Below are 62324 nucleotides of genomic sequence, written 5' to 3' on the forward strand. Positions count from 1 at the left end.
TGTGTCATGAATAAAAATCCCAATATAAATACCTAAGTAAAACCGTAGGAATGTATCGTAAAATGGACGTCCTCTAATAAATTGCCACTCCTGAGACTTAACCAAAACAAGTGCCCCCGCAATGGAACTTTGTACACAGATGCTCTGTAAGCTGAACTTTAATATACCAACGTCAAAAAGGTGGTGTCGGCCGTCAGAGGTCCTATCGTCTAAATTAAATGCACCGTTAGACGGGCGTTTCTCGTATAAAAGTCGCTCCTGAGACTAAACCAAACAAGTGCCCGCAATGAAAACTTTGTACACAGATGCTCTGTAAGCTGAACTTTAATATACCAACGTCAAATAGGTGGTGTCGGCCGTCAGAGGTCCTATCGTCAAAATTAAATGCACGGTTAGACGGGCGTTCTCGTATAAAAGTCACTCCTGAGACTTAACCAAACAAGTGCCCGCAATGAAACTTTGTACACAGATGCTCTGTAAGCTGAACTTTAATATACCAACGTCAAAAAGGTGGTGTCGGGCCGTCAGAGGTCCTATCGTCGAAATTAAATGCACCGTTAGACGGGGCGTTCTCGTATAAAAGTCGCTCCTGAGACTAAACCAAACAAGTGCCGCATTGACTTAAGAGAAAAAATCCTTCTAGAAGTTCTATATTTTTAGAATTGATAATATAATTAAATGGCGGTACCATTACATCAACTCATAGAAATAGTAATACCATTGAAGCATTCATTTCATATTGACTATGTTTAATAAGTCATAAATTGCAAACCTAAAACAGTGGTTTTAAACGCACAAACCTCGGAAATTGTTTGCTGCTTAAAATACAAAGTATGACCTCAATATTGGCTTTATATTATAATTGCGTCAGATACGTTTGATAACATACTGTATCGTTGAACTTAATATTTTAGTGCGGAAATATCAAAATACACGTTATTGGCATAAGAATATATATTTAGAATCTCCTTAAAAATCGAATGGAAAACTACAAATCGGTTTCTGTATACAAAACGTAACACGCGTACGTTCTTACTGTAATTTACTGGAGATTATATAACAACTCCAGATATCTTAACTACACTGAGGGCAGTTTCCCACTGGGGCATCAAGAGTAGAGGAAAGGTTTATTTTTTACTCATAAATTTAATGTTAATGCCAATTTAAACGTGTTTTAGTTTCTATACGATTCTAAACGTTTAGTAGTGTAAAAAGACCCAACACTGATATTGCAATATAAAAATAGGGTCGTTGAGATAACGATTCGTAGAGTAAAAGAGCTGCCCCCCAAATAAAAGATCCTTCTGAGACTAACCTAAACCAAACAAATGCCGCGCAATGAAACTTTTGTACATAGATCCTGAATTTTAATGTACAAAATGTATTTGTTAATTATTTGAATAGCGCTCTTTTTATAAAATCACAGTATACAGGGTGATTCAAAACTAAACGGCAATCTCTCGGAGCTTATTCTATAGCTACAAACAAGTAAAAAAGTTCATATAACCATATGCCCGGAAAACGCTTCGTTAGCGAGTTACGCCTAGCTAAAGATTTTCGCCCGGATTTCAGAACCCTTGGTGAAGTCAGGCCGTATAAAAAATGGTAAAGGTAGTTACAAAGATACAAATACGATTGTTTTTTATGTTTTTATATCTGACAAATTTATTAAAATTCGTCCCAGAGCTGTAAATGCAATACTTTCAGAGATATCTTACGTAAAACACAAGAATTGGTGCAAAGAAATAACACATTTTTGTGTTTAACGTAAGATTACTTCCATAAATGTTAAATAAAGGTCATTTTTTTTCTTAAACCAGATTTGTAGAACATTTAATTCTGAAAAGATTCATGTGAATTACTTAGGAAAAAAATTAATAATAGGTATTGAAATTTAGCTTTATTTAAAAATAAAACAGACGCACAAAAATGCATATTCTTATCTGCATAGAATATTAACTAAATGTTTAGGTTGTGAGTAACAGCTGATCATTTATTCAACACTTTTTATCGTCATATTTTCTTTGCAAAGGTTGGCAATATCAGCTGATCAACAATTAAGTTCATGAAGTAATATTTGAATAACCTTTATGGAGGTTTTTGTATTGTGGCGTGTGAAGATTGTATTTTGTGAGATCCTGTGATTATTTGGAAATATTTTATACAAGTGTATAAAATATTTTATTAAATATTTATTTTTAAAATATTTTATTAAATATTTTTATAAAAGTGTACAACCTAAACATTAGTTAATATTCTATGCAGATAAGAATATGCATTTTTGTGCGTCTGTTTTATTTTTAAATAAAGCTAAATTTCAATACCTATTTATTAATTTTTTTCCTAAGTTAATTCACATGAATCTTTTCAGAATTAAATGTTCTACAAATCTGTTTAAGAAAAAAAATGACCTTTATTTAACATTTATGGAAGTAATCTTACGTTAAAACACAAAAATGTGTTATTTTCTTTGCACCAATTCTTGTGTTTTACGTAAGATATCTCTGAAAGTATTGCATTTACAGCTCTGGGACGAATTTTAATAAATTTGTCAGATATAAAAAACATAAAAAACAATCGTATTTGTATCTTTGTAACTACCTTTACCATTTTTATACGGCCTGACTTCACCAAGGGTTCTGAAATCCGGGCGAAATCTTTAGCTAGGCGTAACTCGCTAACGAAGCGTTTTCCGGGCATATGGTTATATGAACTTTTTTTTACTTGTTTTTTTAGCTATAGAATAAGCTCCCGAGAGATTGCCGTTTAGTTTTGAATCACCCTGTAGATCTTTTTTAAACTTGTAGTTTAAGTAACGTCCTGGAAGACATTGAGAGGAAAATGCCTAGTTCTGATTTTGCATTCCTTGCTTTTGTATGGTAGGTAGCGATGTCCTTGCTTCTACTAGGCAAAGTGAATATTGGGATTTACCAATAGAATCATAAATTCTATTCAAAATTTGCTGGCACAAGGGCGGCACACGGGCGGCGCCCTTTGAACCCCGGAGAAAGTTGGACCTCACACTTTGCTGAAAACCCTACAGTAGTCTAGGACCATCTTCCTTCTGGTCCCCGTTGTAAATCTCCAATATGTCAAATAAATATAAAAACGATGCCTGAGGGATGTTTGGCACCATTCTTGGATTGGCTGTGATCTGTGAACGTTGTTTTGCATTAGTGCAAAGTTCAACACACGGAGTGCTACTTGATCTTCTGTATCCTGTTATCTGAGGTAATTAATTTTAAAATTTTAAAACATATTATAAAACTTTACCTGGTATGGATAAATTGGTATTAATTTTTATACTTATCACTCGCGATTAAATTTTTAATGATACATAATTATGACGTAATAGATAAAGTCTATCATTTCGTACTAATAGTGAAATCGAAATTATGTATATTCATCCATCTGAAAACAACAGATGTAGGCTTCAATTGATTATTTTATTTATCAAAATAGCAAACAAGTTTGAATTTTAACATAAAAAATTCCGTACTTTACAAATAACGGAAAATATAATAAGAGATTTATAACTTAACAGTTAATTTCAAAAACTCAGTGGTTACACGTAATCTAACACAACTTTTTTTAGTTTAAACCTTTCTACAGAAAAATAATTAATTTTGTTCATACCAGTTACAAAACATGGTTTAATTTTTGTAATACGATTTTCTAGACAAAACATTACCTGTAATGAACATAAATTAAATTATTACACGACGATATTGGTTCTTACCATGCCTATCTGTACACAGCAAGGAAGATATTAAATTAATATATTCTGGACCCGATCCAATTCCTTTCACTGTACAGACATTCATATCGCCTATTATTAAAGTAGGATTTATTGATGCATTTAAAATATTTTCAAAGTCATATTTAAACTGAGCATTACGGTATTATATTATTTTTTTGTGCACGTGTTTTTATAAATATGACAATTAAAACATAAATACATGCGCGGATTTAAGAACAGTGAATACAGAGGCCAGTCTTTTACAAACAAATTTATTTATTTGCTGTGCATTAATATCTGACCTTATAGTGCTAACCACCATCTATCATATCCAAAATAAAAAGTAGTTTATTATAAGTTACGGTGACTTAACTGTGATATTCAATTTGAAATTTATTTAAGTATTATTATGGAATTAAAATAATTTAGTAAAATGGAACTATTGAATTTAAAACATTTATTAAGTAATCGTTTAAAAATAATCAATGCACATGTATTTATGCTTACAACTTAAACACATTATCCTCCTTACTTGCCGAAGATACATGTTTCGATATTTTTTCAGGATTTGTCAGTTATACTAAATCCTGTTGGTTGATAAATCTGCTACTTTGTCATGGCTTTGTTGCGTGGTGTCGCTACTACCATTATGGAATATAATAGCAGAGACAAGGTAGGCCTGCATTAACTTTAACAAAGGTTTCATAGTTGTGTAAATTTTGTATAATGTGTAGTATTTAAAAATGACTTTTAAATGATGCTATTGAGATAAAAAGAGGTTTGAAGACTGGCCTGAATAGTCCTGACAATAGATAAATCACTAAGACCAAATGAAGGAGGCGATATAAGTAAAATATATACTTTTTCATATTTCTGTTATAAACACTTATCCTAATCTTCTAAATGAGCAGTTTTTGCTTATTTTCAAAACAAGTTATATGATTGCGACCATTGTAATATGTAATCAATAATGCGTATTATGTTATAATAATAATAAAATAAGTAATATTTATTTTAGGAGGTGTTTGAAAAGAGTTAAGGTTATAGGGGACGGTCATTGTTTATTTCGGGCAATGAGTATGGCGTTGAGGGGTACACAACATCGGCACGCGGAAGTTAGGACGAGCATAGTGAACCACGTAGTAACAAACTGGCAGCATACTATGATAGAATACAATATACGTCGGAGAAGAATTTAACTCTCCTCTAAAATATGCAAACCTAATGGGAAATGTACAGAAGCGAATATATGGATCGGAATTTGAAATTACAGTTTTTTGCGAGGTTACAAGAGAAAATGCAACTGTATACAGAGAAAGAGATGTTAAACAAAGATTTGTGGGAAAGATACTATCTTTAAGGTTGCTAATTTTAATATCAATCAAGTGTATACAACATATGATTTTTGTATTTCAAGGAATAGAAAAAGGTCACGAGTCAGAAGGCCATTATGATCTACTAATAAAAAGAGATTTATTTGAGTTGGAAGTCTCCGATGAACCCCACAAATCTAACACCAGACATGATACTACCATTCATAAAAGTGGCATCGCAGAAAACAGTTACATTTCGTCTGATCAACCTAAAAATGTAGAAAAAACCCCATTACAGAGTCTGCAATTGAAAGAGAAATCGATGACTAGTTCAACATATCCTGATGTGTTAGAGAAATTGATTGCGTTTTTTAAACAAGAAAGGATGCTGTAACCAAAAATTAAAAAAAACGTAGTAAGGAAAGACACGCATTATTCAAAGAGGGCTGATTTGTTGATATTTGGGGACTGCAGTAAACAAACACATGTTATTGCTTAATAAATTGTATGAAAAAAACTTTTTCAAAATTCATAACAAAAGTTACAGCAGAAAAAAGACATCCAACAATCTCCTCGGAACAAAGTAAACGAGAAGTATGCGGAATTACTAAACAGTGTTTTGAACACGCTCGGTGATGAAATAACAAAAGAAGAACTAATGGAAAAGGAAAAGATCGTTTATCATAAAGTGTACAATCACTATTGTCAGAAGGTAGGATGGAAAGGGAGTAATAAAATAATGCAAGAAAATTCAAGCATGTTTGGAATAAGTTTCTAACACAATTACCTGAGTCAGATATTGGAAATAAAGCAAATAACAGGCAAAGGAGAAACATTCGCTGATAGATTAAAAGACAGCAGAGGCTAGGCTGGTGAAATCATTGACTTATTGCAAATCACCAAGCCACCAGGACTTACAAACATCAACGAAAACAGAAATCTTTATTAACAATACAATTCATAGCACTGTTATTTTGTGGGAAAATGAGAGTGAAAAAGATCAGAGATTTGAACATTTAGTCAAAGAGTTTATTAGCTGTCATCGTAGGGTCGGTGGAGTGTGTACGTGGACAGATTTTGATGACATGTATAAATATAAAGGAAAATCTGAAACAAATCAGATCTATCAAAAAAACCCGTAATTCTAGTTTTTAAAAAGTGCTTGTATAAGTTTTTTGCGACAATGAAATGATCATACACTTAAGTACAGTTGGGGGACGAATTAAAAATTGAAATAAGAGAATCAGAAAGAGGTAGTGACAACTACGACATCTGTGGACATTACCAGTATTATGACGATAAAAAATACCCTTTTGATAGAATGGACGAAATTTTATATCGAGATAGAATATGGATGTCATATTCGATAGTTCAAAAGATGTTTACAGTGAATATGTCACCAATGAGACTGACAATATGAATAAGGAAATATTACATCAAAAAGGAAAAAATTAATGTATCGGCTAATGTTCAAACAATGAGGAATACCTAAAAAAAAATATTTGAAAATATTGCAGAAAAATCAGGAAAATCGTACATAGCAGTACCTAAAAGGAAACATTCCTTGTCGTGCTCTAATAAATTTGCAGTTGAAGAAAAAAGAGTTACTGGTCACATAGACGACGTAATGGTTAACGGTGTATTTGATACAGCCACATTTAGAATTTGGCTCCGAAATGCTGTAATAAAACAAGCAAATATCAGTTGCAGGTTAATATTTACAAATAGTAGACTAAGACATAATGAAAATTTAAAATATGTAACATATGCAAGGTGTGGCTCAAGCGCAGCTTGGAAAATGTAAAGAGTTTAAATTTGAAGTTGAAATAACTGATATTGTTGATGTAAGAATAAACGAGCAGCGGTACGTCCTGTCCCGATTCATACTGGAAAGAAAAGGTCTTACCAACTGAGGGGAGGAGAACGTAAAATATACAAAAAGAAGTTGTTACTAGATCAAGCAAAAACGGTACAGAATGAAGATATGAAACATATAAATAATATAGATGCTGCTATTGATCTTAATATGCAGTCTGTCAGAACATTAATGACGCTGAGAAAAATGTCGATCAGAAGCGTTCAAAGAAGATGACTTGCACTCAAAACGACTTGTTAGACCTAATTTTACTGGCAAAAAAACCGAATCAGTTTCATCCACTGAGGAGGAGAAATATATAAGAAAGGTAGTAGCCTCACCCTTCCAGGTATATATGTTTACAGGTCTGCAAAGAAAGGTAATCGCAAGTAAAAACGTGCCAGCTGGTTATTTTGATGCAACAGGCTCGGTTGCAAGACAAGTGGTCTTTATCTAATAACAAACACCTATTTTGTATTATGCATTGGTTGTTAATGTTAATGGTGAAATTTTACCTGTCATAGAAATGTTGTCTGAGGTACATGACATAAGCGCCCTAGCTGATTTATTTACACACTATATAAGTATTTCTGCTTGAAATCAAGTAAACAACATTGGCCACTTATTAAACGTATTGTTTTGTGATTGGAGTTGGGCTATGATGATAGGAATTGTTATATCTTGGAACTCGATGGATTTGTTGCAATATCTCCGTATGTGCTACAACATCGTAACGGACAGGAGTGACCCGCAGCAGTATAGAGCTAAAATAACAATACACGCATGCTGTGCACATTTCATGAAAATGGTTAGTGACAGGCTCTCAAAAGAAAATATTTTAAATAAGAGAGTGAAGGAAATGATACTGAAAGTGATGGGTCTCCTGGTAATATGCAATTCAGTGAGTGAGACTGATGAGATCTACACAATGCTTGCAACTATATCACTCAGTGAAAAGAATTACTCTATTACAAAACATGAGATTGATAAAGTGAACCAGATACTTGAAAATAAAGACCTAGTTATATCAAAATCAGACATTCCTCAAAATTCAAACCTTAACGACATAGATAATGAATATGTGAGTGGAAAAACAAAGCTAGATAGTCCCTTTTTTACCAGATATTGTTCAATTCTACAAATTGTTACGGACAAGCTACACACCATCAGGAAAAATGAACCAGCAACCGAAGAATTAAACATTTATTACTGTCCAGGATTCTTCGATTATGTTCATAACCACTTAATGCCACTGTACCTTTTTGGAGTGGCTTAATGTTGTGTTTATGCATGGAAGTGAAGAATTTAATAGATTATCAAACGCGAACGTTGAGAACTACTTCCAACAGGTTAAACACAGACTTTTAAAGAGTAAAACGAATTTAAAAATAGGGCGTTTGATAATACTTCTAAAAAGCAATGTACAGTCTTCATTGAAAAAATATAAGTATAGATATTTCAGATTATAACAAAGAAAGAAAACAACGAGTTAGACAGAAAAATAACTTTTTGTGATATTGGAAACTAGGTCATATTGAATCCAATGGAGCCAAAGACTGTCCAAAACCACTTTTGAACAGCCATGCCAGATAAGTAATGAAATTTCATTCTGAGGATATTGAAGATGTTGATGATCCAAGTATCACAGAAACATGGCAAAAGAAGCGCATGGTCGACTTCTACATATCACTTGACTACAAACAAACCCTTAAGAAATTCGAAATTATTTACAAAACAAACTTGTAGTGCAGGATTTGAGAACGCCGATAAACCTACAGTAGGACGAGCCGCCAGAAAAATGAAGAGAAGTACATAACTATTGATAGAGGACTACCTTCAGAAAACGAAACACAGTACAAGAAAAGAAATAGGAAGTGTTAGGTGAAGATAATAACAGGAAATTTAGGGTGAGTATGAGCAAACAGTATCCTCACGTCTGTGCGATTCCAAATGGCCTATTTATGAATCCAGATTTTTATTTGTACGAGGAAAAATGAATTAGAAACAGATACGTATGTAGTAGCCTTTTTTAAAAATTTAGTGCCTACAAAAAAACTGTATCTGTTCGGAGACGCATATTTCACATTGAATGGATCGAGAGAATTACACCAGAATGTGATCGACTGCGCTATCGTTGCTCTAATTAAAAAACTGTGCAAAACAGACAACGTTTAAATTCGTCAATACAGAAACTTGCGGAACACTTTTTAAACATAATTCCGTTTACTGCAGCATCGCCTGTTTGGTATTATTTCCGAAACTTAAATGAGTATGACAAAATTCTAATGCCGTATATTGGTATCAAACAAAAATCACTATTGCGTGCTGGTTGGAGACATACAGAACCACACATGCTTTTTTCTACAACCCACTGCCAAGATATCCGGACAACTGTGAAGTTGGATTTAAAAAATTTAGGACATTTCTCAGTGGTCTTCAAAAAACTCAGTACAAGAATGATGGCATGAAAGTGACAGTAAGATGGACATATGTAAAAGGCGAGGGGCAGTCCAAAGTGATAGCTTTAATTGTGGAATATATGTTATAAATTATATAGAATGTTTTCTGAAAGACCAAAAAATGCCGACGAAAATAAATCCTACTGATTATAGAGAATACTTAAAAAGAGAAATTCTGCAATGGTCAGATAATATGGCAGACATATGCTTACAATGTGGAAAGGGAGAGACTCGATGCAAAATATGGATAATGTGCGACAGCTGCAAACGATGGGCTCACTTCAAACCATGTCTTAAGTATTTAAGTAAAACCCAACATGAGGTTGAGGGTAAATGATTTCATATTTATTTGCAAACTTTGCCAACAATTTAAAATCGAAATACAACAGGAAACCCATGGGAATGAAACAATTAACAACAACACCTGTTTTTAAGGAAAAATATTAGGTCCCGCCCAACGCAAAGAAAAGTGCTTAACGGTTTGGTGGTGATTGAGTAGCTGCCAATATCGTTATGCACAGTATATTGATAGACAGAAGCCAAGGAAAGAAAGCAATTTTTATTAATTTGTATATAGAATTAGCATCAACCACGGTATAGCAAAAAATATTAGGTCCCGCCCAACGCAAAGAAAAGTGCTTAACGTTTGGGTGGTGGATTGAGTAGCTGCCAATATCGTTATGCACAGTATATTAGATAGACAGAAGCCAAGGAAAGAAAGCAATTTTATTAATTTTGTATATAGAATTAGCATCAACCACGGTATAGCAAAAATATTAGGTCCCGCCCAACGCAAAGAAAAGTGCTTAACGGTTTGGTGGTGGATTGAGTAGCTGCCAATATCGTTATGCACAGTATATTGATAGACAGAAGCCAAGGAAAGAAAGCAATTTTATTAATTTGTATATAGAATTAGCATCAACCACGGTATAGCAAAAATATTAGGTCCCGCCCAACGCAAAGAAAAGTGCTTAACGGTTTGGTGGAGGATTGAGTAGCTGCCAAATATCGTTATGCACAGTATATTGATAGACAGAAGCCAATGAATTGAAGAGATCCAAATAGAACTTGCAACAACCACTGTTTGAAAAAGTTATTAGGTCCCACAAAAATAATGAGATGTTTCCTGAAGTTTGTTGGTAGTGAAAACTAGTAGCTACCATTAGTTTTATATTTTGTAATTATTATCAAGAACCCTAACCCTACAACTAACTACCTCATACTCCATACTTAACCCCGAAATATACTATACTCTACTTCCACCACCTCATCTCTTTCGAAAAGAATCCTTCTACAACCAGAACCTGCTTAGACGATTGGTAATGACCACACGAAGGACGTGTCGCTGTCGTGAGCAACATGTTCTCCTCTTCCTGACAAGATGATTTACTGAAGTGGTAAAGGGATACAATTGTCCCTCAGATTGATATTTAGATTAAACGTATATTTAGATTGTTTATAAGAATACTCTTTACAGGTGAAGTAAAACATTAATAACAAAAAGTAATTTTTTAGAAATTGTAAATGTTTTACAGCCGTATTTTTTCTTCATTATTATTGTATGGGGAATTGTGTCATAACTGACAGAGCGCAGTGAATACATACATACGGTCCTTCTTATCCCATACATGTGTTAGCGTAAATATTTCCATCCACGAATAATTTAATTGTTTTGCTTAAATCATGGCCTGTAAATTCATTCCCATAATATATCATACATGTATATAGACATTTCAGTAACAGTTTTTCTGCTATTGATGTCCGTAAAAATAGGTCCATAGTTGCATGGCAGAGTAAATTTTGTTGGTGTTGGGTATTTGTAATATAAATTTAAAAAACTCGTACATAGCATATGCTTTAAGAAATTGTAATAACATATTTGTTTGGTATTATCTTTTAAGTTTGTACCCGTTGAGTTCCAGAGTCTAGAGAAGGAAGAAGAAAAAAGAAGAAAGTGGTGTTTTTTTAGTGGTATGCCATCAGAATACTATCTGGTGAGAAGCCCCACACTTGTTCGCTTGGTTACGGTAAGACCAAGCGTTTCGTGCAGCAATGAATTTTTTCACCACTTAAAAAAAAAAAAAAAAAAACATGGTTTGTGTCATATTAATTTTACTTTTTGTTATAGCTCTCATTTTTTTAAAATTTCCTGACTACATGGAAAAGAAGTACGAGTATTGTCTAATAAAAAGGTAATGTATTACTTATATAAACTAATAAGTACAAAACACAAACAACTTCAATTTCGTTGGTATATTAAAGTTCAGCTTACAGAGCATCTGTGTACAAAGTTTTCATTGCGGGCACTTGTTTGGTTAAGTCTCAGGAGTGACTTTTATACGAGAACGCCCCGTCTAACCGTACATTTAATTTTGACGATAGGACCTCTGACGGCCGACACCACCTATTTGACGTTGGTATATTAAAGTTCAGCTTACAGAGCATCTGGTGTACAAAGTTTCATTGCGGGCACTTGTTTGGTTTAGTCCTCAGGAGCGACTTTTATACGAGAACGCCCCGTTTAAACGGTGCATTTAATTTCGACGATAGGACCTCTGACGGCCGACACCACCTTTTTGACGTTGGTATATTAAAGTTCAGCTTATAGAGCATCTGTGTACAAAGTTTCATTGCGGGCACTTGTTTGGTTAAGTCTCAGGAGTGACTTTTATACGAGAACGCCGTCTAACCGTGCATTTTAATTTTGACGATAGGACTCTGACGGGTGACACCACCTATTTGACGTTGGTATATTAAAGTTCAGCTTACAGAGCATCTGTGTACAAAGTTTCATTGCGGGCACTTGTTTGGTTAAGTCTCAGGAGTGACTTTTATACGAGAACGCCCGTCTAACCGTGCATTTAATTTTGACGATAGGACCTCTGACGGCCGACACCACCTATTTGACGTTGGTATATTAAAGTTCAGCTTACAAGAGCATCTGTGTACAAAGTTTCATTGCGGGCACTTGTTTGGTTTAATCTCAGGAGCGACTTTTATACGAGAACGCCCCGTCTAACGGTGCATTTAATTTCGACGATAGGACCTCTGACGGCCGACAACCACATTTTTGACGTTGGTATATTAAAGTTCAGCTTACAGAGCATCTGTGTACAAAGTTTCATTGCGGGCACTTGTTTGGTTAAGTCTCAGGAGTGACTTTTATACGAGAACGCCCGTCTAACCGTGCATTTAATTTTGACGATAGGACCTCTGACGGCCGACACCACCTATTTGACGTTGGTATATTAAAGTTCAGCTTACAGAGCATCTGTGTACAAAGTTTCATTACGGCACTTGTTTGGTTTAGTCTCAGGAGCGACTTTATACGAGAACGCCCCGTCTAACGGTGCATTTAATTTCGACGATAGGACCTCTGACGGCCGACACCACCTTTTTGACGTTGGTATATTAAAGTTCAGCTTACAGAGCATCTGTGTACAAAGTTTCATTGCGGGCACTTGTTTGGTTAAGTCTCAGGAGTGACTTTTATACGAGAAAACGCCCGTCTAACCGTGCATTTAATTTTTGACGATAGGACCTCTGACGGCCGACACCACCTATTAGACGTTGGTATATTAAAAGTTCAGCTTACAGAGCATCTGTGTACAAAGTTTCATTGCGGGCACTTGTTTGGTTTAGTCTCAGGAGCGACTTTTTATACGAGAACGCCCCCGTCTAACGGTTGCATTTAATTTCGACGATAGGACCTCTGACGGCGACACCACCTTTTTGACGTTGGTATATTAAAGTTCAGCTTACAGAGCATCTGTGTACAAAGTTTCATTGCGGGCACTTGTTTGGTTAAGTCTCAGGAGTGACTTTTATACGAGAACGCCCGTCTAACCGTGCATTTAATTTTGACGATAGGACCTCTGACGGCCGACACCACCTATTTGACGTTGGTATATTAAAGTTCAGCTTACAGAGCATCTGTGTACAAAGTTTCATTGCGGGCACTTGTTTGGTTTAAGTCTCAGGAGCGACTTTTATAACGAGAAACGCCCCGTCTAACGGTGCATTTAATTTCGACGATAGGACCTCTGACGGCCGACACCACCTTTTTGACGTTGGTATATTAAAGTTCAGCTTACAGAGCATCTGTGTACAAAGTTTCATTGCGGGCACTTGTTTGGTTAAGTCTCAGGAGTGACTTTTTATACGAGAACGCCCCGTCTAACCGTGCATTTAATTTTGACGATAGGACCTCTGACGGCCGACACCACCTATTTGACGTTGGTATATTAAAGTTCAGCTTACAGAGCATCTGTGTACAAAGTTTCATTGCGGGCACTTGTTTGGTTTAGTCTCAGGAGCGACTTTTATACGAGAACGCCCCGTCTAACGGTGCATTTAATTTCGACGATAGGACCTCTGACGGCCGACAGCCACCTTTTTGACGTTGGTATATTAAAGTTCAGCTTACAGAGCATCTTTTTACAAAAGTTTCATTGCGGGCACTTGTTTGGTTAAGTCTCAGGAGTGACTTTTATACGAGAACGCCCGTCTAACCGTGCATTTAATTTTGACGATAGGACCTCTGACGGCCGACACACACCTATTTTGACGTTGGTATATTAAAGTTCAGCTTACAGAGCATCTGTGTACAAAGTTTCATTACGGGCACTTGTTTGGTTTAGTCTCAGGAGCGACTTTTATACGAGAACGCCCCGTCTAACGGTGCATTTAATTTCGACGATAGGACCTCTGACGGCCGACACCACCTTTTGACGTTGGTATATTAAAGTTCAGCTTACAGAGCATCTGTGTACAAAGTTTCATTGCGGGCACTTGTTTGGTTAAGTCTCAGGAGTGACTTTTATACGAGAACGCCCGTCTAACGTGCATTTAATTTCGACGATAGGACCTCTGACGGCCGACACCAACCTATTTGACGTTGGTATATTAAAGTTCAGCTTACAGAGCATCTGTGTACAAAGTTTCATTGCGGGCACTTGTTTTGGTTTAGTCTCAGGAGCGACTTTTATACGAGAACGCCCCGTCTAACGGAGCATTTACTTTCGACGATAGGACCTCTGACGGCCGACACCACCTATTTGACGTTGGTATATTAAAGTTCAGCTTACAGAGCATCTGTGTACAAAGTTTCATTGCGGGGCACTTGTTTGGTTTAGTCCTCAGGAGCGACTTTTATACGAGAACGCCCCGTTTAAACGGTGCATTTAAATTTCGACGATTGGACCTCTGACGGCCGACACACCACCTTTTTGACGTTGGTATATTAAAAGTTCAGCTTATAGAGCATCTGTGTACAAAGTTTCATTGCGGGCACTTGTTTGGTTAAGTCTCAGGAGTGACTTTTATACGAGAACGCCCGTCTAACCGTGCATTTAATTTTGACGATAGGACCTCTGACGGGCGACACCACCTATTTGACGTTGGTATATTAAAGTTCAGCTACAGAGCATATGTGTACAAAGTTTCATTGCGGGCACTTGTTTGGTTTAGTTTCAGGAGCGACTTTTATACGAGAACGCCCCGTCTAACGGTGCATTTAATGTTTCGAACGATTGGACCTCTGACGGCCTGACACCACCTTTTTGTCGTTGGTATATTAAAGTTCAGCTTATAGAGCATCTGTGTACAAAGGTTTTCATTGCGGGCACTTGTTTGGTTAAGTCTCAGGAGTGACTTTTTATACGAGAACGCCCGTCTAACCGTGCATTTAATTTTTGACGATAGGACCTCTGAACGGCCGACACCACCTATTTGACGTTGGTATATTAAAGTTCAGCTTACAGAGCATATGTGTACAAAGTTTCATTGCGGGCACTTGTTTGGTTTAGTTTCAGGAGCGACTTTTATACGAGAACGCCCCGTCTATAACGGTGCATTTAATTTAGACGTTAGACCTCTGACGGCCGACACCACCTTTTTGACGTTGGTATATTAAAGTTCAGCTTACAGAGCATCTGTGTACAAAGTTTCATTGCGGGCACTTGTTTGGTTAAGTCTCAGGAGTGACTTTTATACGAGAACGCCCCGTCTAACCGTGCATTTAATTTTGACGATAGGACCTCTGACGGCCGACACCACCTATTTGACGTTGGTATATTAAAGTTCATCTTACAGAGCATCTGTGTACAAAGTTTCATTGCGGGCACTTGTTTGGTTTAGTCTCAGGAGCGACTTTTATACGAGAAACGCCCCGTCTAACGGTGCATTTAATTTCGACGTTGGTATATTAAAGTATAATTAAAGTATATTAACGGGAATTCTTTGTGGTAAGTAATAAATACGATTAACTGTGTAGATTTTGTGAAAGATCGTTTTTTTAATAATTAGTTTTATACTATTATTTCAGATTTTTGAATGTTTGTTAGCGCCTTCAGATTGTTGACTGCAAAATTGTTGCACGGAATACAGACGGACGATAAAGTGACGCTAACTTCACGTGGTGGTGATAACCAACCCACCGAAAGTTATATTGAGTCGGTACGAGTGGTAAAAAAAGTATACGCATATAATATAATAAGGCGGCCCTCTTAGCTAATACAATACATGTATTGGCAACCTATTACACGGAGTCTTACAGGTGCGCTAAATGGATTTTTTTAAGTTTGATCCCCAATGTATAAAGAAAATATTCCCCAAAAATGGCACTATCTTGTGTCACTCTCAACTAATAGAGAAATCTTATCGAGCAGCTGGATTGAGTACAGCTTCGGCGTCTTATTTGAGACGGTCCCGTTTATTTTCATAATTTTTAGATCTGAGCTATTGCTCAGGACCTTTGATTTCCAAAAAATGGATATTGCATTTATACATATGGGGATTGTATGGCGGAAATTTTGTTCTGTTAATCCAATTCTGTTCTATAAAGCTTAGCTAGCGTTACTACGGTATATAGTTTGTTTAGAGTTGTAATTAATTTTAATCTTGAAAAAATTAACTCACTTTTATTAATAGAATTTTAAATACTTTATGTTATATTAGAGTTTACTCTATTATAACATGTTTAACACTTTTCAATAATGTTCTATAATTACTATTTATTTTCATTGCCGCTACATAACATGAAACCATAACAAATCCAAATAGAACAAGTAAAAGTACAGCACGGTCATTTTTTTAACACGCATTTATAAATACGCAATCGTTATTTTTATCCGTTCATAAAAAATAAGGTACCGCATTTCACTTTTTAAAATTATCATCTGTGTGCCCTGACAATTTGCTTTGTTCTTTTCGGACTTCATGAAATATTGCATTAAAGTGTTATAAAGACTAAATTTTGAAACTGATAATAACAAATTTTGTTCTTGTAAGTCTTGTAACAGATAGTTATATCTTTTTATGACGCATAAAAAACTGAACACTAGAATGTCAACTAGCAGTTATGGAGTTATTATTTCTTTTATTACAAATACAACTAAATGTTAAATAAATGGAAATAGACCATAGCACCGACAGCGACGCAGCTGTTGCGAGAATAAGTATTGTGGGGTGGTCTCCACTAACCAATATGCGGTTGTGCGATACCGATATCACGGCAATTCAAGGGGGAAGCTAATAATAGCATACAGGAATACGATGAGATTCTTGGATGTAATAAAGATTTATCCTTTCTCTACCAGTCTCAATATTAACTTTATTTTAATTTTGTTCAAAGTTTAATTGAGAATAGAATTTACTTCCATTCATCTAGTAAATAATTAAAACACATTATTCAGTTACTGCAAATGACGACTATTTATACAATTGTATTCCAATAGTTTATTTTTATATTTATTGTATTATATTATTATTACTAATTTAAATATAAAAGTATTAAAAGAAATGCTGATGATTAAACTAGGCTATGCGTTTTACTATTTAGGTAAAAACACTTGTTCTTCGTCAGTATATAAATCAAACAGTTCACTTTATTCTGTATCTACATTTTGTTTATTTCTTTACTTAGCTTATAGTTATTTAATATCGTCCCTCAACACTTATAGCTTGTCTGGACCGTGTGCTCTGTTTTGATAAGTGCTGTCACAATATGGTATGTAGGTAATCAAACTTTATAAGGCATATTCATTCTGAAGAATGGGAAAAACTGGTCTTCATGCTTTTTGATTTCGTTATACAATTGTTATAATTATTGCGTTCAGCAATGAATGGGAGCACACACAATATTTAAAGAAATTACTTCAAATTTAAAGAGGTCGAAACTTGGATTGAATGCAGAATTCTGCATTTTTACAGCGTAGAGGAGCGTCAAACTAATTTAGAGGCCACGCCACGCGAAGGTTCACCCAACTGCCTAATGGGCCATGGGCCTTACAAGACGAGAGTTCATAATGTTTTGTATTATTTCCTACTGCAGTGGCATACTAAATCTTCATAGTAAATAGATGCCTTAGAGGTTAATGACATAGATACAGACGTCCCAGTGTTAACCAAGGTTGAACGAACTTATTGGTATGGAAAAAGTTAACTTGATGAATATTGGATTAATTCGTAAAAGTCCTGTGCATCCTATACATATCCTACTGATGCAAAAATGTAGCGTGAAAGGAAAAGACTTTTGCGATCTGTAACTATTAAATCGCCTCTTAAACAAAATTATTTGATACTTGAGAGTGATATACAAAAGTGCAATGTATTTGCTGACCATTTTCAACAAGTGTTCACTCCTAATCCGGTAGCTGAACTAGAAACTATCGATATTCTAAATGCAACTCCTAGTGGTGTTTAGCAGCCTATAAAATATATTGAAATAAGAAGTTTGATCAGGACACTCCCAAACAAAAATATTCCTGGGTACGATTTTATATAGAATCAGTCTTAAAGAATTTAATACGCAAAACGCTCTTAATATTGGCATCTATTTTCATTGCGTGTATTTCACTGGGGCTTATCCAGCTTGTTTCAAAACATGCTGAAATTGCTATCCTCCACAAGCCCAACAAATTAAACGATTCCCCCAATAACGACCGTCCGCTCAACATCCTTTCTTCAATTTCTAATTTGTTCGAGAAAGTTATTCAGAAAAAAAATGTTGAAGTATTTAGACGCATCCAATGTAATTACTCTTCACCAATTTGGATTTCGGGTGTAACGAATGTCAAATATTAAGAATCAGCTATACCATTAATCAAGGCTTTGAAAGAAGGTTCTACTGCCGCAGTCCTAGTTGCCTCGCAAGTATTTATGACAAAGTTTGGCCTGATGGTTTACTTTATAAATTATATCAATTTGGGTTTCCTTTGTTTATAGGAGTTCTATTTCAATCTTTTTCGACTGAGAGTACATTTTTTCACACTTGAGAATGCACTTTAAACAGTTTGTCCCGTACGAGCAAAGGATCCTCAAGCTTTGTTACTGTGGCCTAAGATTTGTTGTTATTTTCCTGTTTGATATACAAGATCTTTCCCAAGTTGTTCCCCCTCTCTATTGTGATAAAATAGCTATCATAACTACACTATTGATGTTAAGTGGTAGAGAGGACTTTAGAGGCCTGACTTCTCCTCTAATAACACATTATTTATTTTATTTCACTATGACTTAAATGAAGCAGCAATTATTACAAACAGTATTAAAACTTGGACAAAATGGTTTAAGATTTGGGGACTCACTCTAAATCCAACAAATGTAAGACTAAGGTAGTTTCTTTGAGGAAGTACGTTACGCTTCCGGAAATCGGTGATATATGACGCCTTAATTTCATGGAATGTTTATAATCGAGGAATGAAGTATTTAGTTGTGTATCTTGACGATATATTAACATGGAAATTACATACGAATACAAAATTAACATAAGATTATGCCCGTTTATATCTTATATTTTCTTTACTTAACAGGAGTTCTTCTTTAAAGCATGCTTGCACACTAATGGTTTAAATAGATACACTGAAGCCCCTAATAATGTATGCCTGTTCAGTTTGGGGAGTACGAATTTCTTCTGGTAAGATGAACATTAAAAATTTTCAAAATACTATGTAGGTATTGCAGTTATTTGTCCATGGTATATTCGAAATACTCCATGAAAAGTTAGAATTCAATTCGGGAGTTTATTGATAGAACATCTTCAATTTTGTTTTGGTTAATTTACACCGTGTTCTTGCAGCAATTATACTCCATAACGGAGAACCAACTTGAGGACTACGTCTAGATCTTAGACTTCCTCAAAACGTACTAGACTTATTGGGGGGCATTTCCTAAGAAAGATCATGTTTACTTCAATTTAAAATGAAAGTATTTTCGAACGAAGCAACCTGAATAATGTTCTTTCTTACATGTTAATTTATTTCTTGCCTTTTAGTATGTTCTGTGTATAATCTATTAACTATGATTCACAATAAAGAATGTTACAAAAAATAGATGCTTTAGCTAACATTGTCATCGCTTTCTTAATCGCTGATTCCCTGTCTCATCGTTTCGTTTCTGTTTGTCATGTTGTAGGCTACTCTAGTTTATACTCCTCCAGAGTGGCAGAGACTGTGGCTTACAATTTGATTGTTAATTTGTCTAGGGATTATTAGGTTAGGATCAGTGACTTGTATTTTACACTTTTGATTACAAGCGAAATACCGGAGGTAGCCTAATTCTTTAAATTAAGCAACTATGGTGAGTTAATTTAAATTTCATTGTCTGTGTACAATAATATTAGTTCCAACCATAAAGTGGAAATGTGAATGGTACTGCATAATTGGAATAATGCATATTTTATTTGTTTGGTATTTATGAAACAATTGGCAGTTGTGGAAAATTAACATTTTTTGTATTCTCATACTAAAGTTAAATTATTTGCTAAAACTACGTAATAGAATGTGTTATCAGAACTGCCCAAAATATAGAAGAAATGGTACTTTGGTATTATATTTAGAGCACTCTGTCCCTAAGTAATATTTGTTAGCCTACTATGCAATTTAAGTTGGTAAATACATACATACTATAAATAGATAAAGTTAACCTGTAGGAACAACTTGCACGAGCGGTGAAATCATCTGAGCTTGAATTTAGGTACTATCTCGAGCGGGGTGTGATCTGAGCTTGAATTTAGATACTATCTCGAGGGGTGATTTTGTTTTGCCTGAAATGTGGGGCCACTGATGATTGTTTAACTTTTCGAACGTCAGAGCATGGATGATCTGGCCTGTGATCTAAGGTCAGGAAAGTACCGATTTGGAAATGCCACGGTAGGCCTACTTTAGGCCACTATTTTGCAAGAGATTTTCGTACTTTGGTGATCTGAGAAAGTACATTATTAGAAAGAACGATATTTATTTACATTAGTGTGACCATGGAAAATGGACTTTTTTCATGGGTTGGGCATTTATAGGTAGCCAAGTATTGTTATCACAGGTGCATATGAACTGGGGGGAAAGTATATTATTGTATTATATTGATGCCTTTCGGACATTATTGCGTTAAGGAGCAGGGGAATCACGTGATCTGGGATTCGACTTTTGCAAGCTCGAGTTAATTTTTTTTCTAAAAGAGCAAGCAGTGCGCTGTACTGCGCAACGGGCAGGCATCGTTGACAGGATTAACGTATACTCGTCTTTACGAATTGCTTCCACGTGAGATATCGAACATCCAACACAAAGGTGAGCCATTACCACTACTGAACTAGGAGGTTAAGAATAGACGCGGAGGAACAACAGTAGTTCAAAATGGCGTCCCTTCTTTATTTGAGAAGGCGCGGAGTAATATCAAACTGTCAAATGTATGGATAGTGTTGCCAGAGGTACGATAATTATTGTAAAGGTAGGATAATTTCATTGATTTTATGCGCCGGTAAGATACACAATGGGTAGTTATTATCGTACCATGAAAGATTTTTGACAAATTTATACAAGTAACAAACCAAAAGTTAATTATAACATAATTTATTATACAAACATAACATACTTTTTCATTAAGTGTGTTTGATACGATTATTTTATATGAAAGTACGATAATTTCTCGTTGTTGGAATGATAATCGGTTTTTAAAATCTGGCTATACTGAGTTTGAGCAGACGTGGAGTTATAGGAAACTGTCAAAAACGGAGTTTTCAGAGGATTTAAAAAAATCGTAGCTCCTTTGATTTTCGTTGCCGACGAATTTTTTCTTCAATATTGTTTTCAGGAAAAAATGAACATACCTTTCCATGGTCACGTTAATGTAAATTGATATCGAAAGAACAGATTTTATTTGGCCTGCTGTAAAAATTACAAGTCATTAGGCTATATTGATTGGTTCTTGTTTTTTAGCTCACAAAAGGAAGCGATGTAGAAAGCCGCTCTGTCCCTTAACTAAACAATTCTTATGGAGTTAGTTTTATGAATCAATATTTTGTATTAACCCTTTTTAGCCGGAAGAAAAAATTATTGTCTGTTAAAACTGCTCCCTTAAAAATGTCTCATAAAACTGCTGTAAGCACACTGCTTTATTTTTTTATGTTTTTGTATAACAGATTATTGTTTCATCTCAGATTAAAGATTAAAATAATGTAAGATAATCATTACTCAGGGCGTTGTAATGTTTCTGGTACCAAAATTTACAGAATTAAATTCTCTTAACTAAATAGAACTGTAAAAGTTATTAAAGCAATGTAATAATTTGTACTCATGTTTTTTGTGGTTATAGGTATTTTAATTGTTAAAAACTAACTTAAAACCCTTAAAAATTCAAGAAATAATAAGCTTTACAAAAAATTTACCTAAATATTTCAATTCTGTAATTATTAAGCTATAACATAATAACATTTCATACCCTTAAGAGAAGAAATTATAATTTTATAATAAAACAAAATAAAATTGTTATGTGACAATTTTTGAGAAAATGTAAACAAATACTGGTAATTCTAAGCAATATATATGGGTCAACCTCGATTTTTCTCATATTACAATATAATGTTCCAATAGTCAATTAGAAAAGGAAATGACTAGAATTTCTTGCCGGAAAGCAGTTATAGGGAGCAGGCAACGCATATTACAATATAATGTTTCCAATAGTCAATTAGAAAAGGAAATGACTAGAATTTCTTGCTGGAAAGCAGTTATAGGGATCAGGCAACCGCGAGAATTACCTATTAGTGATCGGGGGCACTGACGTGATCTGGGCTTCAAATTTGGAACTACTCGAGTTAATTTTTTTTTTTCTAAAAGAGCAAGCAGCGCGAAGCGCTGCGCAGCGGGCAAGCATCGTGCGTGATCTTCGTATATACTGAATTGATTCAGGCCAAAGGAATGACACAGATTCCTTTACCAGATTTTTACGGAGATTTTGTATTGGGCGGATTATATTGGTTTACTTTGCTTTCCAGCATGTAATTATGTGTTTAAAATTGTTTTACATACATTACCTACATTATATTGTAATATGTAATAACAATTTATCAGAAATTTTTAATAAAAAAAAAGGATCACGCACGATGCCTGCCCGCTGCGCAGCGCTTCGCGCTGCTTGCTCTTTTAGAAAAAAAATTAACTCGAGTAGTTCCAAATTTGAAGCCCAGATCACGTCAGTGCCCCTGATCACTAATAGGTAACTCTAAGCAATATATGACCGTCTGGCGGTTGCCTGTTCCCTATAACTGCTTTCCAGCAAGAAATTCTAGTCATTTCCTTTTCTAATTGACTATTGGAACATTATATTGTAATATGAGTTGCCTGCTCCCTATAACTGCTTTCCGGCAAGAAATTCTAGTCATTTCCTTTTCTAATTGACTATTGGAACATTATATTTTAATATGAGAAAAATCGAGGTTGACCCATATATTGCTTAGAATTACCCAAATACTAATCTCTCACGGATCAATCCATATGAAGTGATCCAATAAAAATTAAATTGGTTGCTTGACTGTTTTTAAATATTTTCATTTTTTTATGTTTGATTTTAATCAAACCAAGTACCGGTAATGTGTAAGTTATGTTGTTTTAAAAGTATTTTTATTTGCAGAATAAATTTAATACATTGATATAATCATATTTTAATACATTGATGGGGTACACTATAGCAGCTATAATGACAATTAACACTCAGATAAAAAAATAATGCTATGTTTACTATGGCTTGTTCTGGAAATATAGAAATATTACTTATTTGGCTAAGAGATTTCAGTACTTTCCAGCCACAACTGGATAAGAATTAAATGTTATAGCTTCGCATAGAGTGGGCCACACATAGTGGCCTGACTAACTGAATAGCAAAACGGTGAGGGTCACTAAGTCTGGCCCATGGAGCTGAGCGACAGGATGTGGCCATAAATCAATGACCTGAGGCAGAGAACACCCATGGCCACCATTGTGGTCAGACGATATGAGAGCCCAATCATATGAATGTAATGCTGATCCAAAAAGGTTAAACTAGCTCTTAACCTCTTGTGCCAGTCTGTAATGACTATAATTTCCTGGTTGCCCTCAGCTGCTTTAATTGAGGCAACCAGAGCCATATGACACCATAGGTTTTATAACTACCTGATATAGCCTGACAATAAGTTCATGCTTGAGGCCCCAAGTCTTTGAGAAAAGCCTCTTACAGGCCCCAAGTGCTCCAGTAATTTTTTTAATGTTACCATTTCTAGATGTTGATGGTACTTTGGGATTATACTGACCACACACCCAGACATGAATAGTTATTTGACATTTTGCTTCTACTGATGACTAGATTAGCATAGAACAATATTTCGTCAATATAAAACAGGAATTGTCTTATCGCAAACCCCTCCCAATCCTCAGACAGAGGTCAAAGTCGAGCGGTCTAGTAGACAATGTAATTGCAGAGTCTCGCCGCCCGTTCAGTTGGTGCGTCGCTTTGTTGTACTTCCATGTTTTACCCATACATTTCTCCAAACAAAAACTAAACTCTTTATTGAAAAAAACACACAAAACTTGTTTTTATTCTTGATCACACTCCGCCATCCAAAATGCGAGTGCCTCCTGCCGAAGCCCGCGCTGATGTCAACGAAAGAAAAACATCCCTCGAGATAGTACCTATCAGTAAAATATCAAATTCTAGAGGGGCTGATCAGAAATATAAATTAAATTGTAATGGAAAGGCAATTATGTACCGTGCAAAAAACTTAAATAATCATGTGATGCCGCGCGGCCTGCCGTAATCGGGATTCTTGAGAAAGATAAGATAACAGCGACAACAATACCGATCACAATACCTGGAAATGCTTGTTGATTGATGGAATGGTTAGTTCTGTTACTCAACTACATCATTTTATAACGTTCTAAGTTCATTGAAAAAAGTTAAAGCGCTGGGGGCATATAACGGAATCTGACCCCATTAACAATTGATAATCGTTGTAATTTTGTAATTAAAGAGTTGTTTTTTCATTCTATCATGTTTGTTTATATAAATTTATATTTTTGTGTTCTTCATACTGGTGTGGTCGGTATAATCCCAAAGTACCTTGATTCCAAGAAAGTTTCTGGTTCTCCATTACTCCCAAATATTCAACTTCCTTTGAATATTTTAATATAAATCCATTCACTACTTATTCTTCCAAACAAAGCTTTCTTCTATTGGTAAATAGAATCACTACATTTTTATCAGGGTTTATGCTGAGCCTTCTTTCTTACACAAGTTGTTTATAAAAGTTTTCTTTATCCAACTTCCTTTACAACGATAATTCATTCTGTGATCTTGTGCTAAACACCATGTCAATCGCAAAAGCTTGCAAGATTACACCCTCCCGCTCAGCTTCAATTAGAAGATCATCCATTACCATGGCACACAACAGTGGCAAGAAATTCCCCCCCTTGATTCTACATTTAAAGTTATGATTAAATATCTGTTGTGTAATAGAATTGTAGGCAATAGACCAACTTTGTTAGAAAAATAGTTTGAACTTTTCTATTCAATAAATTATTTGTTTCAGTCCATTTTTTCATATAATGGAGGGGCCGTAGTGGCCATGAAGGGGAAAAACTGTGTTGCTATCGCAGCAGATCGCCGCTTTGGTATTCAGTCCCAGACTATTGCTACTGATTTTGAGGTAAGTGAGTGAATTTATGCCTACCATTTACCACTTTGTATAAATTAACTTTCTTATACCTGTTTACTTAAATTACTAATGATTCTCAAATTAATACTTGCCAAATTTACATTGAGGAGTGTTATTCGTTTTCTGCAAACAGAAAGGATTAGTGTAGCAGACATTCATCAGAATATGCTGTGTTTATAGAAAAAACATTGAGTGATTGTGACTTGCGTCCTTTGGTATCCTTCAACCACCTACGTATTTCATCATTTACCTCTATGTAACTTTCTAGATATTCACGAAATGTTATAGCTGTAAATTGCTGATTATGATTAATTGCAACTGGTGCTCACATGTAATTAATTATGTTTGTTGTTTTTCTTGCAGCCGCAATTACAACTTAATTATTATTGTTTACTATTATATAGGAGATATTTTTATAACACATTTTATGATGATGACCAGGATTAGCTATTGTGTAGTCTAAACTTTACATAGTATGACTCCATTCTAAGGTGATTAAGTTGTGCCAAACTGCTACATCTTTTCTACTGCATTATATTTTGTATTAAATATTGAGTAATCAAAATATATTACATAAAATCCTCAACAGTTGTTGTAAAACAATTTAAAACAATATATTGCTTTAATGTAGTGCAAATGTTATTAAATTTGTTAAACTGAAATTAACCCAGTATTACACATAATATTTTGATGTCAAAAGTTTTAGAAGTTATTGAGTTACAATATGGGACAATGTAGATTATGGGATTTTTCAAAACACATTTTTTAATGTTAAATTTGAATATTGTTTTACAGAAAGTCTTCGAGATGGGTCCTCACCTGTATGTTGGCCTGCCAGGATTAGCAACCGATACTCAGACAGTAGAACAAAGACTCAAATTTAGGCTCAAGTTATATGAGCTTCGAGAAGGTCGCCGTATGAGTCCTACTGTCTTCGCTTCTATGTTGTCCAACCTTCTGTATGAGAAAAGGTAGCTCTAGGTTAAGACTGTGTTATAGTTCAATCATTAAATTCGTTAGCTCAAATTAGATTCTTTTAAATTGAATGCACCACAACAGGTATTGAACTTTTCTTACATTTATATTATCATAAATTAGTTCGGTCTTTGTGGCAGTATTTTTTGCTGAACTGCATTTCTCATGACTATTTTGTAGCTGAAATGAATAAATATTTTACTTTCACCCAATTCATCCCAGTAGTGTTAGTCATCTACAAATTATTAGATTTTGCCAGGGGATTGGCCCAGCAGCAGAATCAAACTAATAATCCTTTATTTATGTGGTTATAAGAAACCCGTCAGGAAGTTCAGTAGAGTCATGAGAGTGAAAGTTTGACAATAAATGAAATATTTAATTGCAGGTTTGGTCCCTACTTTGTGGAGCCAGTCGTGGCCGGACTGGACCCTAAGACAGGTGAGCCGTTTGTGTGCAGCCTGGATCTGATTGGCTGTGTCAGTACACCCGAGGATTTCTGTGTCGGAGGCACCAGCTCCGGTCAGCTGTTTGGCATGTGTGAGGTGTTGTGGCAGCCTGATCTTGAGCCTGATGACCTATTTGAAACCATCTCCCAGGCCTTGGTCAATGCTTTCGATAGAGATGCCTTTGCGGGTTGGGGAGCAGTTGTTCATATCATGTAAGTTTAGCTTTACTCAAATATTAGATACATATTTTTTGCACAATTTGAAGTTTAATGTAAGATCAAATATAAACTATCGAATATCATAACATGACTCCCAAAAAACTATTGTCTTCTTGGGTTATTTTAATTGATTTCTTGTGTTTGTCAATCATAAGTTATCAACGATTTCAGGACAATTTAGATACAAGATCTCATTTTGTTATAAGAACATAATATTGGGAGAAAAAGTATAACTACAAGTACTTATCTATCTTGAATGACAATGTTTTTTTAATTAATGTGATGACCTACAATCAATTCATGAAGTATATACTCGGCTGCAGTTAGTATTTATGTCTCAATTTGATCTCATTTGGGTACTGTCAATGATAGTTATCTGTTTACTTTGTTCTGACTTAACTCAATAAGGCCTGTACATGTTGTAACTGATCTGAGCTTCTCTATTACATTAAATTTTGATCCAAGTGTGCATTAATTTTGTTCCTGGCGATTGAATATGAACGAGTGGAATGAAGCTGGTAACATAAACATTATTTTGTAACAATGATATATAAAGTAATATTAATTGTGTATTCTAATATAATATTATATTAACAAATAAATATGGTATGAAATATAAAACCCAATTTTTTATCATCACAATATAAATTTATTAAGTAAATATTTTACAAATTTCATTTAACTAGAGTTCTGCACTGCTTTCAAGAGTCCATTTCAGACTGAAAGGAAATATTTTTGACCTCTTTTAACCCAAACAAGGAAAATACATATTGCTTTTCTATTTTAATTTGTGACTGAAGCTACTCCTGTTTTATTAACTGCTTGAAGCAGAGTTATGAACAGCACTATTATTTAATGTCATCATTACAGTTATAACAATTTTCTGATGCATTATTATTTTACACAAAACATATTATTCCCCCAATACTATTTGTATCAGTGGTTTTGATAAGCATTACCATTGATCACTTGTATAATAATTCTACAGTAACAGTGCTTTAAAATTTGTACTCTATTGCGTAATATTATAAAGTTTTTAAACCATGTTTCCAAATTTTTATTTATCCTTAGGTTTTGTGTGTAGTTTTATGCAGTACTCAGTTTAGTTTGAGTTCTGTTTCGAACAATCCAGAAACAGAAATGCATGCTATGTATGGCAGCATTTAGTGTGTTAAGTATATAAAATTAATTTGTTGATTAATTATCTATCATTCATTTATTGATGTATGTTTGTTCCAGAGAAAAAGACAAAGTCACTACACGGACAATCAAGACGCGAATGGATTAATCTTTTACAATGTGTATTTTGTTGTTCCCTTAACTATAAAGTAAATTAAAATTTGATATTTAATCGTAGTTTTTGTTTTATCACCGAAACCTGAGGAGAAAGTCTGAATGAATTGGAAGGAATCTTATGAGATGGTCTTTGAAATAATTTTTTTGTACAAGGGGATAGTTGTAAATAAAATTTCCTTTCCTAAAAAATAGACTTTGTTGATTGTCTTGACATTGTATAATGTATTAAAGCTTAAATATTTTACTAATTTATAACCAATCATGTTTGCAGATTACGATTTGTTGCATTGTTGAGAAAATAAATCATATATTTGCTTTGTTTAGTCTTCCTAGGGTGGTTCTGGATCATCCTTCTAAACTTTTTCAGTATGTTGAAGTATCTTTCAGATTTTATTATCGTCTTCTCAGAGGGCTTGAAAGTTGATCAACAATAACTCTTTCCCATCCTCAAAAAATTGTTGCCTTGCCTTCGCCAGAAGACTGATTATTTTTAACTTCTTTAGCGTCAGTAAAGTTGAATGGAACAAGAAGTAGCCTATAATAGTCAGCAACAGCTTATTTTTTTAGAGTAAAACAAAACAGTAATGTTTCCTCAACTTAAGCCTTATTCTGCCCGTCTTCATGGGCTACTGACTGGCCTGTCACTCCATAGAGAAATGGTATTGAGAAGTATAGACATGTTTGGAATAAATAAGAATTTGTCAACCTAGCACCTCACGGATATAAAGGCCAATTTACCATGAAGATTTCAAACATCTAGTAGACATAAGTTCATAGTGCAAAGTGCAATCCCAATCATCCATTCCATAATTCAAGTTTAATTCAAAGAGTGTAAAGTAGACGGTTTAGAGCACTTCCATTTCGCTAATTGACTTAATTTATGTAATTGCGTGGAGGTTCGTGTTTAACACAGATGAATGGTCCAAGATAGTTGGCTGTCATGTTATAAGCTTAAAAATCTAGGAGTTAGACAAGGGGATGGACGGTTCAACCTAGCCCTAGAAACAACCCTGCAAGAAATCAGAAATACAGATCCAAACATTAAAATAAGAACAAATATTTTATTATTTGTGAATGACATGTTAATAACAGCCAAAAATACAGAGGATTTTCATAATTAGTAATGATTGTGATTGCCCATATTAAAAATGGGACTGCAAAATAAACTAATCAAAAACCAAGTTTATCTAGTATAGAAAGAGGGAAAATGATGTTCAAGTAAATTACTAAAATCAAAAATACATAAAACTTGATGACTATACATTTTTTTAAATAATTTGTTTTAATATTTAATAATATCTCACCAACGAAAATTGCGAAGATATGGAAATTATACAAAATATATTAAATTTGGCTCACTATTGTTCAGCATGCCATAATTCGATGAATCCCATATAACAAATATTTGTATTTTTTTTAAATTATCAGACCATTGCTCTTATATGGATCTACAAACTGGATACTAAATAAGAAAGCTGAAAAACAATGGTTATTGAAAACAATATATTGAGAAATATGTACGGACCGATCTCCAACGATGGAGAATGGATAGACAAACACAATCAGGAATTGAGAGAACTGTATACTCATTCAGATATTACAGCTGAGGTGTGAAATAGTTGGATCAGATGGACAGGGCACATATTGAGGAAAGAGGATGGCACAATGATGAAGACGCCCTGGGAAGGTACAGCGACATCTGAAGGCAGTGTGTTGGAATAAACACAAACGGTTGTTTCACTGTCTGGGAAGACAGCAGTGCGCTTCACCACCAAGACCAATGTGTCGTCCAAGCAATGCTTAGACAGTAGAGGCACCACCTTGCTACTATGAGCCAATCCCTGGTGAAAGCCATACTTGAGGTGCACTGGAATGTTAATTTTTTATTAGAACAAAACAAGTATAAAGCTGTTTGCAAATTAGTTGTTGGTTTAATCAGGTAGAAGGGGCAGAGCTCCAGGATCAAAACATTTTTGACGTGACAACGTCTTAAATTAGGTTGCGGCTCGGAGTCACTCATGAAAAAGTGTAACGCCCGGTAACGTTACGATGCCCGTCCAGTGGGTCCGCCGCACGGGATAAAGCAGATAACTGTGGGTCCGCCGCACGGGATAAAGCAGATGACTATGTTTATTCGTGAAAATGTGGAGTGCTTAGATTCGTCATTTACAACAACTACAACAATAAAGGTAAATAATTGTACACTGATATTTCATTATCGTAAACTATGATTGTGATTGATTTATTTATTATTATTTCAACGGCATCCGCCAAATATACAATAATTTCACAACATTTTCATGCAACTTAAATATAACATCAACAAAATAAATAACAACTAATTAAATTACAGAAAGTAGTGATTATGCAGTGGAATAATAAATAAGTATTAAGATTTGTGAAATAATGTTACAATAGTGAAAAATCACAAACATCATCTCCAACTGATATTAAGGGGAAAAAAAAACTCTATCACTCATTACTGTTGCAGTCTCTTTTTAAGGTATGCGATGCTGTCATAAAACATATCACCATCGGAAGGATTGATATAAAAAAAATGATTGATTAATTGTTAGATTGACACAAAAGTTGAGAAACTGAGTTTATAGGTTATGTCATACTATTGACAAATGTTGATAGTGTTAAGTAAATTATTAGTTTAAATCACTCTGCAATCAATCGTAATTCAGTCGATTGAGAAGAAACAGCGCGTATTGCTAGTCAAACATTTAAAATAACAAATTATAACCTCTAACCTGTCATAACAGTGCGACCAAACAAACGAACTAAACCGACCAATCACCACGCGCGGAGTTAGAATTTAACTGTGTTTAGCAAGAATTTCAAATTCCAATTTTAGTAAATGTTTTATTCAACTTTACCATTTACAATAACAAATTTTAATTAATTTCAAATTATGTACAATGTTTTAGTAAACAAAATATATTTCTATAGTTAAAATTTGTGCAATTCTTATTTTCATTCAATTCCTTGTTCCTATTGTGCAATTTAATAATATTCATATCAATAAATATTCTACCGAGAAAAAGACGTTGTCACGTAAAATCTTCGCCCGTAAAACCGACTTTACAGGCAACCATAATTTTTTTTTTCATGACAATACAACCATTGAGACATTGTTAAATAGATCTTAATGAACATTCAATGCGATAAATGTTTATCCGGATGAGATTTCAGTGCCACTTTTGAGACAGTAAGGTGAAACCTTGGGATAGAAACCATTCATAAACAATTACACTAAATGCTTTGGATATTAGTACAAACTGACATACATTTTTAATGTAACTAAAGATATCTTTTAACCATCTTTGGACCCAAGGAAGCAGATCCGTTGTTGTAGGCAGGAGAGCTGTAGTAAAACCGTTTATACAAATCTACTATAGACCCTTGTAGTTGAGTGCATTTTAGCCAAAATTAGCACAAACGTTCTCTATGATAAATGTTCATCAGGTGTGGTGTCTTTTGAGATAAGGGAGTTTAACCCAAGGGCCAAAATTATGATATATGTTCATATTCTTTTAGGATAAGAATATGAAGATACCCCTTATTGCACTTAGTCCTAAAACGGACTTTTACACTGTATCTGGAGTCACAGGACATTCAGGATAGGTAAGATCTGGAGCAGGAGTTGCTTCCAGTCGATTTTCCATTAAGAGGGATAATGAACATTATCCCTAGGAAGTGACTTTTAACCTAGGAAGAAGTGGAGACTAGGAAGAGTTCTGTTCCAGTCAAAGAAGACAGGGGACTGGATTATTCCCTCATTGTAGGCTTGAAAAAGCCCCATCGACTCCACAGTAAAATACACCTATCATCTGTTCTTTACACCCCAATATCTTCACATTTGTGCTTAGTAATGTGTCACTCCTAGACACCCATTAGGTTTTCCAGATTTAAGTGCTATATTGACTTCGGCTTCACCCAGTATAAGCTATACTGGTACTATATAAACCAGCCAGCTACAACCCTTCTGTGGTTATTGTATATGCAATAAAATTACTCTTAAACACCTAGTGGTTGGCTAGATGTTTACCAAAACTAGCATGAATGTTTTACTGAACAAACGATAACCAAAAATAGTTCCTAATCAGCTTTGGGGCCAAGGTGGCAGGTATATATATATATATATATATATATATATATATATATATATATATATATATATATATATATTTGATTCATTGTTTAACGAACATTTTTATGAATGTTCTATGTAATAAATCTTAGTACAAAACGGTTTTCTTCTAATGTTGAAGCAAGAGAGTGGAGTTCCAGAGTAGAACTTGGTTACTGCACAATAATCGCATAACTTTTGAGTACGACAAACAACGATTTTATATACAACTCTCAAAGCCATGTTAATGGAAGGTACTACCCAGAATTCAAGACAAGATTATAGATAAAGATAAGAAGGAGGATTAGAAGGTTAGATAGGAAGTAATTTAAAGGTCAGAATTTTGCAGATGCTATATTTAAGGAACATTATAAGCAAGAAGCAACCATTTGACAAATGATATACAGAGGTCAAGAACTTTATGAGGACTGAAAGTTCTCAGTGTGCGGGAGTTGCCAGACTCTGAAGCTACACGAAGCTGGAAGTTGCCAGAGGACAGTACCTGCCAGAGGTTGAGAACTGCTAAAGATCAGAAGCTTCCAGGTCCGGGATCTGCAGGAGGCCGGAGAATTTAATTATGGAACAGTCTAAGAGAACGTAACGCATAAAACGATAAAATTGGTTGTCACGAAGCGTGGTTTCGTTTTAAACAGTTGCAGAGAAAATAAACAATTATAATCAATCAATCAAAGTTTAATATTAAACATGGTATATTGAGTAACCTCTGATAATAATAAAAAATACTTATTTTTAAGTATTTTATAAAAAAAAATCATTCATGAAAATGAGGTCATAACTGGAAAATTAAAATGGATTACAACAATACACTAAAAATAGGGATGGTAGCACTTTCTAAATGGCTTTACAGAACAGAACTAGTCTTACCGATTTACCGAGCAAACTTTGCCACGTAGTACCCATAAGGATTCAGGACATATTCTCTTTTAAAGTCAAACCTGGAATCTGCCGAAGACCAAAATCTGCCAGATACTATGAGCCACCAGAGGCTGAGGTCTGCTAGAGCCCAGGAGAACCCAAAAGCCAGGAGCTGCTAAAGGCTGAGAGACCTCAAAGATTGGGACTTGCCAGAGGCTGAAACCTCCTAGTCTCGGATCAGGCAGGGTGCTGGTAGAGGACGGGGGCTGCTGAAAGCCATGAGCTGACAGAGGCGAGGAGCTAAAGGAGGCCGAGACCTGAAAGAGGATATGATCTTCCGTAGGATTGGAACTCCATAAGGCCGTTAACTGCTTCAAATCGAGACCAGATAGAGGAAATAGAACTAGCTCGCATTACTGAACCAAATCTCTACTACTCAATCCCCATATGGATACAAGATCTATTGTCTTTTAAAATCAAAAACAATGTTAGTGTTTGTGAAGTAGTAATTGTTAGTATTTCTCCCCGTAAAATACAATACTGTTATAGGGAAATATGGAAGAAAATGATGAAGTAGGCTTTGAAGTAGTTGTAGTTGGGGTAAGAATAAAGAACGCTTACATTCCTTCCAGGCCGTATTTCAAGTTATCTGCCGCCCTTTGTTTCTTTCATAGCCAAAGTTGTATTAAAAACGTGATAGTTATAAAACAATATTATAAGTTGAAACCAATTTAATCTTGTTATCTTTTATCAACAATAATAATGCATTTTAATGTACCAACACTGTAATATAATTATTTGAGATGAAATAAGAACATTTCACAATAAGAAACCAACTAATATATTAGAGTCGTACATATGCAAGCTGGCAAGTAAAATGTACATATTTATTCAGGAAAAAACAAAACAGAACTTTGTATCATTTGTCTCTCTATATTAATCAAATAATGTTTCTTCTCGATTTAGAGACTTAGAATGAATTGAGAAGATCTTCGAAAGTTAATATCTTGGTCATCTCAGACTCGATGGTTAAAACAGCCACACCAACTAAACGTGATTTAGTTTTCATTGATCTCGTGTAGATTTTTATCACAAAATGATCTTTCTGCTGAACAGTTTGTTGTAAGGATATTCAAAAAGAAGTTTCAGTGTTATTTCAACATAGGGGTATACATCTTAAACTTCGTTACATGTCTTGTACATATATAGAGATCAAACTACATTTTGGACGATCTTGCTCTTTAAGTTCTTTTGAGAAACAAAATAAGTAAAAACATTCTACAGATGAATCTCCTATTGAATAGAGACCTTGTTATAAAAACTGCATATTGTTTTACAGTAGTCAGTGTCTTTTTATACGAGTCTTCTTTTTCGCTAAAATGAAAAATAAAAAAGTCGAGCTCAGCTTATCGCAGTTTTCTCTTTTCCATTTCATTATAATGTATCTAATATTACATAAAAAGTGTTTACTTTAAAGTTCTCCCTGCCTAAAAGTTTTCTTCTCCAGTATCGCTAGGTTGGAGCTTTCGTGGCCTCTTTTTTGACTTCACATTCATATATACATATTTCCAACTTTTGCAGAGATCCATTTTCATGAACACTGAACTCTTTTCTTATGCTACTAATATACTTTGATAATGATCCATACATTAGTGCTACTGTTAACAAGTCGGTTTTAGATAGTCACAGCTTTTTACAAGTAATATTAAATCTATTGAGTAGACTCCCCAAAGAATTTACAAACATGCAGTTTCTAATACGTATTTAAAGCTTGCAAAGGTAGCTACCGACTTCAATTCGTGTGGTTGCCTTTTCTGTTTCGCCATTGAAAATAATGTTGAGTGCCTCCATTACTTCTTTCCAATCTTCATTCAATGTTTTGTAAGCGTCATCTCGCTGACCAACGTCAGTTTGATATATTATTTATGTTTAAGTTGTTTTTCTCTATCCGCGTATCAACGGAAACTACACTACTTGTTCCACCTTATACAGTGCAGACTACAATTGACAGTCTAACTTCCTAATATTTTCTATGGAACAGTGCAGTACACCAGCCTCGACATACACACCTTAAATTTTCAAATATTCTCAATAAACTGTACCCATAAGTTTATTAAAAACTTTGCCCCCCCCCCCAAAATTTGGCCTGGAATGAAATCGTTCATATGTTTTCAGGACAACTATGTGTGCAAGTTATTGCTTAACTTGGTAAGTGTGAAGGTGTAGATACGAGTTTTTTTAACCTGTAACGTTACTTCTGTATTTTATAAACTTGCAGGAATTATTTTGCTGTTATCTTGGCTCACACATTTAAGTAATAATTTGTCTCTACTCACCTTGGATTCTAGCGCTTTTACCATAGCCACTGTATTCATCACAGAAGGAATAAATATTGGAAAGGTTTAGGCTCCTTTGTGAGCTCAATTTCAATGACATCTAACATACAATTGACATAATTTAAAAACTGGTATGAATTACTAAGCTTAGGTACCACATATTTTGAAATAGCGTCACTTGTTCGGAGTTATTTCAGACCCGAATTGAAAAAGGTCCTTTTGGTATAGTTTCCACTTTCTGCCAACCACCTTTTTCATTTTTAAACAATTAATTGTTTACTTCACCATATATCACGTCTTATTCAGCTTGAGAACAATTAGTGTGGTTCATTGAGGTGCGATCGAAATTTATTTTTGAATTAATATTACTGTTTTCGATATAATTAGTTTATATTTTTATAATAACATTTTTTTAAAGGAATGCAAATATTAAGCTTTGATTGTTTAAAAAATTATATTTTAAAAACTCACATTGTCACATTATTTATCTACCAAACACTGTCAAATACTAAGTATTGTGAAATTGGATATTTATATTTACTGAGAATAGTTGTTCTGGATATGTATATACCAGCCACTTTACTCTGCATAGTATAATACTATAAAATATTACTACTAGCTGTCTGCTGACGTACATATTATTTTATCTATGGCATCAGCTGATTAAAATTTAAACTTCAATATGTAAGACGAAAAACGTAATGCCAAAATATAGAAGTAATTCATCCGTCTGTATTGTAAAAAGAAAAGTTGACATACCCGGGTTGTTTTGTTTATTTGTCAATCGTGTATGGTATCATTTGTAAATTGATCGGTAAATAATACAATTGTTCTGTTGATTCATTATTTTTTTAACAATCCAGATTCTAGGCTAGTTTAAGAAGTGGTATGTGCGTGTATACTTACTTGTATGAGAGTTAAAAAGCTTAGATGTCTTAAATGAATTTGACCATTTGACCTGTCTAATCAACCAATGTAATAATGCCTTCACTAAATTGGTAAGAAGAGATGTCCAATTAGGAATAAGTTATGTTAGGGCTTTGAGATTAAGCATGAAAATTTTGTGTTTTTATAATTTGATAATTATATTTATTTTCATTACATATACTGTCATACAAATTTAATATTTTTTTAATTGAACACATTTAACTGTTTAGTGAACAGTTTTGCCACTTTTAGGTTAACATAACAAGAAAAAAATAAAGTTTGTAATTTCATAAGACAGTTTTTTGTATAATGTAGTTTTCTCTTGTAGCAGTTTTCCCTTGTAACATGCCTTCTTAACTGATTGTACATAGGCTACCCAGTACTCTCTTATTCGATAACATCCCTGGATCTGGCGAATAGTTATTTTAAAAGGATAGGTGGCTACAGTATGATAAGCGGCCACTACAACTATCTAATAATTCATATTTCTGATTAAATCTAAACTACCGAACAAACTGTATTACATTAGAGGTATTTCATGTTATGGTATAGTTCAGCTACCTTTTTATAGCTAAAAAGTAATAATTTAATGAGTTAAAAACTATATATGTGTATACAAAAGCAACTTGTAATACTTATTTCTTATTATTTGAAAGAATGCGTATCTGATAGCTTGTGACACAAACAATAAAAGTCATCACCATTGTAGTTGCGGTAATGTTTATGACATATTTTTGATGAAAATATATTGATAACTAGAAACCTATTAGTTAATATAGCAAGTTGACATTTTGATAGCTAGTGGCAAGAATCAGCATTCTTAGCTATTGAACGTTGTTTAACATGTTTTAATTATATAATCATATCTGAAGAAATATTGCCCAGCTCATTGATGGGCCATTGCTAGTAGATTGTGTACACCAGAAGATTCTTGTGGTTAGGTACCTCCTGAGAGGAGATGACACTTTTTCAGAACTAAGTAGTCCAGTCTCTAACTTTTCAAAAGTTTATGTAATTAATTAACAACAGGAAGTTTCTGTACTTTTGCATTATTTGGAGGCCTCTATTTTTAGATGAGTTTTTCTTACCGGAACCTAAAAAAACTGCATTATTAAAAAGAACGAACTCTGTTTGACTTACTGTGAAATTTACATGTCATTACGGCAATCGGTTCTTCTAGGCCACTATGTCCCTATCTACTACTTGTTATTACATGATATAAGTAGGTTTAGATTAGTTTAGCATCAATATTTACTAGTAGTACCAAAGTTAAATATAACCTTATGAGCACCCACGTGATCTGAGCTAGATTTTGGGTGCTATCTCCAGGGATGTTTTTCTTTTTTCGCCAGAAGTGGTACTGGGGCATTTCCGGTCGATACTTTCCAGACATCAGATCTTATCTTATGTGATATTTTCCGATATCAGATCACATGAGCACTTTCTATAGCAACTTGAACATACATAAAGTTATGTTTGGAATATATTGACTGCAGTAACAGTATACCAAATTTAAAGTCTGTAATATATATAAGTACTTACTCTCAAAGTTAGTGGGTAAACATATGATCTTCAGCAGGGTTTACTTCTGGCTGGTTTATACCTGCTAGTAGCATCTATTATACTGGGTACAGCGAAGATTGATTTATCACTTAAATCTGAGTAACCCAAATGGGTGTCCAGGAGGAGCACATAGCCACAAATGTTGAGATAATGGGGTAAAAAGAGCTGTTTGATAAGTCTAGTTTACTTCAAAAGATGATTTTTTGAGTCTGTGGGGCTCAAGGAGTATGGCTTTCCTGCTTGCTGTGACTGGAAAACGCTGGAACAGAACCTATGGCTTCTTCCAAGAGTGAGATAGTGGCTGTTATCCCTCATGGTACCTAAGTATCTCTCTAGGAGATGGCCCCAGAACTTTACCCATCTTGAATTCCTATCACTCCTGAAGCAGTGAAAAAGTACATGAATACAATGTTTAGCTTAGTAATAATACTATTATAATATTATACATATAATGTTATAATATCAATAATAATATGTATATTTATTAATAATAATATTTTCGAGGGGTTCCTGGTAAAATTCACCCAAGTCCTAGTTTTTAAATTTTTCAGTAGAGCGAAACAAACATTCGAATTTCCTGTAAAATCACTGTTGATGTTTTAATAAGAAAAGGAACAAAGCAACTAGTAGTCAAAACTAAAACTACCTTAAGTAATTTTAGTTTTTAACCAAAATATTATTTTGTTTACCTGCTTAAAAAAAATAAGAAAAATTGTTTACGTGACTTGGGTTGTTTTACCACTACGAAAATGGGGGTTTAAGCACATTACTCAAGAATGACAACGGAGCTGATTAAGTTAAACTTTATTTTAGACAAAATAAAAACACCTAGTTGTATAAATAAAAGTTTACTATTTGATGTCAATTAACAGGTATGGCGTAGTAGTAGGTAGTCCGTATACATCTTAGGCATAAGAAATTCTTGATCTTCCTCAAAAAAAGTACTCCTCGGTGGTTGCTCTGGAGTTTTGTCCACAGTGTTCTTGTGTCCAGATGTCTTTAACTTTTGTATCCAAGAATGGTGCTCTGTAGGAAAGACATTTGACTTACATAACTTCAGCAAGTCCTTCTTCTTTGCTTCTGAGATAGAAAGCTGTCCAGAATAGAGATTCTTAAGATCGCACTGCTTTACTGGTCGTCCTGGTTTGTTTTTCCATCACGCGTAGTTCTTGATAACTGTCCCCCCTTACAGTTATAACTGAATAGCACAGTTCCAGGTTTCGCTTTTTCATATCGTAAACGTTTTATTTTCAGCCAGTTTACAGTTTTTCCATTTGAGTCAGTAGTTCTATTTTCAATAGTGTTTTTTGCTAGATCTTTTAAATCAATAAAGTCGCTAAACTGAAGTTCTTTTGTTAAATACCCGTCTTTTTTGGCTTCTTCCTTTTGTGAGTATGCCTGTTAGATCTGGCCATAGCAAAAACTGTTAACCAATCTCTCATACACATTATAGATACATTTTGTTGTGCATGCTCTATTGCACTGTGCATTGAGTCCACTTCATTTTCGTATGCCCCTTCTCTAAAAACTTTGTGCTCATATTAACATCAAATTGGAAATATTTTACTATGTACAAAAATAGAGCTGCTACAAACTGATTCCTATTTTGACCTCCACATGTATCAGAATACAAAGAAAAATTCCTTAACATGTGCAGGTAATGTTTTAAACCACTGTAGAAGACAAGTTCCGATCTCACAACTACCTCTCTTACCGTTATTTTTCACTCCAACAAAAACAATAGGCTTTGTTAGGTGGTGCTGCTTCATACACTGTTAGGTTGTATACACATAGTTTTTCTACTATAGTACAACAGGACCAGCATTTGAAACAGGTATTTGTAGAACCTTTTGCAAGTCAAAACTCGCAGTAACGAAAGCTGGATCTTCAGTTGCTCTTTTTTTGTCATAATCTTTGCTGTCGTTCGCTTCGTTTTTCCTGATAATGTGTTCGTCATATGAAGCTTGGAGCAGTTTTTCTTTTCATCGTCAGTAGCACTCTCATAGTTCAGACATATGAGACACCTGTCTTTAGAACAATGAAAAAAAACTAAGGTTGTACTCTGTACAAAACACTTTTCTGTACACATTCTCTTTTGGCACGTTTTCTTCATCTTTGTACAGTTCACTGAAAAGTTCATACATCTTACTTATGGAAAGCAATGAATCAAGGTACTTTTTCTCTGTGTCTTTTGCGACAATAATGGCTCTCCATTGTAGTAAAAGTTTCAATATGAGCTTTGATTTTATTAATCCAATCTTGAGAAGTCTTGTTCGGAGGTTCTTTACGACCTCTGTTATCAGAGCCTTTAAAATTACCAGTTAATTCAGATTGCATAGAAAATGCTGTTTTCAGAGGAGCGTTACTAATTGAAAGGGTTTTTAAAAAAAAAACTGTTTACATACCCTAACTTTTTCACCCTCTTTCACAAAGAAATAGAAAATAACTGAACATTTTGCCAGGTTTTTTTAGAGTCATCATCTCGTTTTCTTTTTCTTTCAACTACAGATTTTGTAACAAGGGACAAAATTAAATTTTTTTGTTGCTCGAATGAACTCGATGTAAATTCTGCATAAATTTCCTTACGGATATTTTCGCTGAACTTGGACGTACATTGGAAAACACACTGTGAGCAATCAATGGGCTTAGGGATTTTAGGTGGCATACTTTTTCCTTTTTTTGGCTTTGTATGGTAGGCCTTAGTTTTCTATTGGATTTATTTACGTTGACTTTCCAGGTTTCTGGGTGAGGTTTGCTCCATCTTTTCTTGGTTTCTTTTTTAATGGTTCAGTTTCAGGAGTATCAGCGATAGTAATGATATTTATTTCAGGATCAGCCACATCACCATTTGCTTCATGTAATGTAACCTCTGGGCAAGATAAAGCATTTGGTAAAGCAATATCATTTTCAATTTGGGTCGGCCTAATAACAATATTGCCAGTAGTCATAGGCGTAGGCCTAGATTCATCGTCAAGCTTTTCTTTTTAGTACAGGTCTGGTACTCTGTAGTTTTAAATATTTTCTCAGTCCTTTAGCAATAGGATCGGTTGTTTTTGGTAAGTATTCTGGATCTGCATCTGAGTCGTATACTAAGTCAGAATCAGATTCCTGAGGAAACTAGAAGATTGGTTCAGGTCCTTAGGCTACATTGTAAACTACAAATTATTACCTGGAATTGAACAAGATGAACTTAACCTAGTTGTTTCACCACTGTTTATAAACAACTGATTGGTTAGATTTGTATCATGTTTGGTTTAGGTTCCTTTCACTTAGTTCATTATGATTGTTAATTTCCAACACATCATTTCGTTCAGCTAGTTCACAAATCAATTTAGAACGTTTCATTTTTCACAATTAATTAAAGCACTTTATTAATTATCAATATCCTTACTAGTGCACTTTACTAAAGGCAATGTGATACAGATACAATCACAATGTATACACAAGAGGTAAAATCACTCACATGCCTTATAGGTTAAAAAAACACAGCTGGCTCATCTAGCCACAGCAAAAGTGATAGAGGTAAAATCACCCAAAGTAACTTGGGGTGGTTTTACTTCTACTGAATAGAAGTAAAAACCATTTGGGTAAAACTTATTTTGCCCATAATTCGTTTACTATTGTTAACAATGACATGGTTGGTTTTACCTCCTGTAGATCTTGAATTCCACCATCTATAGGTTACAAAATCATGATTTTCAGAAAAAAATGGACTTGGGTGATTTTACCAGAAACCCCTCGATTTATAATATATATATATATATATATATATATATATTTATTTATTTATTTATTTATACAGGATGGCTATGATCTAGTGTTACATTTTTTGTGGTTGTTAATACAACATAAATGTAACTCAAATACTGAAATTAAAAGATTTTATTACTTACACACTAAAATTGTAAAATTACTACCATTGTATTCCAAATTAAATTTTGAGTAAGTATGGATAACTTTTAATGGGTCTGAATATCATGAAATATTAATTATATCGACTTTAACTAGGAAGTTCTCATTTTTGAAAAAGTTAATAGAAAAAGCTGACATTCAAAATTCTTTATAAAAAGATTTTAGTAACTAGTAAATGTTATAGAGACTGCTTCAAAATCTATGCTTTCAAAAAATATAATACATTTTTAATTTTTTTATCATTTAAGTAGTTATCTGAGTTTCAAAAGTGTAAAATCACTCATAGATCACAATTTCACTAGCAAAGCATAACTGGTTTTAGGTTATTTTTCAGAGCGTCACTACTTACACTGACACTGAGACATATTTTTCAGTTGGATCCTGATTAAAGTAAAACATTTAGGTAGTAATTACTATGTTTAAAATGACGTGCAAGGATAGCCACCTTACTTAACCATATCTGACTACCCCATCTAATATCATGAAATAAGGTCTGACACCAAAGATATTTGGTTTGGATAATTTTTATTTGTAGTGGATTTGGGTTATTTACTATTTGGCAGTGATTTCAATATGCCGTTTACAAATCAGGAATATGCAGAAATACATTTTGTGTATGGTTTCTCTGATTACAATGCTAGTGTGACTCAAAAAGAGTACACTGTCCGATGTCCTGGTCGGCAAGTTTCCAGTACACTACATAGTATTTATAAGGCTGCATCAGTGTTTAGTAGAATTTGGATCTGTGCAAAAGGAGTGGAGTGAGTTGGGGGCAGCAGTTTTGGATTTGAACACAGAAGAACAAATGTATACAGTTAGACAAGACCTGGAGAGTAGTAGTAGGGATCTTGCAGGTGACATCGGCATGAGTAAAAGTCTTCATGAGTTTTGAAAGTTTAACAGAAAAATAAATTTTACCCTTATCAGTTTACAGTCTTAAAGTGTACAGTCTTGAGCCTTCAATTCTGACACTAAACAATACAATTTTTTCAAAAAAATCTTATGAACACACGAAGTTCTTTTTACAAAACAAGGGGTATTTAACTTTCATAACATGCACTTGTGGAATACTGAAAACCCCCAAAAAAAGATTTAGTATTAATGTTTGGACAGGTGTGATTGGCGATTGTTTCCTTGGGACCTCACATTTTTCAGGGAAGTTTAACTGGTGTTAGGTATCTTAACAATTTGCATCAAATGTTGGATGCGTTCAACCCTATACACTGCCCAGATATAGTTATCAACAAGATGGCGCTCCTCCTCACTTTACTATTGATGTCTGAAATTGGCTAAATGCTAACTATCCAACTTGGATAGGTGGAGAGGATCCTGTACCTTGGCCTGCAAGATCTACTGATCTCCACTCCATGGACTTTTTGTTTGGAGATTCCTTAAGTCTGAGGTGTATGCAATGCCTGTAAATAACGAAGAGAAGCTTTTGAATAGGATCCTAATTTCAGCACAGAAACTTAGGGAAAAGCTAAGCCATAAAGTGACTATTTGAGCATTGCGAAAGAAAGCCAGAGCCTGCATAAGAGAGAATGGAGGACATTTTGAAAATAAACTGAAATGAAACTCTTAAACTGGTATGCAGCTTCATTTAGTAAAAATATTATGACTGACTTATTAATTTGGATTATCAATATTTAGAGATCTAAAAGTAGTTGTGTGTTTTGCTAGTGAAATTTTGATCATTCTGTGTTTTAAATTATTGAAAATCACATAACTACTTAAATGATAAAAAATAAAATCAGTCTCTATAACATTTGCTAGTATCTAGAATTTTTTATAAAGAATTATAAATGTCAGCTTTTTCTTTTAAATTTTTTTCAAAAATAAAAACTTCCCAGTTTAAGTCTAATTAATATATCTGGAAATTCAGACCCATTAAAAGTTTTTAATACCGTACTTACTCAAAGTTTAATGTTGGATACAATAGTAGTAATAAAGTTTGAGAAATGTATTGAAATTTCATAGAAATTTTAAATTTTTTATTAAATTTTCATGTTTTCATTATAAAAAACTAAAATAATTTTTATATGTGTGAGTAATAAAAGCTTTTAATTTTAATATACGAGTCACATTTATGTTGTATTATCACCCAATAGGTCTTGATGATCAAAAATAGGTAAACATTTTACAATAGGTCTTGGCTACCTTGTATATATATATATATATATTATATATATATATTATATATATATATATATATATATATATATATATATATATATATATATAGATATATAATTTATTTATATATAACCAAGAAAATTTGTAGATTCAAGCATGGAGGTCCATACACAAGAGTACTTGAGATCTACAAGTATTCTAGCTCAGAAAATTGGACAAGATTTGGATGCAGCTCGTGAAGCTTATCAAGATTTCTGGAAGAAATTAAATGAAGAAGAGAAACAACAAGTTCTAAATGAAGCTATTATTGATCCTGCAGCTGTTCTCAAATACGCCAATATTACAAAAAATGTAAGTAATATTTTACTTTACCTTTTAGCCCCGGCGTCCGATATATCGGACAGAGGTGGTCTAGCTAAAATGCCCAACGTCCGATATACCGGACGTCTCGAGAATTTAATGTAGCTGGCTAATAATATGTCCAAATGCCATCAGTTTCGGTATAGTAGTCGGTGAAGAAACGGGCTACATGCAAAAATAATAAACCTTCCAATTGGCATCGTATTTCGTCGTCATTGAGCGTAGTTTATTTGTCGATGTCAGTTGTCAGACGACTTCAGTTGCATTGTTGTTGTATGCTGACTTATAACCTCAATTAGTTTGCGTGATTAAAAGCGGTTGTTTTTCGTGTGATTTATTGTATTATTAGTAAAAAAACATGAGTAAACGTCGTAGAGAAAAGTTACCAGTGAGTGAAAACACTTTGATAAACACTGGTACTTTGGGATTATACCGACCACACCCATACATGAATCGTTATTTGACATTTTGCTTCTACTGATTTCTAGATTAGGTAGAACAATATTTCGTCAATATAAAACAGGAATTGTCTTATCGCAAACCCCTCCCCATCCTCAGACAGAGGTCAAAGTCGAGCGGTCTAGTAGATAAGTGATTGCAGAGTCCCGCCGCGCGGCCTGCCGTAATCGGGATTCTCGAGAAAGATAAGATAACAGCGACAAAAATACCGATCACAATACCTGGAAATGCTTGTTGATTAATGGAATGTTAGTTCTGTTACTCAACTACATCGTTTTATAACGTTCTAAGTTCATTGAAAAAGGTTCAAGCGTTGGGGGCATATAACGGAATCTGACCCCATTCCCAAAGTACCATAAAATGTATATGTTGTAAATATTATTTCTTTTACTTTTTTGAAAAATTAAACAAGTTTTAGTCTTACACAAACCATTACAATTAGTTTGTGTTATTTTACAATTGTTATTATTTCAAAAGTGCAAAAACAAGTAAACATATCTGTATACTTCTACTGACGTGTATGTGGAAATATATGAAGAAGTGCTTATGCAGCAATACAATTAATTGGATATATCTCCTGCATTTATCAAGGAAAGTTCTTAAAATTTTGTGTGTGTAGTAAGAAATATGTGTACAACAAAATTGCTTCATTTTTCAGGGGCTACAATTTTTTTTTTTCTACCGTTTATGTATGTCCAAACTATAAAAAATAAAAAAATAAAAAAATTTTTTATGTATAAATACGCTAAAAAAAAACAAATCATTCTGTAAAAGTACTTTTTAACTATTACATCTAAGAGTACACTTATTTGTGAACAATTTAAAACAAAAACCTAAAAATTATCTTCAAAAATAAGAAAACTAGATGAATTTTCCCTCAATTCTGCACTACGGTCCCTTATCGCCATGGGCTTTCTGGCAAGTCCATGGAAAAATGGCTGGGGTTAAAAGGGTTATTATTGCTTTTCACTAAGATAAAAATTTTGTACATAATTTTCTTCAGTATTACATTTTCTACAAGTTTCTCTGTAAAAATGTATGTTTTTATTTACCTCTTGAACAAAATATTCAATTTATCATGTCAAAAACCATTAAAAAGAACTGCACTTGTCTCTAAATCCCTCTTTCCAAACTCCCAGCAAATGAACATTTAACCTCGGGTGGTAAATTGTGGGTGAAATCTTTTGTTGGCTGTTACTCAGTTACAAAGCATTTCTGAACCTATGTTTATATGAATTTTTATGATGTTATTTTTCTTCCAAAGTTTTTAGAGGCAGTCTGGTTCATGCAGGAGTTCCCTTACACCACAGGCAGCACTGTATAAAGCCTCTATCATCGTGTTAAACATCATAACACTTAATGCAAACACCATTATTCTGAAAAAAAAAAAAAAATTGTTGGACTATGATACTTACGTTCATATTCATTACAATTATCAACTTATTTATTTATCAACATTCTTTAAATATATTTTTAAAGAAACCTAAATCCAACAATTGGCAAGTATACTACGATAACTGTTTAATGGTAATGTTTAATCTGCTGATTAGAGCAACTAAAATGAATACATATTATTGTTGCAGTCCACTAGCATTGCTGCCACATAATGGCGTTAGTTGAAATTATAGTATCATTAATTAGTAGTGCTCAGTCACAAAAATAAAAAAATTCCTGCAAATTGAACTATTTAATTTTTTAAAGTTTATATCATTGGATTTGTAATTAAATTGTCTAATGAAACAATAATTGTAACTTTAAACAAATCACTTGCTATTTGATATTTACTTCTTAAGTAGCCATCAGTTAAAAAATATAGGTTGCAGAACTTTAATTTTTTCTGTAATTATATGTTTGTGTCATAAAGCCATGTACAACATTTAAACTTAGAATAACAAGCCGTTTTGAAATTAATAATTGTGTAAATTAGAATGTTTGAATATGAAATTATGCTTTGTCATTGGTCTAGGAATAATACTAAAGGATAATAGAGTTCAGGGACACCTGTATATGGTCCTTTATAGTATGCCCCTGTGTGTGCATGTGTATGTGTGTGTGTGTGTACGTACACATGTGGTGTGTGTGCATGTGTGTATGTATGTGTGAGAGCACTTGTATGCATGCATGTGGATTTATGAATGTAACAGTAAACATATTTTTTGTTTTGACGATGGAATTTAACACAAGTATAATTGGGTGAAATTTTACTACTATATTTCCTATAGAACTAAAGCAGTTGCACTGTTGCAATTTGTTTATAGAAGTTGCAAAACCATGAAAAATAGGAATTTCCACATGCCAAAAATATTAACATGCCAATGGACTAATTTACAGTACTTAAAAAAAGGTTAATTGTTAAGTATATTGGTCAGCAAAAATGACTCCGTTGACTGTACTTGTTATTCAAAACTAAACAGTGAAAATATTTTGTAAAATAAATACATATATAGAAGAATAAACAGGGATTTGTAAATATGTACAGTGTATGCAATTTGTAAAGGATATGTGTGTTACAAGATGTGCTTCTCTTTTTATTATTACTATATTATATTTAAATTAGTTTGTTTTTTTATTTTAACTTTCTAAACTGTATATGTTGTTTAGGAACTTGGAAACTGTTACAATTCAAGCAATGAGAGCCAATTTTCATGGTTCACCAGGAGTCAGCTGAATTTATTCACAGACGTTGCCCTGAAAGGACCAAGAACACCAGCCAAGAAGACTGAAACGGTGACAGTAGTGAACAACACCCCACCTCAGGAACCTGTGGTCATAGAAAATAAAACCAAAGAAAATAATTTGCTTAATAAAATAAAAAATAAAGTAACAAACTTAAAAATTCCTTCTACGGTTGAAGAGAAACAGAGCCTAGTTGAGAGCAAGTCGCAAGTGACTGTGATGAAGTCGGTTCTGTCAAAACCAAAAACTCCTCCACCTCCACCTCCCACCAAACAGACATTGAGTGAAAAGAAAGCTCTGCTCTGTATTGACAATGAATCAGATCCTGATGACATACCAAAAACTGGCTTTGACTTCTTGGATAATTGGTAGCCCTGTTAAGTTTGTTGTAATAGTTGTTGAAAGTTAGCTATTTTAGGAGTGTTTGGTTTTCCAAAAAATAATAACTTATAAAAGTGTCTGATGCGACATAACACTCACAAATAGTGTTTAGCTTAGCTCTCGAGTTGCATAGTGTCCTGTCTAGAACAGTCTGCATGTGTCAACTCTGGCAGTGAATGTGTTATAAAAGTTACAACATTTATATAATTCTAGATGTATTTAACCCTGTCAGTGCCAAAAGACGACTGATGATCCTGAGATATTCTCTGATAATGCAAAATGCCAAGTAGAAAGGCCTCTTCAAAATTTATTGTCCTGTTAATGGATGAATGTTTTGAATACTGTAATATTATGATTAATTTTTTTATGACATATGAAGTAAAATTAAATTTATCTGTCATGATTTACTTTAGCTGGTACTAATAACAGCTGTGTGATATAAACAGGAGTTGGTCTAAGTGCAGATGGGAGTTTTTAGAATTTTGCAGTACATTCAAAAATTCACAAAACTCAGTTACAAAGATGTACACTTTTAGCACCTTTAATGCTAAACATAACAATTTGTGCCTCATTCGAAATACTGAGGTAGAAAATTATAACTTGTACAACATTAATAACACTTATAAAATATAACATTCATAACCTGATTTGTTAGTATATTGAGTCGTGTAACTTTTTAATAAGAATTAATTAAGTCTGAATAATTAGTTTCATTGTGAAAAAGTATCAACATGATTTTCAAGGACCTATTTCAATCTTGGATTGTGTAAGTGATTCTCAGTTATGTGTAGTTTTGTGAATATTGTCCTATAAGTTGGTTTAATAATAATCTAACCTCACTTATCTAAAAGAGTGTACAACATTAACTGTTTTAAGTACACCTGGAATTTGTATAAATTATTTTTACTGAAATAAAATTATTTTGAGAGCGGGAAAGTTAAATAAAAATATTTTTAGAAAATGGTAACCATACACTCCTAAGAGGCCACTTCATAAGGATTGGAATTATAAGTTAAATCTATTGTGCCAGCTAATATACTTGTTATGAGATAAACCCAGTTTTGTATGTGTAAACATTGCATATCATTGTAGTAAAAATATACTCAGAAACAGTTGTTACGTACTGTTATGTTTTATAATCTTTTTATAACATTTGTATAATCTGTCAAGGGCTACATCAAAGTTCCAATATATTAATCTTAAATTATAAGAGTTAAAGGTTTTTAATTATTTTTACATGTACGTATTTAAAATTGTATTAAGTTTCTCATCTGAATTATAAGTTAATGAAATGCTTTAATTTCCTCTTTTTCAAGTGACATGAAAAGTAGGAAAATTTTCATTGATTATGGAACTGTCATTCATATTTTTTTTAATGCAAAGGAGTAAATTTATTTCATGGCTACCAGAAGATTAATATTTTAAATGCTTGTTTATAATAATATTTTGGTCTTTAATTCATTGTTGTGTGATTCAAAGTCTTAGAAAATATCAAGAATGACAAAAATTTAAACTGATCAAATGTGTGTATAATATATAAAACTTGGAACTTAGATGAGCTCTGTTAATGTAATTGCTCTCTATGACCATATAATAATGTATATAGCTGGTTTTTGTATGGCAGATTTAAAAATAGTAGTTAGGCTTCTAGCTTGTGTATCAATTTTTTGTCTCATTATTTTAGTTTGTAATGTATGAAATTATAGTTTTTCATAATTTGTATTCACTTGATAAATTAAATAAATTAAAATAAGAATTTTAACACAAATGATATATTAGCAGGTATATAACAGATTGTGAAATTTGTAAATTAATAATTTGTGAAAAGTGAAAGAAATCAGTCAGCCATGCCTGGGAACTCAGGAACAAGGTGCACTGATAGCCATTTTAATGTTTATTCTATGGTGAATCTTAATCCATTTTATTCTTTTATTTTTTGTTTCAAGGATGTCTTATTTTTAAGTTACAGTTTGAACATAACCAACTACTCTTGGTTCTTTTGACTCTATTATTGGTTTACAAAAATACATCTCAATTCTTTCTTTACATCATTAAATCTATATACGGTACTAAAAAGAAGCTCAAAACAGTTATTCTCTGGCCACGAAAAAGGTAAAATGGTTTAAGATTACTATAGGACAAAATTTAAGATCATTTCACTTTAACTAAGTCAAATGGACTCATTACATTGGTTATAAAATCAATCATAAACACCATGAAACAATATGTGTCAGAAAATAAGAAGTACGGCTGGAACCAGGAGGTTTCATATACACAAAGTGGAGGGAATTATGACTGGTTATATTTCTGTCTTGTTAAATCACCTAATTCCCCAATAAAACTCAAATTTGTATCCTAAAGCGATTAGTATATATAGCAAACATTACAATTAGGAAATGATACCAAACAACATATAGTAAACTGAAATTGTCACAGAGTATTGCTTAGTCATGAGTCTAAAATGTTACTAAATGATCCGGAAAGGAAAAATAGGTGCCAAGCTGGCCCCAACCCTCTGTGCTCGTGAGGGTGAAATTGTTTGTTTGTGAGGAGAATACTTGGCCCTTCAGCCGGACTCCCTATTTGGTTAATACATCATGGTTAGTATAATCATTGGTTTTATAGTGCTGAGGAGCAGGTACTCTTGACCTTTAAGGTGCTGTTGTTAGAAGGTAACCCTTTTTTTAAATACCACTTAGTTCTTCAGGGTCTCTTCTTTAGGCTTTGCTGAAGAGATAAAAGGTTTGTGTAAAATGTACCCAAAGTTGTTGACAATAAAACAAAACAGGCTCATCTTTCTTTTGTTTGTATAAGCTATTTATTATTATATACATTTTTCATCTTCCCTTCCATTGATAAAATCATGTAATTGCACTGATTAGAAAACAAAGAAGTAAGGTTACATTAATGAACAGTAGCATAAGACGTGACTGCACATGCATACAGTTTCATGAAATCACGTAATAGGCTATATTTTATACAACAGAGAAACTTGAGATTGCTAAGAGAAACTTGATTGAAAGTATTACAGTCTAGTTTTATGATTGATTCCATTAAATCTAATTCAACTGCCGATTGAACCAGTGTCATGAGTTTCAATGAAATTAGTTAATATGTTTGTTTTATCCATGTAATCACTGCCATCATACGTAGCCCTAAGCATACTAATATTTATGAGGACATATACTCATCATTCTCTGTTCAGTTCAGTTGCTCTTCCTCCATAAAAGTCACAACATGTGACATTTTGTTGACATGAGGCCTATATTACCGATACAATTATGGTTCCTTTTTATTAGCCTGTTAAGCTCATTTATATATTGGTTAGCATAATAAGAAATATTTCTATACTCACATGTGTTAAAATAGCAATTGTTAAGTATGTGCACTTTGGCAGTTTAATTTATGATTGAATAAGTATTCTTCCTGAAAAAAATTATTTACGCTTAATCTGCTATCTCTTACTGATAAGATCTTAACTTGTATTCTAATGTGATATTTTGAATCCTACTGCATGTATAGTTTTGTATTTAAAGTTATCTTTCATAGTCCTACTTTGATAAAAGTCAAATTATTGAAATTGATCAAATTATTGATATTATTTTTCTTGTGCTTTATTCAGAAATTAATTAATGTTTAGTTAACTTGAGCATTAATTTTTGCCTATTTTTCTGTAATGAATAATTTGATTATCAACATTAAAACATACAATTGAAATTATAAGATTTGTAATATGATGTATTACTTTTAAAAACATTGTTTGTTTTTGAATGAGTATTGTTTAGCGAAGCTGTTTGAGTTGAGCAGCAATATGAATAGTCAATCAGCTGATTAGTCAGGTCTGACAAGTCAGGTGAACTGCGTGTTAAAAAGCTGTATTGTAAGCCTAACCAGTAAATGTTAATTCTACTCGGTTAGCCTAAATGGTGGATGTTCATGATAAATACTTTTTCTTCTCTTAATTTTTCTAGTGTAAGTGAGACCCAGGAGGAGGAATTACTGGGACCTTAGTAAACAATGATATTGTCATACTTGGCCAACACATTGGATGTTCAGTAGTGGACTGTGAATGTTGAGAACTGGGGAAGGGGATAGCTCAGTTAATGGGCTCACTTCCACTAGAGAGGAATGACAGCCTGTATGGCTTCCCTCAGTCCCAAAAGCTATTAGCCTTGACCTTGAAGGGGCGATTCCTCATTGCCTCTTGACTGGCATAGTCTGGCAGTCACGAGTTCCTTCCTTCAAAATGACAAATCATAAATTTCTGACTACAACTAATTATTTTCACATTAAAATTAGAATATTAGGACAGATGTACGGTACAGATTCTTTCCAAACAGATGGATTGTATCTGCTCAGTCTCATAACTATCGACACATAACTCATCCCATTTTATTTTTATTACTGTATGTATATTTATCAAAAAGAGTGTCTTATGTTATCTTTTCCAGTGAGCAGAATGAACAAACATTTGAATTCATAACAAATAACACCTGTAAATGTGATTTTTGTGTGTGTTTTGTCCCTTATTGAATATTTTTGGTACTAAATTTTGTAGGTAAAATTTTTTAGTTCTTCTCTAATTGTAACAATATCTAATATTTGTATTTATAAAATAAAACTTGAATTATTAACCTTTAAGGTTGTGAACATCATCAAGCTAACTGTTTGTTTTGAGTGTCGTAAGTAGAACAGATGGGGAAACACAAATAAACGGGTTTAAATAGCACCCCATCCTACCTATTGTGTTACAGGAGATGCCAGATATAGATATAATATACAGTATATTGAATTATTTTCATATTCATATTGAGTTATTTTAGTAATTATAGATAAAGTAGTGCATGCAACAGCGACACACATTATCTATACGCTTATTTGAAGTTTAAATATATTGCCTTTTGCTTGTATCCTAACATTTTAGTCTTGCGTTATGGCCCTCATAATATGACCGTTGCGTAAAGACTATTTTAAACTTTTACCACACTTTTCTACAGTTATGTTAAATCTTAAATTGTATTATGGTGCTTGGATTCTCAATGTGATAAATTATTTAACGTAATGAATGTTTGATTTATACTTAACTTTAACGTTGTTAGTGTTTAGTAGAGCCCACAGCAAGACAAAACACAGTATCCAGAATGGTGGTTATGTTTGAAAATTTTCATAGGTAATTAATATAAAGAATTTTATAATATTTATTTTACATATTGTACACATGAAGATCAGTGATGCTTCTGTTTACAGTATTACATTTCTATTACATGAGTTTATTAAACCTTTCGTGTAAGAAGGAACAATTACATTTTAAATACAATTCAGGAACATGAATAGTGTTGCAAGTGTACTGTTTTTTTTAATGTTATTTTAATTGAACTTTTTTGAAAGGCTGGATTCAAAATATTTGTAAAATAAATTGCGATAAAACAGTTGATATCTCTCTTGTGCTATTAAGTTGTAAACATGACATGTTGTTTCATCTGTTATATTTATTCTCATGCTTAGTATTTGTATTTTATATTTTGTATGTGGTGTTTATAGACTTTTAAAGATTTTTTTACTTATGTTGCAGTTGTGCTTTTGCTGTTTGTAAAAATTATTGATAAAGTAAAAACTGAAGTAAACTTTGACCACTTCTCTTTATTACTTACTTTCCCTATGTATTATACACTATTATGATCCTGTTATAGTTATGGTGGAATATATTTTTCAGTTTTTATCAACATTATTAACACATTTGATTCCGGTGACACCACGGTGGCGTCGAGTGTAAGGAAGTTTTTAAGCCCCCGAATGTTTAACTATTTCATACTAATCGTAATTATTGGTATATTAAATTTTTATTTAGATGTCTAAGAATACCAAATAGACTTTGATTTACGGAAATCAGTCTTCAAAGTATTTATTACTATTCAATGTTTAAAACTTGAGTTTCAGCTTGTAACAGGTCAAATTACGACATTTGAATATTCGCGGGGAATTGGCAGACTGTGACGTCAGTGAATCGGCAGAGTTTGATAACTTTGAACACAGCCTAGTTATAATATAAATTTGTAAAATTTTCCTGGTAGGCTAGTTAAACAAATATTGGGCCTAAATTAATAATAGAAATTTTCAAATTAAAAATATAATATGGAAAATATATATGGAATATTTGGAAATAATATGGAATGTATAATATATATATATATATATATATATATATATATACATATATATATATATATATATATATATATATATATATATGGCTATAAAATGGAAGGCGAACAAAATAATGAAGGGCCCGCACCAATATTTGGACCAGTAGAAGTAGCTCTTCATAGCTCAGGAGATACAGGGTTTTTAGGTTGGTCATCCCCTAATATAGTAGAACATGAGGCGTCGACAACAGATGACAGAAATTCATTAGAGAATGAGGTTAGCAGAGTCAGTAGTCCAGTAGGAGTTGATAGGGATGAAGGTCTTATTGCATTCATGAGGACTATGATGAATAGTCTGAATGAAAAGATGGATAAAAATAATTAGGGATTAAGGGATCTGAATTATAAAATAGATCAGAATAATGAGGAACTAAAAAAGGAAATTCAAAGAAGTAATGAGCAGTTAAAACGAGACATGGAACAGATGAGAGGTGAGTTAAACAATAAAATAGTAGAGACAACGGAGGTTATGAGAGTAGAGATAAATAAAGACTTAAATACTTTGGATAAAGAATTAAAGAACTTGGAGGAGGGGGTCAGACTTGAATTAAGCGAACAAGCTGAGAAAAACAAAGGTGAGAGGAGTAAACTTAAAAGTCAGGTTAGAGGAGAGGTTACTACGGAGATAAAGAAATTAAAAGATAAAAGAGAAGAAGATATGAGGGAAATTGAGAAAAGGTTTGTACACATTGAGGATGATAAAAAGAAAATAGATCAAAGATTAGAAAAGTTAAATAAGAGATTTAAAACAAGATTAGATGAATTAAATGGTAGGGTAGATAGGGACAGAGCTAACTTAGAACTTGACCAGGATGGAGAAAATGGTAAGGCGAGTAGGGATGTAGAGAACAAGTCAGTAACGGGCAGTAGTTTACAGGAAATAGAGGACATGGGAAATAGAGTAGAAAAATCCCTGAATAAGAGATTGGATGAAACTTTAGGTAAATTAGAAAATAAACAAACACAACTAGAGAATATGATGAGAAATCAAAGCATGGTGGGTATGAGAATAAGCCAACCAGCAAACACAGAAATATTCTTATTGGAATTTGATCCAATAAAAAATAATGTACATCCTATGGAATTTTTGGAAGCTTGTAAAAAAATATATAGAGAAAAATGGAGAAGGATGGGACTTCCAGGTATTGATAATTTTAAAATATATGAAAAATGAAGCAGGAAAGTGGGGACGACAGCACATAAATAATTGGAAAAACTTTGAACAGTTTTATAGGAGTTTTAAAGGGAAATATTGGTCCATAGGGGAACAGAAAAGATTTGAAAAAGAACTAATGGGTAACGGTACATATAGGGTTGGATTTGATAATCTGGTAACCTATGTATTGGAATTTTATAATAAAAGCCAGTATTTAGAAACTCGAATTGACATGGGAACATTCCTAGCATACATAAGCAAACATGTTCCTAGAACCATAAGTAGTGCAATTGCTGCAGCCCAAAATGTTGAAAGATCGGAAGATCTAGAAAACCTGTTGAATCAACTTAATATACTGAATAGTGACACAAATAGAAGTTATGACAGATCATTTGATATGAGAAATGAGACAACACTTAATAGGAATGTAAATCAATACAAGAATTTAAGACCTAGAGATGCACCATATAGAGGGACACAAGTTAGAGGGAATATAAGAGGAAATAATTTGACTAGAGTTGGCTCATACTACAATAGGGACACATATAATAGGGAGAGAGTAGAGTTTGAGAATGATAGGAGAAGACAAAATGATAATAGGGGTAGAGGTACAAATGATTATGGAAAGGAGAAAGAAAGGTATGAAAACAACAAAACGAGGTATCAGAGAGATCGATATGAATATACAAGAGGAAGAGGAAGCATGAGAGGTAATAGGCGACTAGAGGAAAACCGGATGGAAAACAAATGGGTAGGACAGGCTAGAATGAAGGAAACGATTGAGAAAAAAGAACCTAATTTTGAGGGATACCAAATGATAGGAGACTCTCAACTTAGGAGATTTGGGGAGAAAATAATGAATTTAAGAGGTGAATATAGAGAGAAAGGAGGAAAGAGAATTAACTTATGCATAGGAGGTCAGACAATTGAACAGTTGACCAGAGAGCTAAAACATACAAATAATTTAGAAAGACAGCTAATAGTAATGATAGGTACAAATGATTTATTAAGGGATTAAAGAAGTAAAAAGCATCTGTAATGATTATGACAAACTAGTAGAGGTTTTACTGGAGAAAGCTGAAAAAATAATCTTGGTAACAATTCCACCCATACCAAAGTTAGCTGAGAATGACAGGTATCATTTAAATAAACTTGAGAGAATATAAAAAGTAAAGAAAATAATGAAAAAGTTACAGTTTTAGAAGTGGCAGAGAAGTATTATGATAACTATGATAGTACAGACTGTAATGTGAAATTATATGAAAAAGAAATATTTTATAAAGGAAAATGGTGTGAAGATTTAGTACATCTGAATAAAGAGGGTCTAACAATTCTAGCAAATGAGCTTAGAAATCTGATAAAATCAGATAAGAAAAAATCCTGTCTAAGACTAGGGGTGAATACAGCTTTTATACCAGAGAATGACATGTTTGATGAATTGACCAATGAAGATAATTATAATAAAATTCCCATAAAACCAGTAGCAGATGCACTACCTGAGATAGTTGGAAAAATAAATAAAGAGGAGTATCACATGATAATAGATTCAGGAAGCCAGGCGACAATAATGTCAGAAAAGTATTATAATGAGATAAAAGAAAGAAGTGTACTTGAGATTTTAGAGCTGCCGGTAACAAATTTGAGTATAATAGGAGTAACAGGTATTAGAAGTAAAAGGATAGATAAACAGGTCATGATAGAGGTGGAAATAGAGAATAAATTATTTCAAATAAATTTTCTAGTAGTTAAAGCAGTGAACTTAGGAATAATACTAGGATGTGACTTCTTAAGAGAACACAATGCAAAAATTGACTTTGAACATGGTAGGATAAAGTTGGAGGTAGATAAGGAAATATTATTAAATGTTGAATTTACTGAATCAAACTGTGAATCAGAGGATATAGTCAATGGTATAAAGTTAATTAGGTGCAATTACATAAATACATTAGTAAGTGAAGATGAGCTGAAGAATTCTTGGAACAACATAGAATTTTTATGTAAAACACATACAGAAAATATGAAGGACAAACTTGATGATGAGAAGGATAAACAGGTTTTAGAAATATTAGAACATTGTGAAGTAAAGGAAAATGAAGATTTAAATAAATTAAAAAGTATACTGATGAAAAATGAAGATATTTTTTCAGATGAACCAACCAGGTTGTATAAAGAATTATGAGGCCAAATTAAATATAACAAATGAAAAGCCATTTGTAGGAAGATCCTATCCAATACCTTATTCAAAGAGGGAAGGTGTAAGAAAGGAAATAGAAAATATGTTGAAAGGAGATATAATAGAGGAGTCTGATAGTCCATATTCTAACCCATTGGTATGTGTAGTTAAAAAGGATCTTTCATTGAGAATATGTCTAGATAGTAGGAATTTGAATCAACACATAATACCAGATAGGGAATCACCAATAAACATAGATGATGTATTAAAAAAGTTTATAGGAGTTAAATATACAACATCATTAGATTTATCACAGGGATTTCTACAAACACAATTAAGTAGAGTCCAGGAAATATGTAGCGTTTGTCTTCGAAGGAAGGAATTTACAATATAAAAGACTACCATATGGTTTGAATGTTAGTACTGCGTTGTTCATTAAAGGGTTAAACAAAGTATTAGGTCATGACTTGACAGAGTTTGTAACTACATATGTGGATGATATATTAATCACTTCAAACACATATGAAGAACATTTAAAACATGTAGACCAGGTCTTAAGTAGATTAAAAGAAGGAGGAATAACAATCAAATTAAATAAATCACAATTGGGCTTTAGCATTACAAGAGTTTAATCTTGAAATAGAATTTGTTAAAGGGAAAGAGAACATTCCGGCAGACATACTGTCAAGGACTACACAAAAGGATAGTCAGAATTCAGTAGAAAAATACAGTATCAAGGTTTTGTACAACAAAATTGATTTAGGTTTTAAAGATAGCGAGATAAAGGAAATATTAAAGAATCTAGATAAAAAACAAGAACAGGATGAGTATTTGAGAGATATAAAAAAATATCTTAAATGACAGCAAAGGAGTTCATTATGGAAAAATTAATAAAATATTTATGGAGTATAGAGGAATAATTTTTAAGAGAAAGGATGAAAATAGTGATGTATGGAAAGTATGTATTCCAGAAGGTATTAAAAAGGATTTAGTTAATTTTACACATTTAAAATATGGACATTTAGGAGGTCATAAAATATTCAATATACTTAAAGAGTATTGTATTTTCAAGAATATGGAAAGAAGTGTAAAGGAACAGTTAAAAAAGTGTATATTGTGTCAAAAGAGTAAACATGGGAATGTAAGACAAGAAGGTAGACAAATGAATATAATATCTCAGAATGTGCTAGACTTGGTGTCAATAGATTTGATAAGTCCATTACCAAAGGGAAGAGGAAATGTACAATACATATTAACAATGGTAGATGTTTTTTTCAAAATTTGTGAAATTATATGCCATAAAGAAACCAAACAGTAGAAGTGTATTAAGTAAAGTAACTAAAGAGTTTATACCTCAAGTAGGAAAAATGAAAGCAATAGTCAGCGACAATGGTCCATGTTTTAATTCAAATTTGTGGAACACAACTCTTAATAACTTAAATATCAAAGTTTATCACAGTACACCTTATCACCCACAAAGTTCAATAGTGGAAAGGACAAATAAAGAAGTAAATAAACATTTGTAGGATATATTGTCACAAAAAACACACTCAATGGCCTGACATTCTGTTATTTGCTGAACATGTGTTTAAACAATTCAGTACAGGACACCATTGAAGCGATACCATATGAAGTAATGTTTGGAAGAAGATCTGATAATTTTCTAAGTAAAATAATTAAGTTTCCAATTGAATATAAATTTGATCATTTGAACAAAATTAGAATGGTAAGGGAAAACTTAATAAGGCAGAAAAAAAGGAATAAAAGACATGATGAGAAATTAAATCCAAATTAAGTATGGAAGAGGTGACAAAGTATTAGTAAAAAACCATAGTTTATCAAATGCATTAGATAAGAAGATTAAAAAATATTTCTTACTTTATGAAGGACCATATGTAATTGCAGGCATTAAAAGAGAAAATGCATATGCATTAACCAGACTAGACAATAATGAATTCTTTGGGATCTGTAATGTAAGGGAACTAAAGAGGTTCATAGAATAAGAGTATGAAAACTCTTCAAGTGTGAATGACCATACTGATGCTGAATGAGACCATTTTATTTAAGAAATTTTTAAAACATGGTTTATAAACTGGCTTGTGTGGATGGATGAGTGTACAGTACAGAGTAGCACATAGAAAACAATACATGCTTATGAAATAAAACTTGTGACCTTCTCTTTAATGAAATGTGCCAATAAAAGAATAACCCCTCCAATTATATAAATTTTTTTTTTACCTGTCAAAATTTAACCTTGAGGGGAATAAGCCAGTTTTTCTTTTAAAATATTGTAGGCTCCCATGTAGTCAGCCTATGCCCCGTCATAATAATGACAAATAAACCTTTTCTAAAAACGGGCTGACATTAAAAATATCTGACCATAATGGTCAGATAAAACAATAAAAAATATCAAATTCATTTGAAAGCCAAATAACTGACAATAATAGTCAGATTAGTATAAGGTTTGTATGAATATTTAAAATAAAATGTGACAAGAATAATGTAATATAGTATATAGCGTGTGTAATATGTTTCCAGTAGGAGATGACAATATAAGGATGTTACAATATTGTTTATCAGTAAGAATATGTTTAGGATTTTTTACAAGGTATTTGTGTATTATCATAACTTATGTGTGTAAAATCTAGTATAATCTAATAGTGTTAACTTGTATTAAAACATTATGTTATGTCAAATGGACACATTAAACATTATATTCAATATGTGTAAAGGTTACATGTATTCAGTTTAAAAATATTTAAAACTTTAGTACTGTTCTTATATATATATATATTCATTGATATTTGTATAGTTAATTATATTCATTGAAATTTGTGTAATTGATTTATATGTACACTGTAATTTATGTAACTGTTTAATATCAATTGTAATTTGTGTAGTTGATTTATATATTCATTGATATTTGTAATTGATTTATATATTACATTGTAATTTGTGTAGTTAATTTGTGTTATATAATTGTAAGCATTTTGCTTTGCTTTGATATTTTACTTTCTTTTAAATGAATACCTACTCTTACAGGTGTTAACAAAATTATCAAGAAATTTAAATAATAGTTTAATTGAACAAAAATTTAAAAGATTTAATTACTTGGAGGAGAAATATAAATTGACAACAAATATGTGATCAATTTATATTTGGGGGTTGTGTAACAGGTCAAATTACGACATTTGAATATTCACGGGGAATTGGCAGATTGTGACGTCAGTGAATCGGCAGACTGTGACGTCAGTGAATCACATGTTGTCGGAATTGAGATTTATTCAATTAATAACGGAGAAATATATTAAAAACTTTATATGGGAACAAATTTAATTAATTAAAATGAATTAAACATAACCAAAATTCGTTTTTTTACAAAAGTACTAAATAAAATTACGCAGAAAAGCCAATTGTGGGATAAAATGACTTGCATATTGATGACGTCATAAAGCACATGTTGCTAGAAATTTAAAATAAAAAGCTTTGGAAAAATAATAAAAGAAAATAGAAATACTTAAATTGATTTAAATATAGTGAACGTGATAAATTTCGACAATTATAAGAAAAGAATCAAATTATATTTAATCGTGAAGACGCTGATTTGAACGGGAGAGGGGATGAGTATTGTTTTGAGTCGGTATGCGTAGTTTTATACGGAGATTCCTTCTTCTCTTTCTAGACTTGAAGCAAGGAGGTTGTGCTCATGTGGATCCTCCTGGGACAGTAGTGATAAAATTAATAGGAAACTGTATTATGGTGTATTGAAGTTTTAATAAGGGATGGGATGTTATGTTAGATTCTCAAGTTATCAAAGCAAGGTGAGTGGAATTATATATGTATGGACAGTGTAAATATAAAATAAATTGACATCAGGGTCGTTTGCTTTGATTTTTATTTGAGTATCCCCTCTATAAAGAAGTGTGATAGGAACTTTAATGGAGTGATATTGAGTTTTTTTAACCATTATTCAATCTATTTCAAAACCTGACATACAGGGTGTTTGAAAAGTATGGGTACGGCTTAATATTTTAAAAACCATAGGAGATAACATCTATTGAACTTTGCACAGTGTCGTAATGGCTATGTAAACTATTTTCCCTTGCTATTACCATGACATGCCAACCATGGGGGGACGGCCCACAGAGGAAAACATGGAAATCTTAAATTGAAGCATGGGTCGAGTGATACCTCATTTGAAAGAGCTCACTTAGTAGAGTTGAATTCCGCAAACCGCATCTCAAAAGGATTATCCAATCAGAAATGGCGGGTTCTTTTAGGTACACATTGTGAAGTACATTAAGCGCTGCCATTTCTGACTGGATCGTCGTTATTCTGATGCGGTAGGCGGCGTTTCACTCTACTAACCAATGTGTTTTCACTGACTTTTTTTAATTAGCAAATTATGTCATAAATTTATAACACAATAAATAAAACACAATAAATACCGATGTTTTTTAGTTTTATTTATTGTGTTATAAATTTATGACATAATTTGCTAATTAAAAAAAGTCAGTGAAAACACATTGGTTAGTAGAGTGAAACGCCGCCTACCGCATCAGAATACGACGATCCAGTCAGAAATGGCAGCGCTTAATGTACTTCACAATGTGTACCTAAAAGAACCCGCCATTTCTGATTGGATAAACCTTTTGAGATGCGGTTTGCGGAATTCAACTCTACTAAGTGAGCTCTTTCAAATGAGGTATCACTCGACCCATGCTTCAATTTAAGATTTCCATGTTTTCCTCTGTGGGCCGTCCCCCCCATGGTTGGCATGT

General features: G+C 33.2%; 2 protein-coding genes across 2 annotated transcripts; both read left to right on the top strand.

Annotated features, from left to right (window-relative positions):
* The first annotated feature begins 19777 nt into the window (after positions 1-19777).
* LOC124372501 (proteasome subunit beta type-3-like) lies at positions 19778-28308 on the top strand. The gene is made up of 5 exons (XM_046830902.1): positions 19778-19941; positions 25193-25309; positions 26114-26289; positions 26679-26951; positions 28197-28308. The coding sequence occupies exons 1-5, from the start codon at positions 19939-19941 to the stop codon at positions 28243-28245; spliced, it is 618 nt and encodes a 205-aa protein (XP_046686858.1). The 5' UTR covers positions 19778-19938; the 3' UTR covers positions 28246-28308.
* Positions 28309-36292: 7984 nt separating this feature from the next.
* On the top strand, positions 36293-53641 carry LOC124372503. The gene is made up of 3 exons (XM_046830903.1): positions 36293-36598; positions 44284-44486; positions 47556-53641. The coding sequence occupies exons 2-3, from the start codon at positions 44292-44294 to the stop codon at positions 48000-48002; spliced, it is 642 nt and encodes a 213-aa protein (XP_046686859.1). The 5' UTR covers positions 36293-36598; positions 44284-44291; the 3' UTR covers positions 48003-53641.
* The last annotated feature ends 8683 nt before the right edge of the window (positions 53642-62324 follow it).

The sequence above is a fragment of the Homalodisca vitripennis genome, unplaced genomic scaffold, assembly GCF_021130785.1.
Source record: "Homalodisca vitripennis isolate AUS2020 unplaced genomic scaffold, UT_GWSS_2.1 ScUCBcl_3331;HRSCAF=8805, whole genome shotgun sequence".
In the NCBI taxonomy this organism is placed as follows: domain Eukaryota; kingdom Metazoa; phylum Arthropoda; class Insecta; order Hemiptera; family Cicadellidae; genus Homalodisca; species Homalodisca vitripennis.

What these genes read in the sequence shown, in the direction of transcription:
- LOC124372503 (XM_046830903.1), top strand. Translation starts at nt 44,292, where the DNA reads ATGGAGGTCCATACACAAGAGTACTTGAGATCTACAAGTATTCTAGCT. An exon ending in ACGCCAATATTACAAAAAAT is followed by an intron (nt 44,487 to 47,555) that starts GTAAGTAATATT and finishes TATGTTGTTTAG; the next exon opens with GAACTTGGAAACTGTTACAA.
- LOC124372501 (XM_046830902.1), top strand. An exon ending in CTATTGCTACTGATTTTGAG is followed by an intron (nt 25,310 to 26,113) that starts GTAAGTGAGTGA and finishes ATTGTTTTACAG; the next exon opens with AAAGTCTTCGAGATGGGTCC. An exon ending in AACCTTCTGTATGAGAAAAG is followed by an intron (nt 26,290 to 26,678) that starts GTAGCTCTAGGT and finishes ATTTAATTGCAG; the next exon opens with GTTTGGTCCCTACTTTGTGG.